The following is a 69,879-nucleotide window of genomic DNA, read 5'->3' as shown; positions in this document are numbered from 1 at the left end:
GTGAAGTGATGGAAGTTAACTAGACTTACTGGGATGATCATTTTGCAATACAAACATTTATTAAATCATGGTGCCGTGCACTGAAAGGAATGCAATACTAAATGTCAACTGTCTCAAAAAACCTGGGGGCGGGGGGTGAAAATAATGAAAAATGCAAACAGGAATGTAATGCCTACCTCAGGGGTTGTTTGCAGAACTGAGGGGCTAATGCAGAGGGCAGGGGCCCAGGAAGTGGCCATGACCTTTGGGCTGCAACCCTGAGTTCTTGGAATCCTGCCTTCCACATTTCCAGGGCACGTGATGTTGAGCACATCATTTCACAATTGCAACAAGTAATTATTGAGCACTTGCTGTGTGCCAGGCACTGTTGCAGATTGCGGGGTTGAGTGGGGTTAAGAAATACCCGATCCTCCCAGAGGCCCTCCCAAGGCCCTCCCAGAGCAGACTTGGCTCCCTGGAGATGGGCCAGCCAGGGGTGCTCTGGATGCCAGGCTGACCAGTTTTAACATTTAGCATCAGACACAGAAGCTCGCTGCAGATGGAGTGACGTGGCAAGGGCGGAGGGAGGGAGAGGAATCTGGCCGGGAATGCAGAATGGATTAGAGGCAGATAATTAGCATCCCCAGGAGGGAGAAGAGAAACCCTGATTTCTATGATGGCTCAGCAGAACAGCTCTCTCTAATAAATGATAACCCTCTGGATTTCCTGCTCATGGTCCCAGGGGAGGACTTTCGTCCTCTGCTCCCGGCCCCCACCAGCAGTTAGGCATGGCCTGCCCCTTGGCTGGCCCCGGGAGATGTGAACAGAAGGGGCGCAAGCTGCTTCCGAGAAGAAGCGGTAAGAACCAGGACACCCCTTGCCCCACACCCCGTGACACCCCATAGCACAGATGGGGCACCCACCAGTCTGGACCCCAGAGTGAGGACAGGTAAGGCAGAGCCCCCAGTTACCCCACAATTACCATGCAGCACAAGTAAGAAATGACCTTTGGTTGTTTCCACCTGGGAGACGTGGGGCTGTTTGTTACTGCCTCGTGGCGCAGCTGATGCTGACTGATTGCGGCCATTTCACAGATGACAATACAAAGCTGGAGGAGATCACGAAGCAGGCCCAAAGGCGTGGAGGCGAAGCCGAGCCCAGAGCCAGGCCTGCCTGTCGCCACGACCTTCCAGAGGTGGGGTGTCTCCATCTGAACAAACCCAGCCAAGCCCCTCGCTGCTAACCCCTTCAATTAAAGCCAATTTCAAGGTCTCCTGGTTTCTAAATGAACAGCCCTGATCATGTTCGTTAAAGGCCCTGTCTGCTCGGGCTGCTCATTTTATCAGAAGCCGCCAACAAGATAAATGGCTCTGTAACTTATTGTTCCACTGCAAAGCACCTCGCAGCAAGTGGCAGCACAGATGCCAGGAATAAATCACGTCTGATCTTCCGAGAGCCGGGCAGAGCTCCCAGGAGGAGTCGGAGGAGGGGGAGGCCTGGAGCAGCTGCAGGCCTGGGGGCTTCGCTGAGGCTCCCCGCGCTGCAGGGAAGCCTGGTCAGGCCCCCGGAGAAGAGCGTGTTTTTCAATCTGCGCATCATCCACACGCCCTCCTTCAGGCTCACCAGCCCCCTTTTTGCTTTGGGCAAACCTCCCTCCTGCACTCCGAGTCCACCTGCTGCAGGAGAGTCATCACGCCCATATTCAGGGAGGGAGCGCCTGATCTCCCCGGCTGATCGGGGCCACGTCCTGTGACTTCCGTGGCCAGTCCAAGTGCGCTCCAGGGGGGCGCGCCTCCATTCCAGGCTGCTGCTCCCCCGGAGAAACGAGAAGTTCTCTTAGCAGCCGTTGCTTGCGCAGCGGTGTCGGGCGGCGTGCTGGCGCCGGCTCCGGGCACCGTCCAGGCAGAGCGGTGCCCAGAAAGTGTGCTGAGTGAGAGAATAAGGCGGCTGGAGCCCAGACCACCTGGTCCTGTCCGGGCTCGGCCACGTCGGCTCTGCGGGCCTCGGCCTCCTGGCCACGGGATGGGGTGGGAAGAGCCGGCAGCCGCCACCAGCCCCGCGCCGGGTGACAAAGGCCCAAGGCCAAATACCACCTGGACACACTCCTGCAGCCCCGACGGGGCGCGTAGGTCATGGGCCCCCAGGGGGCTGCTCACCCGTCTCTCGTAGGCTGGGTCAGCGCCTGCACCCGGCGCCTCGTCACAAGATGGCAGCGGCACCGAAAAGCTGAGGTCTGGAGGTCTCGCACCACAAGAGGGTCACGTCCACTTCACTCTTTTGGCCGATATGAGCCACATGTGCAACCCAAAGTCACAGAGTGGGAGAGGCACCCTTCGGTGGGAAGAGTGCCAAGGATGAGAGCGGGGAGTCCAGCCTCGCCTCTCCCCAGCTTCCTGGTTTAGTGGTTCCGGGTGAGCGTGACCTCCTGGCGCCTGGCCCTCCATCTGCTCCGCTCACAGGTAAGCTGCTGCCTCGCCCAGCACGGGCCTCCCTCCGAGGAGCGGCTGAGAGGGAGGTGGGCAGGAGACACCATGATGAAGGCCCCGAGCCACGCTTCTGACCCCTCCTGGCCTGGGCTCCCCAGGGTGCACGCCCACCCCTGTCCCCGGCTCGGGCAGGTCACGCCCTCCTCCTGATTTGGCCAGGATGCCCAAACGCCCTCATGCTCGCCCCGAGGCCCGGGGAGCCCCAGGGGCAGCGCACACCCACCCCCTTGGACTGGATGTTCCGGGTCAGGTCACCTGCAGAGACCCCAGATCCGCCTGGAGCGAGGCGCGGAACGGAGGGGGCAATCCCCCACGGCCCCCTGCCTCCCACCATGGCGCCCGCAAGCCTGAAACAGCAAAGTCACAGCCCCACTCCCTGCCCTCCCTGGGGAGCGGCCTCCCGCCCCCCACATCCCTCTGGCCTCTCTCCAGTGGCCTGAGCTCCCCGGTGAGCAGGGCGCGGGAAACCTCTCCACGCCTCTCCACGCCTCTCCACGCCGCGGCCTGCACGCTTCAGCACTGACCCTCCCTCTCCAGGCCCAGCCACAAGAACCAAATGTTCCCCTATTATGCAAACTCATCTCTCTCTTCCCGCGGGGCCCAAACTGCAATCCTGGCGGGGCGGGGTGGGGCTCTAACCGGGGAGCTCAACATCTGCAGCCAGAAACCGCCTTGCGCTCCCCCGCTTCCGCCCCACCCAGGCCAGCAGGGAGGCTCCAGGCCAGCACCCAGGCCCAGGGGGCAGGCAAGCCCTGCAGGGCGGAGAGAAGCCCCTGGCCGGTGCCTGATCCTGGGCAAGAACCTGGCTGTGACCCCAGGTGGGGGCTGCTTGTTAAAGCCCCGCTGCCTTGATCCTCACGCCTATGAGTAGACACTATTATTATTATATTGTTGTTGTTATTATTATCCCCATTTCAAGGAGGAGATGAGTTTGATGCAGAAAACGACAGGAAGCAGCAGGGCCGGGACCTGAGCCAGGACCCCAGAGCTTGCCCGGGACTGGTGTGCGGGCACGGCTCACGGTGCATGGGCTCCCCGCCAGGCTGGGAGCCACAGCAAACCCACTTGCTGGTCTGCACCCAAAGAATTCAAAGCGGGATCTCAGAGAGAGACTTGCACACCGAGTTCATAGCGCAATTCACAGGAACCAAGAGGTGGAGCGCCCCGAGTTCCCACTGATGGGCGAGCGGCTGAACAAACCACGGCCCGTCCACACAGTGGAATATTAGTCAGCCTTGAAAATGAAGAAAACTCTGACACCGGCTGCCACATGAATGAACCCCAAGGACATCTGGCTCAGTCACAGACAGTGTGAAATCCACCCGTAGGAGGTCGCTGGGGTGGGGGGTTCGAACCACAGAGGCAGAAAGCAGAGGGGGGCCGGGGTGCTGGGGACGGGGCCGAGCGGGGACGAGGGCCACTGTCGCTAGCTGAAAGGCTGCTGGAGAGCGGTTTTGTAACCGCGTGGAGACACTCCACGTCACAAAACTGGATGCACAGAGAACGGGGTGCTGGGTGTTCTTCACACTCACCCCACAGTCTGCACACAACCTTGCCCAGCACCTGCTCCGCCCGAGATGCTGGAAGCAGTGGACGTGCACACCCCGGGGGCCCACGGGCGGTGGCCCGGCCCTTGGCACTGCGGCGCTGCCATCCCTCTCCCTGAGAAGGCTCAGGCTGGGTCCCCCTCTGGAGCCGGAACCAGCCTAGCAACTGCTCCCCACAGACCCTGCGGGGCCTGGTCCTGCGGTGACCACAAGTGGAGTGGGGTTCCCCCCCAGGCCAGCTGAGGCCACACCCTGACAGCACGGGAGCCCGGCAGGACCCCAAAGAACCTCCCCGAGCCCAGCCTCCTCCACCACTGGCCCCGGCTCCTGCACCCAAGAGACGCTTACACTGGGGTCACGGAGGCTCCGGGCGATGTCTCCTTTGCACATGTATGTGATGAAACTTATTTACTTATTCTCTTACATTGTTCGTTTTGTACAACGCTTGCCTTCTGGGGCAGTCCCCCTGGGTCTCCCACCAGCACAGCCCCGTGGGGCAATTTCTTATATGGCGCCAGCGGCCAACAGCTAATGGATCCAAGCGCCTGTTCATTCATTTACCCAACGAGGCCTCCCTGAGCACCCACACTCCCCACGGACAGCTGCCCCCAGGCCCTCCCAGAGCCCGCAGTTCAGGGGGTGTCCCAGAGCACCGAGCCCGGCCACAGTGAGAGGGGCCAGGGGAACTGCACGGGACAGGCGCTCGTCCCGGCCTGGGGGGCCTGGGGCTCCCCAGAGGAGATGGCCACATGGAGGCCTGAGGAAGTGGGAGGCAGCGGGTGGGGGTCATGCGGGGAGGAGCCCAGGAGGGTGTCCAGGCAGAACGGGTGGCGCAGGCCCTGGCTGGTTGGGGAAGCAGAGCCCAGCTGTGCAGAAAGAGGGCGAAGATGCGGGGGAATTGTGCTGGGGGCTCTCGGAGCTGGGACTTTCTCCGGGGACCTGGGGCTTCAGCCCAAGCTGCAAGCTCAGATCCGCACCCAGGAAGGGCGGAGATGTCAGCCGGGCCGAGCGTGCGGTTCAGCGGGGCGGCGGAGACAGCCTGGGAGGGAGCGGGTCCCGAGCCAAGGGGCCAAAGGGCAGCGGCCCCCGCCCCGCCAGGCTGGCCCGGCCGCCCGTCCCCACGCTGGCTCCTGGGCCGCGATGCTGACCCGGAGGTGCCCAGGCCCACCCCCATCACTCTGCCGACTCCCTGGGGAACCGCCGGGTGGCAGAAAGCAGGCCCCCAGCCAAGCGTCTGGCCTCTCCCCCGCCAACCGCAGGCCGCCGCCAGCTGCAGAAGATGCCCGCCCCACCGGGAGCCCGAACCCCTGCCGGCCCCCCCCAGGCCTCCCGCGCCTCGGGAGAGCGTGAATTTGCTGATTCTGGGCAAAGAGCGGGGGCTGCCACCAGCTCATCCCCGCGCGGCCACCTGGCCCGGCAGCCGGCCCCTGCCCCGGGGGCTCCCCGACACCAGCAAGACCCCCCCCCCGTCCGTCAGGCGGGCCCGTCCACCGGCATCCATCACTCGGGGAAGAGAAATAAAGACGTTGCCATATCGTCGTCCCGGGATTAATGTCCCTGCTGCGAAAACAAACGTCGCGTCTTCCCGCCAACATTTATTTTTGATAAATGCTGTGACTTTGCCTTGACATTTCGGGAGCAGCGGGAGACCATTACCCGGTGACAATGTTCTATTCCACTGACATTATCTCTTAATTATAATATGCAAGTAATGCCGAAAAAAATGGCCCATAAATAGCTCATTTGGAGTTGCTGCTTTCTGCCCTGCCGGGGAAACGCTGAACGATTTCATTCAGTGCTTGCAAATGAGGGGAGACAAATGGATATCTGGGGCCCGCGTGTGTCCTGCCTCCTCAATGACAAAGCTGCCACGGTGGCAGGGAGGTGGCGGGCAGGGAGGGTCCCGGGCACCCGCGGGCTCCCCGGCCCCCCGCCCCTCCCACCACCCGCACCCAAAATCAGAGGGTGCGGCGCCCCCCCTCCAGCGCCCCCGGGAGGAGCCCACAGCTGCAGGCCTGCAGGGACGCTCGGAGCACAGGGGACAGGCGGTGACATTTTTCTCTTTCAGGAAATTAATTCCGTTCAGGGGCAGGAGATGGAGCGAGAGCCAGGGCCTCCTGGAGGAAATCCCATTTTCCCAGCTCCCCCGGGGCGTAAAAGCAGAGCACGCAGTTGCCAAAGTTCAGAGGAAGGGGCCTGGGAGGCTGCTCCGGGAGGGCAAGTGGAGGCTTGCGGGGGTTCTAGAAAGCGGCGCGACGCCCCCTTTGGAACCGGTGGACACTGGAAAGAGCGTCTGGAGCCTGGAGGCACCCCCGGGGCAGGCTGCACGCCCCCCTCCCGCTGAGGCCGGCCCGGGCTGACCCAGCCAGAAGCGAGGGGGTGTGTGGGTCACCTTCCAGGTGGGGGCCGGGCACGGATGGGGGGCGGGGGGAAACGGCACTGGAGGGGTGCAGTCAGGGGGTGACCAGCACCGCTGGAAGGAGAAGAGCCCCGAGGGGCACAAGAGTGCCGGGAACTCCCAATCTGCGCCCCACAAGCCTTGAGAAGGGTGGACGCCGCGCTCAACTGCCCACACTGGCTGCCTGTGTGCCCTGCGGCAAGCGCTCGGCCTCTCTGTGCCCCTGACGGCAGGCGGCGAGCACGAGCACGAGTCCAGGGCGGAGCGGGGGCAGCTCGCAGCCGCGGGTGTCGGGCGCGGTGGCGAGAGCGACCCGAGCTTACTCTGACGGCGCCGGGGTCAGAGTCGAGATCAAGCTTTGCCCCCGCGGCTCCAGGGAGCAGCTGCTTCTCCTCTTCTCCAGCTTCTGGTGATGCCCGTGTCCCCTGGTCCCCGGCCCTCGGGGCGCAAGCTCACCCTCTGCTCCGTCCTCACCCCTGCTTCCCTGACTCCAGCCCTCCCGTCTCCCTCCTGCAAGGTCCCCGGGGGCCCCACTGAGCCCTGAAGGACCCAGGACCAGCCCCCAAGAGCCATCAAGATTCGTAACTACCACCCGCCTGCCGGGCCGACCCGTCGGGCAGGGGCGCTGTGCTCAGGCCCTGGGGCTCGGACGCAGGCGTCTCTAGGCCGGGCTGCTATCCGCCCCGGCTTCGTCTCCTTGACCCCTCACCTGGCCTGCTCCCGCCCGGCAGCGCTTCTCTCCAACACAAAACGTTGAGCCCCATTAGCCTGCTCTCAAGGGGGGAGGGTGGAAGCGAGGGGCTCGGGCTGAGGGCCGATCTCGGAGGGTCGGCCCGGGCGCACAGGGGGCCACTGCGGCCCTCGGCTCAGACTCAGGGCCGGGTCCCCCATTCCGGGGCCACGGGCATGGCGGCATTTAGCCATCAAGGTGGTCCAGGCAGGGGTAGAAGAATCCACATCCCTTCTCAGAGTGTGACCCCCGGGGAGCAGCCGGCACAAGGGCCCAGTGCGGCCAGAGCTCCCGATTTTGCAGAAGCAGCTGAAAGGGAGGTTTCTGCGTGAAATTCCTTGATTTTTAAACAGCGCTCGCTCATGTGGGGGTTTCCTCCCCCCGGGAACACTGTACGCCAGAGCGGACATGTCTGCGGGCCACTGGCTAAGCCTCGGGGCCGACCCGAGCTGCTCCTCTCCCCTGGGGAAGGGCCCCCCCAACTCCCTGCCCGGGGGGAGCCCTTGTCTCTGCAAGGGGAGGGGCGGCGGCCTGCCTGGCCCTCTGTGAGCTCGGGCGGGCTCTCAGAACACAGGGCAACAATGATCACACCCAGAGAAAGCAGGAAAAGGCTGCCCCGCGGGGAGTCTCGGGAGAAGAGAAAGGGACCCAGGGCTGCAGTGTCGGGGTTTCCCGCGGTCCCCAAGATCACGAGGGCTCAGCGCGAGGCGTGCACGTGGGTGGGGGGCAGAGACCTGGGTGCGGCCCGCTGCCTCACCGCCTGGCGGCGCACCCTGCGAGCGCCCACCCGGCCTCTCTGCGCCCCGGTGTCCTCTCCCCTGCCATGGGGCCACGCCCCTGCTCGGAGGACTTTGCAGGGTGAAATCCACGCGCGAAGACAAGCCCTAAGCTCAGAAAAGGCACCGGAAAAATATTAGTGGCTTTTTAGACATTTACGCACGTCCGAAGAAGGGGGAGCGTTTGAGCGGGAACCTCCACACCGTGGGGCTTTCCAAGAGGCCCGCGCTGACCCCCGCCCAGGGCCTGGCCCAGACGTGGACGGCGCCTTGGCAGGAGGGGTGACCGAGCCTAAGGCGTTCAGGATCGCCACCGCCTCCGCGGCAGCACCCCGCCTGCCTGCCTGCCTGGGGCACCTGCGGTCTCGCCTTTCTGCCCGCCAGGTTCCAGCACAGCCCTGCTTTCCCAGCACAGGCGGCCGAGGGAGGACCATCGGGATTTGGGTGTTTCGTTCACTACCAGGTCGGGGCCTGCAGGGGCAGGCGGTCGGCTCAGCTGGTGAGTGAGTGGAGATGAGATGCTTCCAGGATCCACATCTGTCACTTGAAGATTTACAGGTGAAGGGCCTCCCCGGTGGCGCAGCGGGTAGAGCGCCGCGCCGTGAAGCTGTCCGCAGTCTCTGCAGCGTGGGTTTGATTCCCAGCCGGCCAGGGAGATTCCCACAGGGCCCAGCAGACCTCTCCTGCCTCTCCCGCTGCTCCCCTCAGCAGCGTATTTTGGCCCGTCTGCCTGTTCTGATCCCCGCTCTGTCTCTGGTGGATCCTCTCACCCTCCCGCGCATCTGGCCTGGACCCCGGTTTTTGTATAAAAATAAATGTCTTTTTTTTTAAAAAAAGATTTACAGGTGGAGGAAATCCACACGATCTTTTGCACATGCAAGAACACGGGTGACGTGGTGACGTGTTGGACAGCGACCCCATCTGGTGACACACTGTATTACAGCTCTGCTGGACAAGACCTCGTTAATACTCAGATAAACTAAGTCCTGGGGGTTAGGGCTTGTTCCCCGAGCATTCTGTGGGACTTCTCAAAAGTCTTTTCAAACTGTTTTCAGCCTGCAGTGCATAAAATGTCCTTCTTTTAAAATTGAGGTAACATTAGTTTACAACACTGTAGAGGTTCCAAGATTACATTTTCTCACCACACCCACCACCAAATGCCCGTTTGCCATCCACCACCAACCACTCAGCTCCTTCGACCCGCCCCTGCTCCTCCTTCCCTCTGGTAACCACCATTCTGTTGCCAGAGTCTCTGGTTTGTTTTTGTTTTCTTTTCTTTTTTAAAGATTTGTTTATTTATTTATTTATTTATACCAGCACTGGGTACAATCAGAAGCGCGGGAGGATGAGAGAATTCACCAGAGCCAGAGCGGGGAGCAGAGCAGGCAGAAGGACCGAAGTACACTGCTGAGGGGAGCAGCGGGCGGCAGGAGAGGTCTGCGCGCCATGTGGGACCCTCCTCCGGTGGCCGGGGAGCAGCCGGGATCGAACCAGTGCTGCAGAGGCTGCAGGCAGCTTCGCAACCCAGCGCTCAACTGCTGCGCCACCGGGGAGGCCCTGTTTTTGTTTTCTTTATATGCCACAAAGGAGTGAAATCATCCAGTATTTGTCCTTTGCCTTCTGACTTATTTCACTTAGCATCACCCCTTCCTGCTGCATCCATGTTGCCTCAAACGGCAAGAATGTGATCATTTCCACAGCTGAGTAATGTCCACTTGTGTGTATGGACCACATTTCCTTAATCCGTTCCTCCATCACCAGCCACAGTCTGTTTCCATGTCTCGGCGATGGTGAATAGTGCTGCAGTGAGCACAGGGTGTGTTCGTACTCCCGGGTAAATACCCAGAAGTAGGGTGATCGGATCTTCTGGCAGGTGGATTTCCAATTGCTTGAGGAACCTCCATAGCATTTTCCACCAATTTACATTCCCACCAATGGCACGGAGGAGTCCAGCTTCTCCACGTCCTCACCGTTTCTTATTTCTTGACCTCCTGGCAGTGTCCAATAAAATGTCCTCTTGACCATACTCAGGGGCACCTGTGAGCTAGGGGGGACAGGCATGGAGTTCCTGCCACACAGGGGAAAAGAGGGCTCAGCACGACATGCCTGGGGCACAGCGAGCCCGGGCCTCTTCAGCAAGCTGCGAACTGCCCCAGCGCCCCAGCCCAGGAGCTGCCTGATTCCCGAGGCTGGCATCATGGGAGAACCCATGTCCTTCCCTCCGACAGCCGGGGCGGCCACAGCCGGAGACCATAAGGCTGAGCGCACAGGAAGCAGCACCAGACACTGGTTCTCATCTGGGAGTCTCCATCCTCTCACATGGAAGAAATTCCTGCGGCCAGGGACGAGCAGATGGGGTGGGGCGCGGAAACAGACAAACGTTCCACAGTTCTGCTGAGCAGCCGCCCGGCGAGGCCTCCCACACCACATGGTCCCGTCCATCTGCCGAGATGTCTCCCCGGGGGAGTGGAGGCTCATCTTGTCATGGAAGTCGGGGAGCTAAGTGGGATCCAGTTTGCAGAAAAGTGCATCCAGGCCAAGGTTGCCTCAACATCTGTTCCCGAAAGCAGGAAACCAACAGCTCCCTCCCAGCCCCACAGCCTCCGTGAGGGCCTCTGCCCGTTGCCAAGTTTGCCGCGGCTGAGGCTTGGTGGCCATGGAGCCTGCAGGCGGCCAGCCTTTGCCCTTCCCCCTCGGGAAAGACATGGCAGGTCTAGTACCCTCCACACTGGCTCCCGGCATCTCGGGAGGAAAGGCAGACAATGGCCCCCAGAAAGCCGGGGTCTTAGGTCAAAGCCCTGGTCGGACCCCCACCCCCCGACCTCTCTGTTGAGTTTTGTTGTGGGTTTGGAGAGACGAGCACTACTTTTAGAAATATTTCTTCCTATTCCTCCTTGGCCCAGCTGTCTGGGATTTTCTCACCTTTCTGGAATGCGGCTGCAGGTGTCCTGGCAGCACAGGCCTGGGGAGCCAGTCCCTTTTCAGGCGGACTTGGGATTGCATTTGGGGGAGACGAGACTTGCTATGTCCTTTCTTCTCCCGAAATCTCGGATTCCCCAGAACCGGGACCTTCCCGCTGAAAATGAGGCTCCTCTCTGGCGGGCTCCCAGCACGACGCAGAGGGATGAGAGAAGGCAGGTGTCTCGGTAGCCAGGCTGGTGAAGGGACCCCAAGCAGGCGCAGAGAGCAGCGGCCGAGCATGGGGGAGACCCGGCTGTCGGGGGGCACATTGACGCTACACAGACCTGGACGCCGGCCCCAGCACTGAGCCTTGTTCCCCATCTGTAAAGCGAGGCAGGTACCAGCACTAAGCCGGGGGGGAGGAGAGGCCGAGTGCTCTTGCACACAGCACGCACAGCACATGCCCGGCCACTGCTGGCCACCACCTGCTTCAGGTGCCCGGAGCATGCGGGGGGCCCAGCTGGCCTAACTGGACAGCCTCTGAGACTTTGCACCTGCTGGGCATCCCGGGGACCCAAGACTCCGATTGAACTTAAGGGCCACTGGCTCTGGAGACAAGGGTGTGCTTCGATGAGCATGTGCCGTCCTGCGGCCCGCCCTCCAGACCCGCAGGTGCACTGCCAGGAACCCAAGCCCACACTCTGCGCACGCTGTGACTGACACTTTCACAAACCCCAGGCCTCAGGTGGGCGTTCCAGGGCACTTTGACGCGTGCAGACTGACTTATTGTTCAGTGTAAACACACAAGGGTAAGGGTGCATTTTTAAATTTTAATAAATCCAGATATAGACGTGGTTCAGCCCCCCAGTCTGCCACAGATCCAGGGGAGCCCCAGCTTTGCACCCAGCACCCAGCTGCGCCCTGCGGAGGGCGGGCCCACAGCGCCCCCTGCCGGCCAAGGCCGGAACCGCGGCCTCTGCGAGGGCGGGCGGGGCTCCGGGCCCGCCTGCGCGGAGGTCAGGGCGGGGCTGGGGTGCAGGGGGTGCTCTCCTCCTGCGAGTCACACCCCCAACTTGCTGAAATGAGTACTTGCTTCTGTCTCTACTCTGGGGTTCCCGGGGACCTGCTTTCTCTCCCGGACCTCACACTCGGGGAGGCGGGGGGCGCAAGCCCAGCCTCTTCTTGCGGGGCTCCCTTTCAGCGCCAGGACTGCGCTGCACACAGTAGGCGTCTACTAGGTGCCGGCTGGCGTCGGAGCTCCTCCTCTGCAGCCCTCCACCCCCGGGAGAGGGCTCACATCCTCCTGGGGTTCTCAACGGTCACCGAGCATGGGCTTCACGCCGTGTTCTTGGGGGCCCGGGTGTGCAGGGCCTATTTCCCTGACGCCGGCCACTGGGGGGGCGGCCCGCCTGCGAGGCCAGAGCCGTTCCGTTACAGGCTATGGAAGAGCAAGCATCCCACGACCCTGGCTTTTTTTTAGGGGTGCACTTGACCCTGGGATAGGGTCAAGACTCCTTTGAAATCTTAAAAAACATCAAGAAAATAAAATGCCCAGAAACATGCATAAAGGGCCACTTCCTGGGGCTACAGGCTCCTGAGGCCGGACTGTGACCGCAGGTAACGCCCCCACGCCCAATTTTAGGGACCCGTGGGGAGGCCATCCACAGAGCCTCTGGAAACGCCGCCTCTGGGGCCTCCCTGGCGGCGCTGGGGTTAAGCCTCAGCGCTATCAGGCTATCGGCAGCCACTGCGCCACGAGTTCGATCCCCGGCCAGGGAGATACCCCCATGGCGCGGCAGACCTCCCCTGCTCGCCCGCGGCTCCCCTCAGCAGTGCCTTCGGTCGTCTGCCTGTTCTGCTCCCCGCTCTCTGGCGAGTCCGCTCACCCTCCTGCGCCTCTGGCCTGTACCCCGGTTCTTGTGTAAATAAACCTTCAAAATAAATAAATAAAACCGAAAACCACCTCCGCGGAACCACCTGTGTGCGCCGCTCGCCCCCCAGTGGCCAAGCCCGGAACTGCCGGCGCCCAGGCCGCAGGGACCTTCCCGGCCAGCCCCGGAGCCGCGGGGGTCGGCGATGTGGACGCGCGGGGGGACTCGGCTTCCGAACGCCCCCTTGGGGCTGGCGTGGAGGGTGGACCTCACGCGTCCGAGGGAGTCGGGAGCCCGTGAGAGCCCCTGTGGCGCCGGCCGAGACAGCAGCTTGGGTCCCCGGCCCCGGCACCCGCACGGCTCAGCGGCCCCCCGAAAACCCATCTTGTCAAGTTCCCGGGACAATGCCAAGCACCAGGGGTCACACTGCAGGCCTTGGGGTGGGGACGACAGCCGTTCGAACTAGGACTTCTAGAACATTCTAAAATTGACTAGGGTACTGTAGCGGCAGGAGGACGCGGAGCAGGTTCTCTGGTTCCTGCAGGCGGGTGCAGGAGTCCTGGCGCCCTCAGCGGCTTTTCAGGCCTTTACTGGGATTTTACTGGGTACACGGCAGGCAGGGGTGCTGGGGGGCCCGGAGGCTGCCACGCCTCACTCTGTCTGGGCTCTCCGGCCTTCTCTGGTGGTCTCTGCTTCTCTGCTCTCCTCTCTCGTGGTTCTGCGGGCGTCCCCGTGACGCTGCCCTTATAAGCCCCGTCTCTCAGCCCAGGTGTACCCACCTACGCATGCGCACACCCCACTCCAGGTGCCGCCATCAGGCCTGCATTCAGGGCCGCAGGGATCCATCATCCATCCTAATGGTGGGAGAGCAGAAAAGCCTGATACTTTTTCACTTCCCCTCCAGGTACAGACATAGTGCCCCAAGAGTTTCCTGATGGGGGAAGCTAAGTGAGCAGGCGTGAGCAGGAAGGCTTCCTGGAGGAGGAGGCAAGGCTAGAACTGAGACTTTGGTAAGCAGCGGCTGAGCAAGACAGAGGGGAGGGAAACCTCCCGTGAGCTGTAACACTCATTCCACAGCAGGGTGGGGGCAGAGGTGTGAGGGCACCACAGGGGACTTGCCGAGCTCTCCCTCCCCGCAGGCCTGGCACCTGCATGTACATCTGCAAGCTCTAACACGATGAATTCATTTTCATAGATTCTGGGGAAATATGACTTACCTGTTGGACCCAGACATTCAGATACACGTGGGTGTCCTTTTTCAAAAAGATTCTTGAAAATTTGAGTCAAATGAAAGAAAACTATTCTCAATGGGGGGGGGGGTGTGCAGTGAGAACGTGGGGAGGAATCTCTCCAGATAAAGACACTCCTGGGAATCCCTGGGGACAATGCCTCATGGAAGCCCATTTGGGGTCCCTTCAACTGTCCTGGAAGCCTCTCCCAGAGCCGGCCAGAGGGCAGCTTCCTTGCGGGTAAAGAGGATGGCCGGCGTTGGGGACCAAGGTCGTGCCCATTTAACAAACGAACCCATGTGAAGCTTACAGGGAACCCAGGAGCCAGCTGTTCCCACAGTGAGACACGTGGAGGATACAGCTCTCCTGCCTGGCGTTCCCTTGGGGCACACACGCATGTGCACGCGCGCGCGCACACACACACGCGCACACACACACACACACACACTCACACACACCGTGCTTTGTGGAGACCGCCTTTTTTCATTTCTTTTTTCCTGGGCAGGTAAACCAGGACGTGGAAATTTAAAGTGCGTCTGTGATGCAGTTCCCAACAGGGAGGCAACAGTCTCCCCTCGTGGTTATCAAGCTAAAGCGGGGGGCACGGGGCTCACCTCACAAGGAAAGGGGACTTGGGAGTTTCAAGCCAGCCGTCTCCTGGGCCTGGAGCACGTGAGCTTTGGGCTGCGGTCTCCCCGCGACCGGCAGGGCCGCACAAGCCCCTCCGAGCCTCCCCCACTCCACAGCTGGGAGACAAATCCACCTCTGCCTGCCGGTCCCCGCCAGAGGGACACTCCCAGGTCTGGCTTCGAGAACCGACCAAGATTGGGTAATCCTTCTGCACGTAGGTGGTTTCCACTTTGCAGCTTCCCGCGAATGCGCAGCAAGGTCGAACGGACTTGTCAGCTGCCAGGTCAGGAAAAATCCCTGGGGATGACAAAACACCGCAGGATTTTTGCCCATTACTCAGGATTATCAGAAGGGAGTGACGCGGCTTTCACACACCCCACACACCCCACACACCCCAGCACTCCCGGCCAGCTGTTTCTGTCAACAAGGCTTCTCCGTGCTGTGTCTTCAAAAATAAATACAGAACCGATGATGGAACGGACCAAATTCCAGCATCCAGGAAGCGTCATCACAGATGCTGAAAGGGGACAGGAAGGCCCACGCGTGCCATCACGAGACGCAACTCCGTGCAAATAAAGACCACGGGGAGGTAACACCACAGAGTTACCAAAAATTGTTAAAAACTGAATGTACCTCCGCACCAGCAAATAGGCAAAGCCCTGACACGCTCGCCCCTTTGCTGCGGACTGCAGGGTGCTCCCTCGCCTGCCCGGGGCCTGGAGTCCTCCCAGGGTTAGAGACCCAGCACCCCAACTCCTGGGGCATCTCACCCAAGGGAGCTTAAAGTGCAGTTTTCCACAAACACCTGTACTGGTGTTCATTGCAGCTTTTTATTCTTAATCCCCCCAAATTGGAGACAGTTTAAATGCCCTTCAACTTGTGCAGGGCTCAAACCCAGGGTCCACGCAGGGGTCAGGATTCTACCCATTGCTGCTGCCCCGGCCACACGCGGAGTCTCGGGCTCTGTGGGACAGCGGCCTGTCTCTAGCCTCTCCAAAGGCTGCACGCTGCATTTCACTTCCACGCCTTTCAGAAAAGGCAAAGCTTTCTGGTTGCCGCAGGCGAGTCTGCCTGCAGGGTTTTATTGCAAAGGGAAGGAAGAGGAAATCGGGGCACCGGTGAGCGTGTCAGCAGCCAGGCTGGGTGTGGCGCACACAGGAGGACGCATGATCCCGTGCAGATGTCAGTTCTGCTCTGTACAGGACTGTACAGAACTTTAACCATACAACACCTAGGGCCTCCCTGATGGCACAAGGGTTAAACGCAACCTTGAACCTATCCACAGCCTCTGCAGCACGAGTTCGATTCCCCACCAGCCAGGCAGCTACCCACATGGCACAGCAGACCTCTGCTGTCTCCCCGCTGCTCCCCTCAGCAGTGTACTTCGTCAGTCTGCCTGTGCTGCTCCCCACTCTGGCTCTGGTGAATCCTCTCATTCCCCCACTTCTCGGGCCTGTGCCCCAGCTCTTGTATGCATAAATAAATCAATCTTTAAAAATAAAATAAAATAAAATAAAACACCTACAGAAAGGAGGCCCCAAAAAGCCTCAGGGCCCTGTTTGACGGATAACGAAACCTGGAAGCGCTAGGACGCCCTGATCACTGGCGACCCTGGGGGTGACGGCAGACCAGGCCCCAACCGTGTCACCTTGGCGGCCACCAGGAAAGTGAAAACACCCCTCGAAGCAGCCACCTCGACGCACACGGATGTTCAAGGTACAGAGCGGTGCAAAAGGGTGATTATTAAAAATACTTAGAGGCACAGATTGTGGACGCTCAGGCGGTAGCGGGGCAAGAAGGAAATGAAAGTCCCCGGGAGGCCGGCCTCCCCGCGCGCGCCCCCGGCCTCCCCGCGCGCCCCCGGCCTCCCCGCGCGCCCCCGGCCTCCCCGCGCGCGCTCCCGGCCTCCCCGCGCGCCCCCGGCCTCCCCGCGCGCCCCCGGCCTCCCCGCGCGCGCCCCCAGCCTCCCCGCGCGCCCCCGGCCTCCCCGCGCGCCCCCGGCCTCGCTCCAGCAGGACCCTACAGGGTGAGAACCGTATTTTCAAATAAAACATCAGTAACAGGCAGGGAATGTCTCATCCCTTGCAAGGAGACAATCCTCGGCAGCCTCGGGTTTCGCACCCGCTCCAACCCCCCCACCCCCCCACCCCGTCCTCCCCCCCCCCCCCCCCCCGTCCCCCCGAAACCCACATACAGTTCCCAGGGCCTCCGCCCCGCCCCGCCCGCAGCTCCAGCAGCTCCAGGCGCCCCCGCTGCAGGGCGACCGAGTCCGCAAGCCTCACGTCATCATGGCGCCCCTTTAAAGCGGTAATGCCTGACGTCACAACCGCCCATCTTACATCATCACGGCGCCTGTTACCACCGCGTTTCTGACGTCCAGCGCCACCCTGTGCGTCATCACGGCCTCCAGTCGCCACATCCGCGCCCCGCCGCGCACCTACCTGCCTGGCCCGCTGCCCTGGGGGGCTGGGGGCTGGGGGGTGGGGGGTGGGGGGTGGGGGGTGGGGGAGCTGCTCCTTTCGGCCCCCCCGGCGGAATCCGGTAGAAAGCGCGGGTCTCCTTCCCCAGAAGCGCGGCCTTTTGCGCGAATCCCGGAAGGCGCCGGCAGGGGTGCGGGGGGCAGGGGTGCAGGATGCGGGGGGGCAGGGGTGCAGGGTGCGGGGGGCAGGGTGCGGGAGGCAGGGTGCGGGGGGCAGGGGTGCAGGGTGCGGCGGGCAGGGGTGCGGGGGCAGGGGTGCAGGGTGCGGCGGGCAGGGGTGCAGGGTGCGGGGGGCAGGGGTGCGGGGGCAGGGGTGCAGGGTGCGGCGGGCAGGGGTGCAGGGTGCGGGGGGCAGGGGGAGCGGGGGGGGGCAGGGGTGCGGCGGGCAGGGGTGCAGGGTGCGCGGGGCAGGGGTGCGGGGGCAGGGGTGCAGGGTGCGGGGGGCAGGGGGAGCGGGGGGGGCAGGGGTGCGGCGGGCAGGGGTGCAGGGTGCGGGGGGCAGGGGGAGCGGGGGGGGCAGGGGTGCGGCGGGCAGGGGTGCAGGGTGCGGGGGGCAGGGGTGCGGGGGCAGGGGTGCAGGGTGCGGCGGGCAGGGGTGCAGGGTGCGGGGGGCAGGGGGAGCGGGGGGGGCAGGGGTGCGGCGGGCAGGGGTGCAGGGTGCGGGGGGCAGGGGTGCGGGGGCAGGGGTGCAGGGTGCGGCGGGCAGGGGTGCAGGGTGCGGGGGGCAGGGGGAGCGGGGGGGGGCAGGGGTGCGGGGGCAGGGGTGCGGGGTGCAGGGGCTGGCCCGGCCCCGGGGCCCCCCAGCCGCGCCCGCCGCACGGCGGGGTGAAGCGGCGCCTTCCCGGCGCGTGGGCCCCGGACGGCCGCGCCGCCAGGTTCGAACCATTTCAGCTGAAAATTGGGTTTTGCTCCTGATTGGAAAATGCGCTGAGCGGCCTCCGGTCGCCTCCGCCGGCCCCTGCGGGCCGGGGCCGCCCCGCGGGACTGGACCCCACGAGCCGGGCCCACGAGCCGGGCCCACGAGCCGGGCCCACGAGCCGGGCCCACGAGCCGGACCCACGAGCCGGGCCCACGAGCCGGGCCCACGAGCCGGGCCCACGAGCCGGACCCACGAGCCGGGCCCACGAGCCGGGCCCACGAGCCGGACCCACGAGCCGGACCCCACGAGCCGGACCCCACGAGCCGGACCCACGAGCCGGACCCACGAGCCGGACCCCACGAGCCGGACCCCACGAGCCGGGCCCACGAGCCGGACCCACGAGCCGGACCCACGAGCCGGACCCACGAGCCGGACCCCACGAGCCGGACCCCACGAGCCGGACCCACGAGCCGGACCCACGAGCCGGACCCCGCCGGGAGCCCCGCCCCCCGCATCGTCTGGCGCTTGGGGCCGTCGGCTCCGAGGAGGCTGCGCCGCCGCCGCTCCCGGGAAGCCGGCGCGGAGGACCCGGGGCGCAGGGGACCCCACGGGGCGCGGACGACCCCACGGGGCGCGGGTCCGGGGCGCAGCTGGGCGAGCGGCGGCGGAAGCCGCAGCCGGGGGAGGCCGGGCCTCTCCGCCCCGCAGACCCTGCACGGGCCGCCGCGGTGGCCAGTCCCGGGGGGGCCGGACGAGCCCGCCCGGCCCGAGTCTCCCCAGGAGCCGCCGCAGGCCGCGCAGACACGGGGGGGGGGCACCCCCGGGCCCAGACCAAGGTGGGCCGGGAGCCTTCCCGGGGCCACACCCCAGCAAACAGGCCGCACGTCTCTGGCATTTGGTTTTTAAAAAGATTTATTAATTTAATGGTAAGTTATTTTCAAAAGGCAATAAAATTAATTTCGCATCCAGTAGAAAAGAGACAGGCATCCTCCAGAGAGCGGAGGGCCTGGGCGGTGGGCACGGACGGCGCCCCGACACCGGCCACCCCGCCAGCGCGCTGGCCCGGGCGCCCCCAGTCAGCCCGGCCGGCCCGGCGCCCAGACGGCAGCTTCTGCGCAGAAGGGGCAGCACCCGAGGCCCAGCGCAGCCTGGACTTCAGGGGGTCGGAGGTAGGGGGGGAGCAGCGTGTTCGGCCCTCAGGGGCGTCGGTGTGGACTGCTCAGGGCTCTGGGGTCTGGGGTGGGGCTGGGCCGGCCCACCAGCTGGGGGGTCCGCGCGGGGGGGGGGGGCAGGACCTGGCGGGGGTGAGCCCCAGCCCGCACCCCGTGTTTCCTGACAGGGAGCGGCAGGCGGGAGGCTGCGAGAGTCCTCCAGAGCCGTGGCTCAGCGGCTAACAGGGTCGTCTGGGCTCTCCCCAGGCAGGGTGAGCGCCCCCTGCCCTGGCAGGCCCGCGGGCCCCTGGGAGAGAAGATTCCAGAATAGTCCTTGTTGATGAGTTTCTCCGGGGGAATCTCGGCAGTGGCCCCATCCCTGAGCGGGTCTGAGCACGAATCAAACCCCACGCTGAGGAGGGTATGGCGACGGGGCTCAGACTGTGACACTGGCAGGCTGTCCACCAAGAGAGTCCTGAAGAAGTGGGGTGCAGGGGCTGGGGGGCCAGTCTGGCTGCGCGGTCAGGCAGGGCTGGCTGGTGGCATCATCGGGACCCTGTGGAGAAAGGGGCAGCTGGGTCACCCAGTCCCACGGCCAGTCCCGCCCATCCCCGCAGAGTCCCCACCCCCTCCGCACAACCCCCCATCGAGCTGGAGTGGAGTGACCTGCAGACGTCAGGGAGCAGCCCCCGAGCCCTCACCCCCACCTCCCTGACCTGCGCCCATTTCAGAGGTGGGGACCCTGAGAGCCCCGGGACCGCGGCGGGCAGAGAAGGGAGGTGGGGCCGCTGGGCGGCTCGGCAGCAAGGAAGGAGTGTCCCCCAAGAGGGGGCGCAGTGACGGCCACCAGGCAGCCCCCACCTGCACGGCCGCACCAACAGGAAGGAGCCCCCGCCCCACACCCCCACGGTCCGTGGAGACACAGACACAGCCGTGGAGGGCGCCCTGGCCGTGGCGGCCCTGCCCGGAGCGAGGGGCGCGGGACGGGGCCAAAGGGCACGAAGGGGAAAGTTCAACAGGACCAAGGCTGACACTGCTGGGTCTGGCCCCACAGCTGGGGCTTGGAAAACCCCAGAACCCCCACGCCTGTGTCCCAGTGACGACCCCTGGGCTCGGTGCACCAGCCAAGGGGAAAGCAAAGCCCTCGCCCTGGGCAGGACAGGGGGAGGCAGGACTCAGCCCCGCTCCCCGGGACAGACCCTGAGCCAGTCAGGGCCGGGCAGCCTCCAGGGGTCCGGGCAGGGGTCCTGAGCGGCCCACCCCTGCCCCCCCCCTACAGAAGCCCGGGGTGGCCAGAGCCTCAGCCATGCGGCCCACAGAGCCACGACCTGAGACTCAGGCAAAAGCGGAACCCGCGCGGGACCGCCCTCCGGGCCTCCCCAAGGGGACACTCAAAGAGCCGCCGGAGGGCGGGCTCCTCCTCCTCCTGCTTCCTCCCGCGGCCGCTTCCCTGAGAAAGGAGGACTTGGAGTGGGAGAAAGTTTAATGGGAAGATGGAAAGGGCCGGAAGCACGTCCCTAAAGGGCTGTCTGGCGGGTCACTGCACACGGGCGCTGCCAGGAAGCGCTGCGGCAGGATGGCGCCCCCTCCGGAGCCCTCCGCCCTGGAGCCCAGCCTGTTCTCAGTCATAAATAGCCTCTGGGGCAGCGGGAGCCCCACCTCCTACTTTCTGCCAAGCAAGAGAGCCCCTCCAGCCCAGCCCCAGGGGCAGGGCAGCGCCCCGAGGTTCCAAGTTTCCAGCAGGGCAGGCACCCTCCAGGCACAGAGGACTGGGGGGGGGGGGAGGCCTCATCTGTGAGTCACAAACGTTCCCAAGAACTAGAAAAGAGGCCTCTGCTGGGCAAAGAAAGAGGGAACCCGGGTTGTGGCTCACTGGGGCGTGGTGGCGGGACATCCTGGCGTGTCCAGGGAGGTGCGCCGTGGGGCTCAGACTGCAAACCAGCAGCCCGGTCTGTGCTAAACCGAACAACCCCTTCTCTGTGCCTGTGGACCCCACCGGGAGCCCCAAGGGGCTGTCTGCAGAAGGAGCCGTGCTGGGAGGGGCAGGGATACTGATGGGACAGAACAGGCACAACCAGGGCCCAGAGGAATCGGGGGAGAGGAAGGAAAGGGGCCACCCTGTCTCCAAGCCCTGGGACCACGTTCTGGGGAGAACAGCCCTTCACCCCGCCCTGCGGGCTGGGCCGGCCCGCCTGGTGCCAGATCAGCTGGAGGAGCCCTCGAGCCTCCCTCCCTCCCCTGGCAGGGGCGGGACCTGCCAGCACAAACACGCCCCAACCACTGCTCGAATTTTCTGTTTGACTTCCTCCAGCCCTGGCAGTGGGGCCAACTGGAGGCTGCCAAGTGGCCCAAAGAGCAGGCCTGTTGCCTCACGCCGGCTCTGGGCCCTCGAGAAGATATTTAAACCCCTGCAGGCCTGGCAGCTCCCACTTCTCAGAAACCAAAAAAACAGGCAGAGCCAGAGAGCAAGGGACCCCCGGCACCCCCAGACTGCAGAGCCTGGGGCTCTGCCTGCCCCACCCCTGAGGACGAGGCTCTCCTAGGCCTCCAACCTAGCGTGGCCGGGAGGAGGACCCCAAGGCCTAGCCCACTGCTCCCGGGGCAGAGCACCAGCCGAGACCAGGGTGTCAGGCGAAAACTGGATTTCACGCAAACAGCAAGGAGGTTGTCAGGGCAGCAGGGCCGTCACCCACGGCCACACCCACGCGAGCGGTGGTTCACTCTGCACAGACGCAGCGTCCCTGGTGTCCCTTCGCGGTTAATTTCCAGCGTTTTCTGTTTTTTCTCAACTGGCAGCCCCACCTGGGGCCCCGTCCAGAGAGACAGTGGGTGCTCAGGGCACCGCAACTCCCTTTTCTTGGTCCTTCATCCAGCGTGAGGCCAATGTTTCTCAAACGAGAGCCTCCCTCCACGAAGGAACGCACCCAGAGGCGCCCTAAAACACAGGGGGGGCCGGGCCTGGGCCCCGCCCGCAATTCTCTCCCAGGAGGTCCACGTCGCCCAGGGGTCTGGCTTTCGGCACACTTCCCCATGGGAGCCTCGGGCCCAACAGCCTGGCCCGGCCTTGCCGACACACCACCAGCCCGGGCGCCCTCTGCTTCCTCCCACGCCTGGGGCCTCTGACCTGCCCTGGCTTGGAACCAAGAGCCGTTTTCCCAAGAGCAAGATAAACAAATGCATCTTCTCAGTCCGTGGACACTGGAGAGAAGTTTAGGCTGAAGAAATGAGGCAGAACCAGAGCTCGGAGATGCTGACGGTCAGGAGGCTGGGGTGGGGGGGGCGGGGGGGGCGTTACCTGGTACCCACCTACAGTTTGGCTTCCTGCAGCACAGCGCCCCCGGGAGCTGGCGTCATCAGGGATTCAGAATAGGCCTGAATGGCCTCCTTATCCTTTGAGCCCTTTTTACTACTACTCCAAAATAAATAGCATTTCTCCTAAAAGATAACCAAGCTATTTTATAGTCGACATCGCAGCCAAAAACATAAGATTTTACATGGTTCTGTGATTTTCAAGGAGCAAAGAAGAGACGGGCGGGGAGCGGAATCTGGGGGCCTGGCCAGGGTGCCGGCCTCGAGGGGGGAGGCGGTCCCGTCACCAGAGAAACACCAGCCTTTCAGGAAAGACGCTGCTCTGGGTGGGGCGGGCTGGTGAGCCACCCCACCACGGGGGGAACGCGGGGGACCCGGCGGCCCAGAAGCAGTGGGTGAGCAGATCAGAAAGAGGTTCTTCTGTTCCAAGACTTTTGATTATCTTCTAAAGAAGGACTTGAGAAGAAAAATTCCTCTGAAGAGAAGTTTAAAATGCGTTGAGTTCACCAGCGTGGGGTTTGGTATTTTTTTCCTCCCAATCAGGACAAATAGATAAAAACATGGAAGGCCTGACCCCTGCTAAGCCCCAAAGTACATAACAGGGGGAACTTCAATGATTTGGCCTGCGATGAACTCAAGCTGCGGGAAGGGAGACTCCACCACAGGGGCCTGGGAACCCAGGCCATCTGCCGCCACCCTAGACTGGGGGCAAGACCGTGGAGGGGGGCTTCCTCACTGCACCCCCACCCACGGGAGATCTGGGGAGAGACAGGGGCGACAGAGTCCTCTCCTGGCCCAGCCCCTCAGCGCCCGGGCCCAAGCATGTGTTTTGCTGATGGAGCCTGAGTTGCTCTCGGCCCAGGAGCTCTGCCCTGTTCCCCCCACCCCCAGCACAACTAGCAAAGACTACAGCAAGTGGCCTCTGCTCGCCAGGTCCTCCCTGGGCCAGTGACAGAGGCTGGGCGCCCACCTGGGGGTTACTCCCAACCCACATCGGGGCTCCAGGCCAGAGCCGGTGGGCCCCAGCTCACCTGGGCCCCTCGGGACGGGCGCTGGGAAGGGCCGCCGAGTTAAAGGTCTGAAAGCCAGGCCAAGAGCCTGGAAAGGCCTGTGATCATCCAGCAAGCACGCAAGCAGCCCCGGAGGCAGGGCAAAGAGAAGGCTGAAGTGAGAAAGCTGGGCGGCAGAGGCCTGGGGGCAGGGAGCCGGGCAGACCCACCCGCCCCACGGGCCTCGGCCGCCCACCAGGACAGCTGGGGGCCACCAGGACGATTTCTGGCTCTGGGATTCACAATGGCCTCTGAGACACCCTGCCCCTCCGCGTCGTTGCTGCTCACCCTCCCACGGGCCCTGGAAGCCCTCAGACTGTGCACAGTGACCCCCAGTGAGTGCCGATGAATGTCCCGAAGAGGGAGGGCACCAGGCCCAGAAGGTGTGTCTGCCGTGGCCCCTCCCTGGGGGTCCCCAGGGCAGACCTCCAGGCTCTGCCCATTTAGGCTTCCTTCCTCAAACAGCCAGCTCCCACCTGCCCTGAGCCAGCAGCCTCACTCAGCCAAGGCCGCCCGCCGGCCCCACAAGTCCCTGCTGCTATTTCTAAATGCCTCCAATAGCTTCCTGCCGCCCCCTAGAACTGGTTCCACAGGCTAGAGTGACCTGCCCGGGGTCCCCCCAGCCATCACCTACTTCCTCAGGCCCCCACCCGCTCCTGCTCACTCCCTTTCAGCCCACGGCAGCCTCAGCGCAGGTCTGCCTATGGCAGCTGCAGGGCCTTTGCACGGCCATTCTCGTCCTCCTTGGATGGCCCCCGCCCCACGCCTCCTCAGCACTCACAGCTAAGCTGACGCCCCACCTCTCCAGGGACGCCTTCCCATGCTTGTCCCCGCACCCTGCACACGAGCTGTCCAGTCTAGAGCTACATTTGCCTGCAGAGCCTTTGAAATGGGTGAGTCACTGCAGGAAGAGTAAAAACACACCACAATTCAAAGACTTGACATGAAGGCAAGAAGGCAAAAACTTCCCTTCAGTGGTCCGTGTTGAAATGGTCATATTTTGGATTTCTTTGGGTTAAATAAAACATATGATTAAATTTTATTTCTTTTTTTCTCGGTGGGGCTATTAGGAAATTTAAGTCTCGAACCCCACGTGGCTCCGCCTGGCTGGACAGCCCCATGCTAGCCTCTCCTGTGCCATCAGTGAGGCGGCCCTGCCTACTGACCTGGTGTCACTGTCTCCCCGGAGCAGGGGCCACGTCTGCCTCCTTCACGGCTCGCTGCCCCACACCCGGCACCCAGCAGGTGCTGGCTTGATGAGCAAGTGGCTCAGGGATGAGGTCTCCCACCCGAAACCCACCTCAGCTCCTCCAGAGGAGTCCCCCAGGCCTTCCAGAATGGGCAGAAAAGGGGCAATGCAAAAGGCAAGAGAAGCCAGGGAGCAGGGTGGCCCCCACCCCTGCAGAGATGGGGGCCTCTGCCCAGGGTGGGCCAGGCCGAAGTGTCCGCAGGGACAGCGGGAAGGAGCAGCCGGGAGCTCTGACCCATGCCACCCCTTCCTCCAGCAGGCAAGCAGCGAGCCACCCGGCCCCGGCCCCACGCCGGCCGCCACCTACCTGTTTCAGGATCATGCAGGCGCCAGGGACGAGCACCAGGATGCAGCCCAGAGCGACCAGCAGGTACTGGACGTAGTTCAGCACTTGGGGCATCAGCACCAGCTGGTTGTAGAAGGTCCGAAGGGTGCCGCCCTCCATGGCCCCGCTCTGTGGAGGCAGAGACAAGCAGTTGGGCTGGGGCCACCAGCTCTAGGCCCTGGGCCTAGATCCCAACCACCCTTGTCCCTCCGTTTCCCTCCTCACCCCTTTCCCATCAGAAGCCCATTGGCCAGAGCCTGTGATGGAGCCTCCACTTCCTGGGGGCCTCCAAGGAGACTACATTTCCCAGGCTCCCCTGCAACCGAGCCACGTGATCATATTCTGATCAATGGGATGCGGGCACAGTGACCCACAGCTCCGGGTAGGACCCTACACACCTGCCAGGTGATTTCCCCCCATCCCCATCCGCAGAACAGGTGCTGAGGGCCTCCAGGTCAGGGCCCCCAGATAGAAGGAGGCTGGTCATCCCATGCGGGACAGCAGTGTGAACCAGAGGTGACGTTGGCATTCAGGGCAAACTTCACACTGATCTCAAAGAGCCAGGCCAGGCGGCGCCAGAAAGGCCAAAAGCAGAGACGGTGCTGCTGAAAGCGGCCACCCCGAAACCACTTCCCGTGGCCTCCAGGTGGTCAGGCACACAAGCTGATTGTTCCCGCTCTCGCTCTGGCGGTACTCTCAGCCTGTGGGGTCACCGACACAGGTGCTTGGAGGGGTGAAGGCTCCAGACTGTAGTCCAGCATCTCCCAGTCCAGTGACCCAGCCCTGCCTTACCCGCCACACACACGGCCCCCTACCCCAAAGGCCCACACTGGCTCCTCCTGGGGTGCCAGTGCACGGGGCAGGGCCACCTCACCTCTCCAAACCACAGCAGCGGCAGGACCACTGGGGTGATCTTCCCCGTTTGTCTGGAAATAAGCGAGACAAAGCACATGAGAAGGTTTGTGCGGTGGTCCCTCCAGGCCGCACTGGACACGCGTGAGCTCCCAGCCGAGAGTGATGTGACTTTGTAACAGCTGCACGGTTCAGGCTCAGGGAATGGGTATCTCCTGTCAGGGAGCACCCTGATCTTTTTAAATTAAAAACTCACTTCCATGTGGCAGGGGCTGCTAGTGACCTAGCCAATACCCATCCATTCCCTTTGGAAACAGAACCCCAATTTTATTCTGGATGGCAATGCACCCAGCTAAAAGACTATTCTCGATCTCCTTTTAGGTAATTCTATGCAGCCAGGTTCTGATGAATGAAATGTTAGGGCAAGTATTTTGTGGGACAACTAGGAAGGCTGCTTAAAAGGGAGCTGACACCACTGAGAGAAAGACTGTTTCCCTTCCCCCTTCCTTCCATCAGATGGCAGGAATGTAGGTGCAATGGCTGGAGCCACAGTAGTCATTTGGACCAGAGGTGGCCTTGAGGATGGATGTTCGAGAGGTGAGAGGATTTACCAGAGACAGAGCGGGGAACAGAACAGGCAGATCTACTGAAATCCACTGCTGAGGGGAACAGCGGGGAGACAGGAGAGGTCTGGGGGGGGGATTGACCGCAGGCCATAGCAGAGACAGCCCTGAGACTTAACCCCTAGGGTACCAGGGAGGCCCTAAAAATCAACTTTTATCCCCATTTGAATCACAATTGTTTTGTGTTTTCTGTTCTATACAATCAAATGTAATTCCATCAATAAACCTCAGGACCCAGCAATTACACTCTAAGTAACTGCGCTAGGTAAGATCATAAGTGTACAAATCAGCCATTGCTCCGAAAAGCATTAAAAAAAAAAGATAACAAAACAGCTAAATGTGCATGGGGAGCGTTTAACCTGTGATGCATCCACACAAAGCAGCAATTACAAAGAGTAAGACAGAGCCACAAGCACCACCACTGTTGGGCACAGGGAGCAAAGTTGCAGAATTGGACCCAAGAAAGGACCCATGTGCCCTCACGGCTCTGGACCTGCTCATCGCAGACACAGCTGGACAAGTGTCAGAGGGGACTCACTGCGGGGCAGGGGCCCCCAGCTCAGCCCCCGAGCAGTCACACATCCACACTTGGTCAAGGCACACAACGCCCAATGGCCATCGACCGATGAATTCGACTCAGCCGCTCCACACACTGGGGTATGTTCAGCCATAAAGAGGGGTGGAGCCCTGGCACCCGCCATCCCAGAGAGGCACCTCAAAAACATGACCCCAGGTGAGAGAAGCCAGACACACAGAGAGGGACCGGGCCAGGGGGAACTGCTGAGGGATGATGGAAATATTCCAAAATCTATTTTGGCGGTGGGTGCATTTTCCTGAGTATGTAGATCACTGAGCTGTAACTTTTATTTAAACATTTTTTTTAATTTTTTTTTAAGATTTAATTATTAATTAATTAATTTATATTTATTTATTTATACAAGCACTAGGTACAGTCAGAAGCGCGGGAGGGTGAGAGAATTCACCAGAGCCAGAGCAGGGAGCAGAACATTGAAGTACACTGCTGAGGGGAGCAGCGGGCGGCAGGAGAGGTCTGCGCGCCATGTGGGACCCTCCTCCGGTGGCCGGGGAGCAGCCGGGGATCGAACTGGCTCTGCCGAGGCTGCGGGCAGATTCACAACCCAGCGCTCAACCACTGCGCCACCGGGGAGGCCCTGAGCTGTAACTTTTAAAAGGATGGGTTTTACAAGAAAAGTCTCTTCAATAAATGGTGCTGGGAAAACAAGACCGCTACATGCCAAAGAATGAAGCTAGACCACGGCCTCACACCATGCACAAAAACCAACTCAAAATGGATGAGATGGGCCTCCCTGGTGGTGCAGCAGTTGAGCGCTGGGTTGCAAGGCTGCCCACAACCTCTGCAGCGCCGGTTCAATCCCCGGCCCTTGGCAAGGGTCCCACATGGCGCGCAGACCTCTCCTGCCGTGTCCACTGCTCCCCTCAGCAGTGTCCTTCGGTCCTTCTGCCTGCTCTGCTCCCCGCTCTGGCTCTGGTGAATTCTCTCACCCTCCCGCGCTTCTGACTGTACCCTGTGCTTGTATAAATAATAAATAAATAAATCTTTAAAAAAAAAATGGATGAGAGACCTGAGTGTAAGACCTGAAACCATAAAACACATGGAAGAAAGCATCGGCAAGGCACTCCACGACAGACGCCTCGGAAACATCTTTGAAGACTCATCCCCCGAAGCAAAGAAAATGAAGGAAAAGATAAGCAGCTGGGATGACATGAAACTCAAAAGCTTCTGCTCAGCAGAAGAGACAGTCAACAAAACAAAGAGACACCCCACAGATTGGGAGAAAATATTTGCACATCACACAACTGATAAGGGACTGATATCAAAGATCTACAAAGAGCTTACACGACTCAACAAAAAGTAAACAACCCCGTCAGAAAACGGGCAGAAGAGCTAAAAACCCACTTCTCCAAGGAGGACATGCGGCTGGCCCACGGGCACGTGAGAAAATGCTCGACATCACTTATCATCAGGGAAACGCACATCAAAACCACAGTGAGCTGCCAGCTGACTCCAGTGAGAACGGCCCGCAGGAAAGCACTGGCAACGGCAAATGCTGGCGAGGCTGTGGAGAAACAGGAGCCTCTTCCACCGCTGGTGGGAGTGCAGACAGGTCCAGCCACGCTGGAAAGCTGTGTAGGGGACCCTCAAATGACTAAAAATGGAGCTGCCTATGACCCAGTGAGTCCACTCCTAGGGATCTACCCAAAGGGCACAAAAACACTCATTTGAGAGGACACCTGCACCCCTCTGTTCACTGCAGCACTATTTACAACAGCCAAGATATGGAAACAACCCAAATGCCCCAAAATAGATGAGTGGATCAGGAAGATGTGGTCGCTACACACAATGGAATACTACTCAGCCATCAAAAAGACAAACTCATGCCATTTGCAGCAGCATGGATGGAGCTGGAAGGGATTGTGCTCGGTGAAGTAAGTCAGAAGAAAAAAGAAAAATATCGGATGGTCTCACTCATAGGAGGGATATAGGGAAACCGAACAAAGGGTCAAAAAAAAGGACAGAGCTAGCAGGCAAATTATAGATCTGAGGCACACGGCGGGAAGGGGAGGGAGGGGGTCAAAATAGGGGCGGGAAGAGCACAAGGGACTGTGGCGCTGGTTCACGGGTGATGAGGAGGTGGGAGATTTATGGGGATTTATTCAGTTTATTGGACAAAAACGAGCAATGGCGTAAGAAAAACTACATTAAAAAATAATCAAAGGATGGGTTTTCTAGCACATGAGCTAAATTCCAATAAAGTTATTATTAGAAAAATCAAAAGAAAAAAGTTTCAAAGATTCCTCCCGCAAAGTGGAGAGTCACAGAGGAGACTGTGGTCTGCAGCTGCCCTTTCCTGCCACGGTTTCACTTCTGCTGCTCTGAGCGTGGGCACGGTCTGGCTGACTTGGAGGACAACCGTTAGGAGAGAATAAGGGGATTCCGGAGCAGGGATTTCAGGGGGCCCATGGGGCAGAAAGCAGGCTCCCCCCCCCCCCCGCCCCGCCGCGGCCGGCCCACTCACCCGATGCCCTTCACCGCCTTCACATACAGGTTCAGCTGCAGCTTCACGGAGCAGTTCATGGGGATCCCTGTGACCTGCAGTGACACACACAGCGGGGGGCTGGCCTGGGAGCCCGAGCACACGTGCAACACCCCTCCCTGGCAGTGCACAGGAGGGCAGGGGCCCAGGTCGCTGCCTAGGCCTGGGGGCTCCCCGATGGGTCTGAACACAGACGCCCGAAGAGCTGGTGCCAGGTGTCTGGGGCCCCAGAGATGGAGAGAGGGGACCATCCCCTCCATCCCTTCATAAGGGGCCCCCAAAGTGCCAACTAACATTTTCAGCCCTCGTCCCATCCCCCACCCTCCAGCCCACACCAAGGAGGTGCAGAAAGCCTTGTGCCCTGACTTCCTTCTTGACAAAGGCCGGGGCTGGGGCCTGCACAGTCTCCAGGCCTCAGGCGCCTGGCGCCTGCACACCTCACTGGCCGGCAGAGTCTGACAGACCCCACTGGCGTTTGTTTCCTTGTGTTTATTTTTCGGCCCAGCCTGCTTCTCTGGAGAAAGTTCGGGTAGAGATGGGAAGCTTGCCTTGTACAGAAACAGAGTTGTTTTTTAAACAAGACCGTTTTTTAAAATCCTAAGCAGAAGATAGAAGTGACACCTTGGGACCAAAGTCGGGGGACTGGTTCTGGCCCATGCGACCAGCCCCAGGAGACACCCCGGTAAAGGAAAGTGCTGTCACAGCTCACTGCGGGGGACCCTGGGGCAGGGCCTGAGCTCACTCCAGCTTCCCCCAGATGTCGCCTCAGCCTTTCCCTTTGCCACTATGCGCCGTGTCCTTCCGCTGTGATAAAGCTCGGCCATGAGTCTGATTCTGCCAGGTGCAAAGCATCAGACTTGGGGGTATTCTTAGGGGCCCAGCAGCACCTGCCACCCTCTTCCATGTTCTGGAACAGACTCTACATTCTGGGGTCTCCACTCAGGGCCACTTCCTTCCCCAAGAGATTCATCCCCTCCAGCCACCCCCCCCGCACAGGCTGCTACAAACAGCTGGCAGCACCGTCTGCGCCCCCACACCAGTCCCACACACCTGCATCTCGCCATGGCAGAGGAAACCACCACCCCCCGCCCCACCGCATGGAAGAGTTGCGTAAGAACACCTCCCATTCATGGAACGCTCTAGAAACCAGCAGAGAAAGGCAATGAGATAAATGAGAGAGAGAAGGCGGGAGGCTGGACCAGAGGGCAGAGCCGGGGCCGAGGCTGTCCAGGAGGACAGAGGGAGTGGGTGTGGACAAGCGCCAGCAGACGGGCTTTGAGAAAGCCCTGGGGAAACAGACGTCACAGAGCTTCTGGGCCAGTGGCAGCGGGCGGCCACCTCCACAGGGCCCGTGCAGCAGTGGACGGAGAGGCCGAGCAGCAGGAACGCCCCAGCCCCTGCCATGGGGACCTCTATCAGGACAAATTCCCCAGAACCCAGCTTATCGACAAGATGTTCCAGGCGCAGACTGACCTATCTCAGCAGTCAGAGGGCAGCCCCTGGCTAATTTGCAAGCTGATAATTCCTAATTAATTTACTGTCTTATGAGCCTTTTATGGAGATAATTCCCTTATGAAGAGATAATAAGGTCCCTGAACTATGGAGTCAGGGTAAAGAAGAGGCCTCCGTGACTCAAGTTCAAGAAGCCATCAAGGCGTCTCATGACCCCGCACCCTGAACAGCTTGGAGGTGCCGGTGAGCCAGCAGCCAAGGCCCAGCCAGAGCCCACCACCCCTCAGGCCGCGGAGGCTCACCGGGTGGATGTCCAGGAACAGGGAGTGCTCCTCCTCGTCGGGGTGCAGGCCCTTCACCGCCTCGACCAGCTCGGGGTCAGCGTTGTAGAAGTGAGGTTGGGAGAGGAACAAGGGCGCATCTGGAAGGCAGGGCAGAGGGGGCGTCAGGCCTTGAGCCTGGGGCTCAGACGGGCCAAGCAGCGCCCAAGCAGCGCCACCAGGACAGCGGCAAGACGCAGACAGCAGCGCTGACAGCAAGAGCCCTGCACTCGTCCGCAGTGGACACCGGGCGCCCGGGGGCACCAGGCCCTGCACACGGCAAGGGGCAAGCTCGGTGCCCCAGGAGCAGCGACAGGAGCTGCCAGGTCTGGGGGCGAGATGGCAGGAAGGGAGGGCGGAGGGTTAGAAGACGCCAGGCAGGGGGCAGGGCACTCAGGCAGAGGGGCTGGCAGGAGCCAAGGCGGGGGGCAGGAGGGGACGCGCAGTGATGAGGGACAGACAGAGCATGGAGGGGCCTGTGGGGCTTGAGGACAGAATGGGAAGTTGAGGCCAGGCTGGAGCTCGGGTCGGGGAGGACCATCTTGCTCGCCAAGCCAAGCGGTCCCGGCTGTCCTCTGCAGGCGACGTGGCAGCTGCCAGGCGCCCAGCTCTGTCCCCGAGCCGGCCCCAGGCCCCGGGAGGAGGACACACCTGCTTCGCTCCTTCGCTCTCAGCAGCGGCCTGCGGGGCGGACGCCGGCGGGCGTGAACGGGGACCAACCCAGGCCCCTCTGAGCGACCAAATTCCGCCCCAGAAACCTGAGGCCGAGCCTCTCCACCAAGCGGCTGGCCAAGGCCAGTGCCAGCGCGTCCTGCGCTCAGGGCCAGGTCCGGGCCTGAGGGGCAAGGAGGAAAGGCTGAGCCCTCAGGACCGCGGGGAGAGTCAGGACAGGCCACGCCACGGAGGGAAAGCGGATGGGCAGTGACCGTTCTCGGGGCCAGGGCCTGGGGGCCAGGGCGAGCCTGTCCCGGAACTAGAGACTGTACTAAGGACCAGTGCACGCAAACTTCGAGAGGCTCCATTTCACGTCAGCCAGACCCCAGGTGTCTGGCTTTGCTCTGCTCTGCGCGGCCGAGCCCCCCTCTGTCTGCAATAAAACCTGGGGCTCTGGCCGCGTCTCTACTTCGCTTCTCCCCGAGTCCTCTCACGCACGGCCCCGTCTCCTCACACTTCTCACCGCGCCTCTCGTTCTCCCTTCCTGCCACCCGCTCACCCTCTTGCCTCCCCAGTCCCGCCACGTCCAGGCGGCCCCATGGCCAGCGCCCCGCGCGGCGGAAGCGCCTCAGCTCTAACAGGCTCGGGCCGGGCACACCGGCAGGTGAGAAAGTAAACACCGGAATCCCCACAGCGGGAACCAGGAGGGTCCGGCGTCTGACCGACACTGCGCACGCTCGAGGTTTTGGCCTGAGAACTGCCCTTTCTGCTAGAGAGCGGCTGGTGCGGGTTACCAGGGCACGTGCGCCCTCTTGGCACGAACAGAGACGTCCTCCCGCGGCCAGGATTCGCCAATGGCGACAAGGAGCCTTGGACCGGGGAGGCCAGCTTCAGCCCCGGGACCAAGCTGGTCCCCACCCTCCCCTCTCAACCGTAGGTCAGCAAGCAAACACAGCGCCCCCTGTTTTGTGGGTGGTGGAACTTTAGGGTGCTGGGTGGGGGAGGTGGTCACCAAGCCAGACCCTGGAAGATGGTGAACCCTGAACAAGCCCAGTCCTGCCTCTAGGGCCAGAGGACGGTGAAGGGCAGGGTCCATTTGTCCACACCTGCCTCTGATGCAGAAGTGAAGCCACGCGGTTATTTAAGTGTTTGCTTGAGTTTCTCTTTTTTTTTCCCCCAGAGTGAGAGAGAACTGCCTAGGTAATAAGTGATAATTAATTTATAGCCTTATGGCACATCAAGCCTAATCTAATTGCCCAGGATCACCAGGAATTATGATTACAGGGCTCTTGGGCATGTCTGAGGCTCCTAGAGGAGCCTCCTTAGAGGAGAGTCCAAGAGAGTTTCAAGGCAGGATGGGGGAATACAAGGGTATTTTCTTATCTTCAGATAAAATGCCACAAAAATGCAGACACCAGCGCATCAAAAGACATGTAAGCACATTGCTAGCAGCGCACGGGCACTGGTCAGAAAACAAAAACTTAGATAATGGCGAAGGAGCCAGGAAGGGGAGGTGTGCAGGCCTGCAATGGAATACTATACAGCAACGAAGAAGCCTACAACAGGAGAGTGGAAGGAACAGATCAGAAAAACAGGGGGCATCGAGTACACACTTTATGACCCTGTTCATGTAAAGACCAGCCTGCTATGTTGCTGGAAGCCAGGCTGGTGACTGGGCCAGGCCTCTCCTGTTCTGTTTCTCGATCAGGGTGCTGGGGACATGGGTATGTTTGCTTTGTGGTATTTCAAACTGCACACATCACATGGGCACTTCTCTCTACAGCTGACCCTTGAAGGACAACAGGTCTGAGGTGGACCGGACCCAGGTGGACCCACATAGACCCAAAGGCGACTCACTCTCGCACTCAAACAGGCCCGACTACAGCCTGAGGCGCCGGGGGCCCTGTGAGTTATACCAGGACCTCCAGCCCCTGTGTTGTTCAAGGGTCAAGAGTCTGTGTGTTTGTCTTAACTCAGAAGAAAAGGCTTTATATAAATATTTTTAAATTTCCTTTCATGCCTGAAGTCCTCGGGGCAGGCTGCTCTGTGAGACAGGCAGTGCCAGCCTCGCCCCAGCCCTGTGTGATGGACGACACGTTTCTGCCTGCAGTCACCCACTCTTCCTTCTGCAACCGACACCCCCACTAACCCTGCTCTCCTCGTGGCCTCTCGCTGGAGCCACAGCTGGACTAGCCAGTCAGAGTGAATCCTGGGGCTTCTGCGGGAGGGACTCTTGACTACCTGGCCCCTTTCTGGCCCTCCCCATTGCAGGGAGGAGGTGAGCCTGGAGCCAGAAGCGGGGAGCCTGCAGCAGTAATGCCAGCCTGGAGGAAAACCGAGCCCGCTTCCGCAGGCCAGCACCCTGATGCTAGGATCTGCTCTGGAATTTGTGTAGCACCTACCACTGGCTACTGCAGGTCGAGGCACACAGCCTGCAGGCCACCACTGCAGGGAGAGCCAGCCTCCATCCCACAAGCAGAAATGCCCACGGACACCAGCAAAGAACGACCTATCCAGAGGTGAAGGCCAAGACAGAGAGGCCAGTCCACACCTTCCCCAGTGGGACGCCCCTGCCCGTGCTGCCTGAACCTGTGGAGACTGTCCACCCTGCTGGCCGCAGCCCCCACTAGCCCCACCATAAACGACCCTCCCAGGTCCCCAACTCCTGCTGGAAGTGGGGCTTGAAGAGGCTCCCAGACACAACGCCCTTCAGATCCGGGGGGCTTCTTGACCCCAACTCTGTGACCTGTGCCCCCAGCCCCGGCCTTGTGCCTCAGTCTCCCACACGCAGGACACACCCACCTGTGCATACAGGTGGATACTGCGTGTGCGCCCACCACCTGATGGGCACGGTGCCCACTTGGGAGTGGCCGTGGTGCAGGAGACAGACCATCAAGCACAGCTGGTGATTTCAGGGCAACGAACACCAAGAAGACAAGGAGGCGAGAGGGGGTGGCTATGGTAGGGGAATCAGAACAGGCCTGCAGGAGGAGGTGGCATTCGAATAAACCAAAAGGAGGTGAGCGAATGCACCATGTGGGTGTCTGGAGAGAGAGCTCTGTTCCCCCGAGCAGGGGGAACAGCCAGTGCAAAGGCCCTGAGGTAAGACCAAACTGGACACATTCTAGAAACGGAGAACGCAGTGGGCTGGAGAATAGTTGGCCGAGGGATGGGGGGATTATGGAAAGAAAGGACAAGAGGGAAGCCCAGAGGCCACCGGGAGAGTCTGCCCACTCTCAGGGTGGGGCGAGCCACTGGGCACTCTGAGCAAAGGGCGGGTAGCAATCCATGGTCCCAAAAAGCCACCTCAGCTGCTGGCTGGCACATGATGCCCACAAGACTGTGGCCACAGTGTCCCACACGATAGCCATGAAACGTGTGGCCGCTGACCGTGTGGAACCTGGCCTGCTCCACCAGGGAAGTGCCATTTTAATTTGGTCTCATTCAAGCCAATTTCCATTCAAATAGCCACCCGAGGCCAGGTGACCACACAGGACAGTCTGGGGGACAGAGGGCAGGTGGTCGCACAAGGGCCAACTATAGGGGCCATACCAGAACCAGGTGACAGTGGCCTGGACACGAAGGGGCGGGCATGTGAGGGACTTGGGGCTTGATGTGGAGGCAGAGCTGACCCGGCTGGCAAGGAGGGGTTCAGCTAACATCCCCTCACCCACATGGAGCAGCCAAGGCAGGGCAGTCCCAGGGGCTGGCACACAGGAGCACGGACGGTCAGAGGACACCGTGAGCCCCGCATTCACGCCCAGCCCCGTCACCACACCCCAGCACAAGCAGGGGCTGCCAGCCCCCCAACCCCGACTGGGGCGAGGGCCCTTCCCACAGGCCTGGGCCTCACACACCGTGGGGGGCAGAACAGCGGCCCCAAAGAAGTGCGAAGCCTCAGGACCTGGGCTGTTAAGTCACACGCTAAGGGGCGCTGAGGTTGCAGGTGGGGTTTAGGCTGCTGAAGAGCTGCCTTAAGCGGGAAGAGCGCCCAAGGTCCCCAAGCTGGGCCCAAAGAGCCTCGGGGGGTCAGAGGAGACTCAGAGACCAAGGGGGCTGGGACAGAGGCGGCGAGGCTGCCGCGGAGAGGACGGACGGAGCAAGGCGCTGTGAACCCAGGAGCGCCAGATACTTCCAGATGCCAGCAAAGGCAAAGGCTCGACCTCCCCTGGCGCCCCCTGAGGAACCAGTCTGCCGCCACCTGGATCTTGGCCCGGGCGGACTTCTGACCGCAGAATCGCCTGGTAACCTGGGGTTGTTCCAAGTGGCTAAGATGGTGGGAATTTATTGCGACAGCGAGAGATACACACTGCACGTTGTTTTGCAAATTATCTTTCTGCCGCCCTCATTATCTCGGGGTTAATGGGATTATCAAGAGTACAGAGGCCAGAGATTAAGCAGATAAGCCCTTTGAGGACACTCACGCCCCCACCCAGCACTCGGGGCGACACGTACTGAACCTGCAGGTGCTGACGTTCTGGACCCCAGACTGCAAGCAGGGGCAGAAGCCCTCGTTGGGCGGGTACACCGACCCATTGGCGAATAAGGTGTTGGGGGCCACGAAGCGGTAGGTGGGGATGCCCTCGAAGGTCCCCGACTCCTTGTAGATGAGCTTCAGGGACCTGCAGGGCACAGATGGGGTGGGGTGATGCCCGGCGGCTGCAGCAGGTCCCACTGAAGGCACCCACCGTGGGCCGCCCCTGGCCCCAGGCACCCTGGCCCCCCTCCGGGGCCTGCTGCAGCCTCCCCAGCCACGCCCATCCACTCTCCACCCCCAGGAGCTGGAAAATTGGAGTGGGGTGCACCACGCCCCCCGCTGAAATCCTGGCGTCATTCGCCTCCGGCTGGTCTGCAGCACCCAGCGTGCTCAGGCCCATCTCGTCCCGGCTGCGACCCCAGAGCTGCAGCCCCAGGGCCTCCCCCGGAACGGGGCCTGGCAAAGGCCCGCCAGGAAGGCAGCCGAGTCAGGGAGCACAGCGTCAGATTCCCAAGGAAAGGGTTTTCCCAGCACGGCCTGAGTGGAACGGAGAAGGCTCTAGAACCCCTCGGTCCTCTCTGCACCGTTCAGCCCCCAGCAGGCTCCAAGGCTGGGAGATGGAGGGCCGAGGAGGGGCCTCTGGAAGTGCCAGCATCCAGATGGAGCAGGGGGCCGGGGGCCACCTCTGGGGCCCGCCACGTGCCTCATTCCCAGCCCCCCGAAACCTAGACCGTTTCCTGCCCCTCCTCTGCCCCCCATGACCAGCAGTGTCTGCAGCCCTGCATGGGGTCAGCGTGGGGTTTGCTCTCTGCCACATGACCAAAGAGAAGTCAAGGCAGGCCAAAGGTAGAGCCAAAGTGCACCCACAGGGCACCCAAAAGCCGTGAAATCCAAACCCCTGGGCCCAGGAGGCCCCTGAGCCCCACGTCAGAGCCGTTACCGGCAGGCCTCAGGGCTGTAGAATTCCAGCGAGGACTCGGGGGTCATGAACGGCGCCCACAGCTGCCCCGCCGTTCCGTTGATCATGTTGCACTGGTCAGAGCGCCAGTAGTTGACCTGCGGGGCGCACGACACTGCACTTAACCATACGGCCTGGGACCTCACGGGCGGGCCAGGCCCAGGAGCCCCAGGGAGCCTGGTTGGGGCAGCACCCTCCCCCCAGCGAGCCGGGAGCCAGCACAGGAAGGAAAGCACGTAACAGCACCATGGAGGCCACCAGGAGGTGTCCAACAGTGGTCGCCCTGGAGGGGCCAGCCCCAGACAGAGAGTAACAGGCCGTCCCCCACCCCTGCTGCTGGCTCAGGCTGCCCCTTCAGACTCCTGCACCCCTGCTGCTGACTCAGACTGCCCCCTGCACCCCTGCTGCTGGCTCAGGCTGCTCCCCCAGCCCCTGCACCCCTGCTGCTGGCTCAGGCTGCCCCCCCCCCCCGCCCCGTTCCCTGCTGCTGGCTTGGGCAGACCCTCCCCCCGCCCCCTGGATCCCTGCCTGTGGCTGGGGCAGGCATGTGCTTTCACGCCCCATGCAGCCACAGAGAATCTAGTGGTGTCCATCTAGGACGGCTGGGACCAGTCGCCAACAGTGAGGTGGCCACTCCAGGCAGGAATCAGGGTGCCATTCACCCCTGCCCCTGGTCTCTGCAGCCACCCCCATGGGGAGCCTGTGGGAGGGACCAGCCAGCCGAGGCACCCCCAGTTTCATGCTGGTTGAAGAAAGGCCACTTAGAGGGCAGAAGCACACAGGATGACTTCAGGGTGTTCAACGGAGGAAACAACCCGTGTCCTGAGCAGACGCAGCTGGACGGACAGTGGACCAGGCCGGCGCCGGCCCAGAACCCCGCCGCTCTCTGTGGCTTCGCTGTTGCCGTCATGTCTCCTGCGCTCAGTGTCGTTCCTGCTTCACCCCCACGACTCCTCCGAGCGCAGCGAACGGTCTGTCCTTGGCGTGTCTTGAAACGTATTTGTAAACCAAGCAGCCAAGGAGGAGCGCGCAGCCCCCGGTGTGTGCTAGAGGCCTGGGAAGCGGGATCTGCTCCCCTCCCCTCCCCGAGCCTCCCCGCCCCGCTGCTGCGTCCTCCCCCAGCACACCTTGCTGAGCCCGTTCCACTTGTCCACCTGGTGGATCCTGCTGAAGTCTTTGACCCCCGTGAACACGGTGAAGAGCCCGGAATCGGAGTTGTTGAGCTGCGGCCAGAGCAGACGGCACCGTGAGCATCGGGGCAGCCGGGCCCAGCGCCCTCCAGTCCGCCCACTGGCCCCTGCTCCCCGGGAGCACAGAGGACCATGGGGCCCAACGCCTGGGGACCACGAGGAGGGTGTCCCCCCATGACAGCGTCCCTCCTAGAGAAAGTCCTGCCTGCCCCTGCCCAGTCAGGAGTCAGCCCTCCCCAGGAATGGTGGGGTCACGCCCACCCTGCCGCCCCCTGAAGGCGAGGGGCCCCTCCCATACATGGAGGAAGCAGAAGGGGCAGGTCACTTTGGGCGGAAGCTACAAAGGGCGCGCGTCCAGCACATGCCCCCGAGTGCCCACGAGATCAGCAGGTCACCCCGTCACCCACACGGACCAGGCGCACCAGCGCGGAGGCCAGCCCTGCTGCTGCCGGGCCGCGCCTGGCGCGGGTCCTCACCGGAGCCGGGCTTCGGACCCCGAGGGCTTTCCCGAAGCAGGTTTCTGATTCCGAGCAAAGCCCTGCAAGGTGTGGGGAGGAAAGAGTGGCTCTGGGTAAGATCTAGGGGTGCTGCTGTGCCCCAGGAGGCCGGATGATGCAAGGCGGGCCCGCCCGGTGGCCAAGCTCAAGGCGATGGCAGAGGCAGGCGGCTGGGGCGCAGGACCCGTGTGGGGGCGGCACGCGTGTGCCCACTGCCTGCAGGGCTCACACCCGCACGTGAGCCCCTGCAGGCAGAGGACCAGAAAGAGGCCTAGGGAGCACCCAGGAGCTGAGGTGGGGCCCCAGCACCCTGCCTGGGGCAGCAAGAGTGCGCATGCCCATCTTTGTGTTGTTCTTGTCGCTGGCTTTGTCCGCAAGTGATGCTTAGGGAGCCATGGTAACAGGCCCAGGGTACGGAGGCTGCTGGTTCCCACAAAGCCCCTTCCCCCCTTCTCCACACGCACGCACACAATCCCCAGGCACACCAGCGGAAAGGCTGCGTTTCCCGGCTCCCCTGGCCGTCCGCAGGGCCATATGACTAAGTTCTGGCCAACGGGAAGAGGAAATGGGTTTTCTCCCTCCCAAAGAGGAGGGAGAAACAGCTAGAACAAGCTGTCTGAACCTCAAGCCCCTGCCTGCCCGCCATCTCCCACCGCCCCTTCCTTCCTGCTGTGGCGAGAACGTGGACGTGATAGCTGGCGCTCCAGCAGTCAGCTTGGCCCATGTGGTAATCTGGAGTCAGGAAACCGCATCCTAAGGATAGCAGGGCACACGGCAGGGAGCATGACGCCACCACAGTCTCTGATGCCCCGATCGTGTGGGATTTCCGCCACACAAGATTAAACTCACTTTACAGATAGGCTGGAGACGCTAATAACTTTGACATGCTTACAAAGTTAACAAAATGCTTCTACCTGCCCCAAACTTGCCAGTCAACCCACACACCCAGAACTGCTACCCTGGTCAAGGTGTATCAGGTACCAGGGACAGAACCATGACCCTTGTCCTCTCCCCTCCCCTCACCAGGTCAGCAGAGCCCAAGAGGCCATCGGGCTACACTGACCCAGAGGGCTCCCTAAGACCTGTGGTTGAGAGGGCCAAGGTCAGGGATCAGAAGTCAGGGATCGGACTCTATACCAGATCGTGGCTCAATCACTGATCCTGCTGATTATTAGGCATCGAGACTAATAAAACGTTGGTAGCTCAGAGCAGTGCTGTAGTTGCCCTCGGTGAGCCGCCTCCGCAGCAACCACTCCCTCTTCTCCCAGGAACAACCTTCAATTATCTAAGGTCAGTCCCATTCGAATCCGGATCAAGCTTTAGCTGAATCCACCCCTAGAGTTTTCAGTTAAGCGATGCAATAAATCCTCTGTTCCGCAGCCAGTTTGAGTGAGGTTTTCTGCCACTTACAACCATTCTGCTGGGCCCACACCAACTCCAAAAGCAAGCTGGTAACTGGTTTCCAGCTGTGCCAGTGGAGAAGGTACAGGTCCTGAATGACTCCCGGGGCCACACTTACCTCTGCAAACAACCCGAACTTGCCCTTGAAGGGGAGAGCATTTGGGAAGTACTGATTCAAAAAGGTCAAGAGTTTGCTGTCATAGCCCCACATGATCTCGCCGATAGTGCGGTTCATGAACGCGTGCTCCCCGAAGGAGGTCAACATGAGGGTCATCATCACCTTCAGGGGCATGGGCTTATTCTCCATCATCGCCGCTGCGCCCTGCAGAATAAGGGGGCACCGTGGGTTCAAGCCTGGCCTCCAGCCCAAAGCCCAGCCAGAGAAATATCCAGGCGTGGGAGGGATCCCTGCAGTGGGGATGTGGGGCATCTTCGGTAACAAGACCACGCGTGCCCGCGAGGAGCCCCTCTTTCGGCTCCCCCGGCACACTCAGGCTATTTACTCCAACCCCAGTCACTGACATGGGCAATGGCTCAGGCCTGGCTAATCAGAAGCCTCCTCTCTCTAGCTGCAGTGATTGGCTTGGGAGCGTGCACATGGCGCAATCAGGATCCGCTAGCCATAGGAGACATTCCCCTGGGACTGCGGGGTAGAAAGGGGAGCTCCTCACTGATGGCCCTCGACCTGGGAGTGTGCAAGGCTGAAGCCACCCTTTTGGCAGGTCTGCCAAAGCAGGGACCCATCCCAGATCCAGGAAAACCTGTATGCGCTCTGGATCAAGCCACACCTGAAGCCAGCCCAACTGCTACCCTCCCAGTTACGTGAGCCCACAAATTTCATTTTTGCTTATGCCAATTTGGGGCACTTTTAGTTGTCACATTGTAACGAAAAGAGCCTTAACGAAGACTCTACTCCACTGCCTTATCATCTCCTTCCCAAACACCAAGAACCCCCAACATCCGGTCTACCCAATATCTGAATATTTAGAATATAAGTAAATTTATTTTCTAACTTTTGCTTTTCTCTCAGGATACGGTCTTGGCACTTGGTTTGGTTTTTTAAAGGCACCTCATCCAATCGCCAGTCTCCTGCACAAGAGTGGACACAACCAGCAATTCCTAAAGCATGAGCTACACGGTCTAGTCCCATGGGAGCACACCTGGGTCTCCTCAACATAATAATTTGTTCAAGGTAATAAAAACATGGTTTGAAAAGAATCACAGAGGATATAAAATAAAAGTCCCTCTCCAACCCTGACTCTCCTTTTTCCATTTTCCTCCCCCAAGGCAACCCACTACGTTGGGTTCTTGAGGCTCCCTCTGGAGATGATCCACACCAGAGCTCAGCCACCATGGCCCAGGAGCCCACGCCAGCCCACCACCTGTTTTTGGACAGCCATGAAAATTCTATGAAACTCACACTTCAGTGTCCATGAAATAAAGTTTTATTGGCACACAGCCATGTCCACTTATATATGTTACTGATTTTTGTGCTACAGCAGCTGCAACAAAAATCAATCTTCCCCTCAAAGGCTAAAATATTTATAACTGGCCCCTTACAGAAAGAGGTTGCCTGTTTGGGTCTAGACATGTAAATGTACATGTGTGTACATGGGTGTGTGCAAGCAAGTCTTTCTCTTATAGAAAGAGATGTGTGTTCTGCCCCTGGATTTTCTCCTACTTAACTATTCTTTAGGAACTGCCCTCCCCCAGTCCCTGCTGTCCCACCTCCTTTTGCTGGCTGTATACTATTCCAATGAGTGGCTATGCTCTATTATCACACTGTAACTGCATGTGATGCACATATAGGTTCTGGCTGTTTGCTCTGATACCATGGCTAAAATGAACATCCTTGGGTGCAAACATCTTAGACCACGTGACCTTTTTTGGTCAATGACAGATTCTACAGACAACAGTGGTCCAACAGGCTCTACCATCTAGCCCAGGTGTGTGGTAGGCTAGACTATGCAGGTCTGTGTAATTACATCCTGTGACATTTGCCCGTGATGAAATTGCCAACCAATGCATTTCTCGAACTGTATCCCTGTCGCTAAATGAGGCCTGACCTTGTTTCATGCTGCTGAGCATTATTCTCCTGAGGGTCAGTTCCTACAAGCGCAATTTCTAAGGTCAAAGCCATGTGCTTTTCCTATTGAAAAACACTGCCTTCCATCAGGATATGAGAATATCTGTTTCCTCAAATGTGCCCACTGGGCCCCGGGCATTACCGCAGGGTCGGCCAACATGACGGGGGCACGTGGGGTCACACTGACCGAGTGTCTGACTCTGAGTGAGGCAGCTGCAAGGTCCTGGGCTACATTTATTTCCACATCTTCTCTCCTGTCCACCCAATGGATTTGTCAGGGGGCATTCTTGGGGACCCCGGATGTTCTTAGGGACCCTGATACAAGCAGTAAGTGGTCTGCAAATGCAGGGGTCTCTGTCTCTCACCCACACAGAAGCAGAGAACAGCATGGCCTGGGGGTGGTCCCCGTCAGCACCCCAGCAAGTACCCACTCTCGGAGATTTCCAATTTGTCAACTATAAAGGGCAAGACAGTGACTTTGTCCAGCACCCCCAAACCCCAGAGGTGGACACCTGGGGACCTGGGGGGGCCTCACCATGACCAGGATGTTGGGCATGACGATGTAGTCACTCTCGGAGCCGCAGGACTTGTCCCGCTGGAACTGGAAGCGGCGGTACTCGCGGTAGGACACCGTGTCGTTGTTGTTGAAGGTGATGTTGATTTTGTGCCGGAACTCCCTGTGGGCGTGGTCAGCAGGGACGTGGTCAGCAGGGACATGGTCAGCAGGGAGGGTCAGTGGGGACGTGGTCAGCGGGGCGTGGTCAGCGGGGCGTGGTCAGCGGGGTGGGGGAGGGAGGCAGTGGGTCAGAGGCAGGGGCAGCAGGGATGGTGGGTGGCATGTGGCAGTGGGGAGGCGTGGGGAGGCGTGGGGGGCACGGGTCAGGGGGGACAGGGAAGGGGGCAGCGGAACAGGGGGCAGTGGGGTAGCAGGGGTCCCTGAAAGCCCACAGGGGCTTCTCTGGCAGGGCTGGGATGTCCTTGTGCCCCGGGCAGCACTCCAGCCAGGTTGGGCAGCCCCAGGTCTGTCCTCCCACTGCGGGCCAAGGTGCCCACGCCTCTGTGGGCCTCATCAGTCACCACAGTCTCCCAAATCACGACGTGCCCCACCTGGCCAAGCCACGTCTTAGCGAAGCCCACCACTCACCTCTAGAACTAGAGTATGCACCCCTCGGCTCCTCCTGGGCACCGCTTCACACTAACATACGATTTTATTAATTCACCTCCATCAGCCTCCCCAGTTTGACTACAAGCACCGCGGGGATTCTTTTGCCCATTTTGCTCACTTCTAGGTCTCCTGTGCCTAGAGCAAGGACCCTCGCCAAGCCCTGACCGCCTCTCCCGCCCGCTCCCAGCTCATTCTACCCGCCGCGCAGCCGCCCTGCCCTCCTCAGGCAGCACACCAGGCCAGCCTCAGGGCCTTTGCACTGGCGACCCCTCTGCCAGGAACACCTTTCTGGGGGCTCACTCCCTTATATAAGTGGCCGGAAGGCAGTTGTAACCACCTACCAGGGACACGCAAATGCACATACACCCCCTTTCCCTGCAACTTTCTCTCTGTAGCACTTAACACCCACGGTCAGAAGACACCTGCATTTCCTCATTGATTTTCTACATCCCAGACACGCAGGATGTCAGTTCTGTGAGGCTGGGATCATTGTCTCGCTCGCAGCTGTCTCCCTGGCACCTCGACCATGGCTGATACATAGTAGGCGCTCAATAAGCACACTGATAAATGAATGACTAGGGCAGAGCTCTTCGACCCTGCAACAGCTCCGACCCTGTGTGCAAGTGCATGCAGCCCCCTCTCTTCTTCACACACATCCCCTACCCGACCCTCTGCTGCCCTGACGCCCCATAAAGAACCTCTCCAGCACCATCATGTTCCCCTTCTGTACCTGGCCCGCTGCTGGAACAGCCTCTGGGGCTCAGCACAGTGGCTCCAGCCCAGCCCACTGAGCCCCGACCCTGGCAGGGCTGCCACCCCCTCCAGCCTCACCTGTACACATAGGGCCCACGCTCCTGCACCCACGGCTTCTCGCCCTGGAGGACGTCCTTGGGGTTGAGGATGCTGAAGAAGTAGACGGACAGGTAGAAGGGCACCGGGATCTCCTTCCACATGCTGAAGGACAGGCTGTTGGGGTCGATGCGCACGTTCTGTAGGGATGAGACCAGTGGTGAGGAGGGTGTCCGCACCCCACACACAAGCCCCCCACACAGCCCCAGGACGGCTGCCTGAGCCGGCAGCCCCCACGGCACTTCAAGAAAGAGGCTCCAGGGGCAGGAGGGGTGAGAGCACACTCCCCACATGCCACTCCAGAGTTCACATAAACAAAGTTAATAAGTAATAGAATGTGTTTCCATGACAACAGCCTGATGGGGAGTCCCAGCAAAAGAGGGGTCCACACCCCATCTGGAAGAGGCGGCTGCCTCTTGTGCCATACAGTGCTGTGTGGGTGCATGGTATTCACTTATTCACTCACTCAACACTTATTGAGTGCCTACTGCCCTGATGCCGGGCATCAGGGCTTGCCCCCGCCCCCCCCCCCCCAAGTTCAGTGGACACCCGCCCACAGAACTCTTGGGCAACCGGCTCTGTGTTTGGGCTGGTGATGATGGATGCATCATGGATTCTCTCTGGGCCTCGGTTTCCTCACCCACAAAGTAGGTGTAAGGACAGATCCTCCTCTTAGGGCTGATGTGAGGGTTAAATGAGCTCTCAGAGGGCAAGTGCTTAGGGCAGGGTCTGGCAGGGCAAGCGCCAAAGGCCAGCCACACAGCTGCCTGGCAAAGAGTGACCCCCGTGCCGTTGGCAGGCACAGACTTTGCCCTGCTTTTGATCGGAGAGATTTCTGGCGGTCAGACCAGATCAGAGACAGCTGGTCAGATAACAGCTTGCTCTGGCCAAGCTCTGGGCCTAAGGAAATTGATTCTACCCCCACCCTCCCCTGGGGTCAACGATCATGCCCAGGAAGAAAAGACAGAGAAAAGGCCAAGCAAGGCAATCTCCTGTGGGACGACACTCCCGACACTCCCTCGTATCTGATCAAACAGACCCTCCCTGCCCATTCCTGGACAGCCGGGAAGGCAGCCTGGAATAGAGGGCATGTGAGCTGCACATTGAAAAAGTGAGTTGAGCTTTTCCTGGACAAGAGGCTGGAGAAGGTGTTCCTGGTAGGATGGCGGGAGACATGGCCGAGGCACAGGCTACGAAGCCTTCCGAGCACAACTTAACTAAATGTCCACCAATAATGAACAAGTTTTTAAAGCACATTTTAAAACACCCCAAAAGCTCATCGACAGGTGAGCTACCACATATCCAAACAGCAGAATATGACTCGGCAACAAAAGGAACCAACTACCTACCGATAAACGCCAACACGGAGGAGCCACAAAAGTATCATGTTAAATTTTATGAGCCAGAGAGAGAAACTACATGTGATTTCACGTAAAGGGCATTCTGGGGAAGGGACAACAAGCCAGATCAGGGGCTGCCAGGGGCTGGGGTAGAGGGAAGGCCCGACTGTAACAGGACGTGAGTGACGACTCCTGGTGATGGACATGTCCCAGATCCTGATTCTGACTGCCTCACAGGTGAGGTGTAAACATATGATAAACCCCATTAAACTGTAAGTTGAAAAGGATGAATGATCTGGAGCAATCTTAAAAACATTATGCTGACATTTTTGACAGTTTTGAGAGATGACTCATCTATATAAATTCACCCACTTATAAAGCATACAATTCAGCAGCTTCTAGTACATTCACAGGGTTGTGCAACCATCCCCACCGTCTAGTTCCAAAATGTTCTCATCACCCAAAACAAAACCTTGTACCCAATCATGCCCCCAGTCAACCTCCAGCAACCACTAATCTATCATCCGTCTCTATGGATTTGCTGGACTTTTCAGATAACTGGAATGGGATGAGTCTTGAAATGCGTCAATAACACTTTCTTTAAAACAAGCAGAGATAGAAAAGATCGGGGACTTTTTTCACTGAGTGTAGGGCTCTCCTGGCTCATAAATAAGCCGGCTCCTTTTCTCATGTAGTTTGTAAAGAAGGAAAATAGTCATCACTTGTTTTTAAAAAGGATGCATATGACAGGGCCTCTCTGGTGGTGCAAAGGGTGAAGCACCACACTATGAAGCAATCCGCAGTCTCTGCAGCACGAGTTCAATCCCCGGTCGGCCAGGATGCAACCTACATGGGAAAGCAGACCTCTCCTGTCTCCCCACTGCTCCCCTCAGCAGTGTATTTCAGTTTGCCTGCCTGTTCTGTTCCCCACTCTGTCTCTGGCGATTCCTCTCACCCCCCACCCCCTGCATCTCTGGCCTATACCGCAGCTCTTGTAGGCATAAATAAATAAATATTTTTTTTTTAAAAAAAGGACGCATATGAGTTCACCATGTGCTTTGCAGGATTATTCACAGCAGCCAAAAGGTGGAAGCAACCCAACTGCCCATCCCTGGGTGAATGAATGAATAAAATGTAGGCTTTTCACACGGTGGAATTTTATCCAGCCTTAAAAAGGGAGAAACTTCTGACACATGTTAGAGTATGGAAAACATGGAGGACATTATGGTGAGAAGTATAAGCCAGACACAAAAGGATGATACTGTAGGAGCCCACTTACATGGAATAGTTCGTTTCATAGAGCGGAAGTAGCTTGGCCGGGGCCAGGGGCTGGGAGGGACTTGGGGAGTTAGTGTTCAGTGGAGCCAGAACATGACCCTTACAAGATGGAAAGAGTCCAAGGCTGATGGGGGTGAGGTTTGCACATCAGTGTGTGTGCACTTCACGCCCCAGAACTGCACATTCAAAAATGGTTAAGATGGTCAATTTTATGGGATGGGCACTTTACTAAAGTAAATTTTTAAAATTGGGGGGAAAATAGGTGAATTAGATCCCAATAAAACAATCTGAAAGGCCATGAATGTTAGCATATCAGAGTCACTATATGAAAATAAACCCAGGGTCCAGAGGGGAGGGTTGACTTGCGCTCAGTAGACCCCCCTCCTTTAGAGTATGTTCTGTTTTCTGGGTCAGGCTATTTTTTTTAAGATTCTTTTCTTTTAATGCACACAAGAACTGGGGAGCAGGCCAGAGGTGCAGGGGATGACAGGGTTCACCAGAGACAGAGTGGGGGGGAGAGCATGCGGATCTACTGAAATACACTGCTGAGGGGAGCAGAGTGGGTGAGAGGAGAGGTCTGCTGCGCCCTGTGGGCCAGCTCCCTGGCCAGGGATCGAACTCAGGCCCTCACGGTGACAGCACCAAGACTTAACCCCGAGGCCACCAGGGAGGCCCTGGGTCTGCCTAATTTTGCTCAACTGAATGTTTTCCAAAGTGTGTCCCATTTTTGCTGATTCATGTTCCTTTGGATAAATGCACCTGGTTCGTCCATCCCTTCACCTGCTGATTGACACTGATGCTTCCAATTTGGGCTTGTTCTGAATAAAGCTATGAACTTACCAAACAAAATAACAACATGTTACTGCCAATGAAATAAACCTACTGTGGAGCAGCCTCCAAAATGCTTTGGGGGGTAGGGTTTCATAACCCTACTCCGGACCGGCCAAGGGCAGGTATTATTAGCATGTTCAAAGAGTAATGTGATCACACTGGGCAAAGGAGGCAGACATGAGGGGACACCAGCGGACGCTTCCATGAGCGGGAGGGTCTAGGGCAGCCACAGCCACTGCCCGGGACAGAGGTGGGGTCCCCCTAGAGTGGGGGGAAGGCTTCTCGGGGCACTGCAAATGTCTTCCTTCCAGACTGCGGGGCTGAGCTCACCCCCGCACTGAACGTGCATTTCCCAGTCAGCTCCGTCTCCCCAACGAGATTCTGAGGTCACACTGCAATGACTTTTTTAATCGAAGTGACATTGTTTGCGACACCGTATATGATTTAGGGGGACAGGTTCACACCATCAGATGAGCGTCACCACCCCACACCCACCACCAACGCCCCTACAGTTCTCCCGTAGAGCCCCCCAGAGCCCCCTTCCCTGTTTGCTCCCACCCCTGCCACACCCCACCCCACATGGGAACCTCAGCTCTGCAGTCAGAGGCCAGGGGGTTCTGGAGTTTGGTTCTGTCTGTTCCTTTGCTTTGTTTCTTTATACTCCACATGAGTGACATCATCCAGTGTCCGTCTTTCTCCTTCAGACTTATTTCGCTTAGCATTGGGCCTTCCAGTTCATCCATGGTGTTGCAAGTGGCAACATTCCCACCAACTTTCACAGCTGAGCAATAAAAATAGTCCATCCTGTGTGGACACTGGGTTGTTTTCATAGCGTGGTTACTGCAAATAGTGCAGCGGTGAAGCAGGTTTTCTTCCAATCCATGTTTTTGTATTCTTTGGGCAGAGACCTGGCGAGGAACTGCAGGCTCACAGGGTAGATCCACGGTTCATACTGGAGGCCCCAACCTGCTGCTCTCACAAGGGCTGGCCGTCCGCACTCCGCCCGCAGCGTGGTCAAGGGTCCTTCCCCCACACCCTTGCCAGCACGCGCTGTTTCTGGCCTCTGACAAGGGCTGTTCTCGCGGGGTGGGGGGGCAGCTCCGGGTGGCTCGATCGCCACTTCCCTGGCGCTGAGAGAGGAAGAGGCTTTTCTCACGAGCCCGTGGGCCGTCGTCTGTCTTCTTTAGAGAAACGTCCATTCAGCTCTTCTGTCCATTTCTGATTGGGTTATTAGCTTTTTGTTAAGTTGTGTGAGTTCTTTCTAAATGTTGGATATTAATCCCTTGTCAGATGTGTGATGTGCAAATACACAAAAATTTTAAAATGAAGCATTAACTGCAGGTGAGCAAAGGCCTTGAACAGACGTTCCCCAGAAAGACCTACAGATGCCAGTAAGGCCAGGAAAAGGTGCTCCAAGTCCCCAGTTTGCTGACGACTGGAGTAACGTCAGGTGCGGTCTGCACCGCGAGGATGGCCACGAGGCTGGCCATGAGGATGGCCACCAGAGAAGAGAAAGCACAGAGACATGCTGGTGAGGATGGGGGAACTAGAACCTTCGTGCAGAGACACTCGGAACAAAAAAAAAGGCAGAACAAGTTGCATAAACTAGAGAATCAGTAAGAGATAGTATGTAGTTTTGCTCAAGATGACTTCATTCTATTTAGGATAGGGTTTTAGGTACATCTTACGGATAAACTGAAAAAAAAAAAAAAAAAGTGTGTTCTTAACACTGGCTTACACGCCCCTCCGCCCGGCCTGTTCCCGGTGGCCTCTCCAGGCTGCACGGCCTGTTGTCCTTGTCACTCACTCCACCCAGTCAAGCTGGCCATCCGCTGTCCTTCATCCACGAGGGCACTTCCCTGCCCCAGGGTCTTTGCACTGGCTGTCCATTCCGCCTTCATTGTTCTTCCAGAGGCTGCTGCCTGGCAGCTCTCTCGCCCCTTCCAATGTCTGCTCACATGCCCTCTTCCCCAGGCAGCCGGCCCTGACCTCCCCCAGTGACTAGCTGTTTTCCCCTGGTCCTGACGCCTTCCGGCGTATGTCCTAGGGAGCACTGTCCATTGTTCACCGACCTCCCCTGCTAGACATAAACCCACAAGGGCAGGTCCTCGTCTGCTTTGCTTATTAGTGGACAGCAGGCCCAGAACAGCACCTGCTGCTCAGGAGACCTCAGCAAATATTGACAGAGCGATGCAGCAACGTGAACCCTGAACAAGGGAACCAGCGTGGAAGCCCGCGGGGCGTGGCTGTGCCGCCGTCTCCTCTGCGTCCGTCCTCGTGGCTCCTACTCAAGTGTGAACTTTCCCTAAACACACAGTGCAGCCTGCTTGGGGCCCGGCTCGGGCTGGGTCAGCCAGCCCAGGGAGGGGGGAAATGAAAATGGTCCTTGACATTAATTTTTCCCTAGTAGTCTATTTTTCAAGTAAATACATCTTAAAAATTTCCAGCTTAAGATTTCCTGGCTCGCAGCCTCTGCGGCATAGGTTCAATCCCCGACTGGCCAGGGAGATTCCCACATGGCGCAGCAGACCTCTCCTGTGTCCCCGCTGCTCCCCTCAGCAGTGTCTTCATTCCATCTGCCTGTTCTGCTCCCCGCTCTGTCTCTGGTGAATTCTCTCACCTTCCTGAGCCTCTGGTCTGTACCCCAGTTTTTGTATGAATAAATAAATCTTTAAAAACAAAAATAAAGATTTCCTGGCTCAGTGAGCTGCAACCTCACAGGCCAGACTGCAGCCTCAGGACTGAAGTAAATGGCAGGCCACCCCCCCCCCCACCCCAGTGGGATCCCAGCAGGCCCCTCATAAGCCCTGATCCTTTTCAGGTGGAGGTGGGGAGTTACCTGCAAGGAGGCCTGATGCAAGCCACCCCAGGCCCAGAGGGCCCGCCCTCACAGAGAGGCCAGGGAAGGCCAGGAGTGGTCTGAGCCGCATGTGCCCGTCCTGCTGGGGCCCCAGGCCAGCTAGCCAGGCCCCCAGAAGGCACTGGGGAGATGCTGGGGGCACAGGAGCAGGCAGAAGCTGATGCTGAGTGCGCCCTGCGACTCCTGCCTTTACCCTTCCCCCCAGGAAACAGCAGCAGAGCCCAGGGCCTCAGCTCACCGAGGGCCAGAAAGGGGTCCCTTGCTGGGTCCGAGAGCCAGGGCCTGAGACCCTGCTGAGCCTCGCCTGGCCCCTCTCCCGAGCATTCGGATCGCGTGCCTGGGCTGCGGCAACAAAATCACGCACGGGGTGGTGTAAAGCATCGACTCCCCACACAGGGGCCAGAGTCAGAGTCAGGTGTGGGCAGGGCCGCACTGCCCTCGGAGGCTTCCAGAAGGTCCGTCCTGCTCCCCCAGCTCCTGGCGGCTCCTGGGTTTCCCTGGTGTCACTGCTCCCTCAGACCTCGGCCTCATTGTCACAGCCCCTGTGTGTGGTCTCTGCTGTCCCTTCCCATGGGACTGGGGCCATCTGACCCTCCCCTTCATTATATCTGCCAAGACCCTATTTCTAAGTAAGGTGACATTCACAGGTACCCAGAGTTAGAACTTGGACATACCTTTTGGGGAGACACTCATCAGCCCAATACAGGGGTTAAGGCCAGGGCAGAGCTAAGTGACCCAGGGGTGTCACCTGAACTCCCAAGTGGCCGGGTGGCCTCCTGGCCTGGAGCACACACCGGCACGCCCCACTCTCCCGAGGCCACAGGGGAAGGGAAGCACTCAGTGTAGAGGCGGGACTCGCACCTGGGGGCCCTGGTGCTCCCCAGGTCCAAGAAGGACCTCCGGGCGGAAGGACCACCAGAGCCCCAGACAATTCTAGAAAGGTGCACCACATACCCCAGCCCTTTCCCTGCATCCCAACACTTACTGGTCGCGAGCGGGGGGGAAACAGGCTAGAACGACCGGGCCCTGCTCCGGCGAAGGGGACAGCCGTGGGCAGAGGGACCGGAGCACCTGGTTACAAACTCACCGTGAAGGACCTACAGGCGGGGGCAGGGGGCTGTGACAGCTCCCACAGCAGCCCAGGCACGAGGCCAGCACCCCGCGGAGTAACCCTTGAGCTGAGACTGGGAGACAGGCAGCATCCCCAGAGGTGACTGACATGTGAACAAGAATGTCTTGTAACACGGCGCTCCGGCCACCCGGGTGCACGCGCCACTCCCAGCGGGAGGCCTTGCTCACGATTCACCAAGGATTCAACATCCTTGGTCCTTCTCTCTGCTGAAGGGCACCTGGTGCACGGATTCTCTGAGGTCCCCCAAAATACTCAGAAATTTCCCCTCCCCTCCGCGGGTGGGAGTGCCATACACCCCGGCCCCGGGCCCGCCCGGCTGTCCACCACTGCGGCTGCATGAACTGCGAGTCCAAACTGAGGTGGCCAGCAGGTGCCAACGACGCTCTGGATCTCTAAGGCGACACAGCCGAGAAGGTACTTCCCTGACGACCCGCTATACCGATAACGGGCCGAGTCAGTGACAGACCTGGGCTATGCTGGGTTGAGTAAAACATACCCCTGAAGCCAAGGAGAAAGAGGTGAGCTGCTTTCACACTCTGGAGCACAAAACAACCACAAAAACTACTCTAACTTGCTCCTTTATTTGCAGATGCCTCGGCCGGAGCAAGCTGAAGCCACCACCTGAGCTGACCTCCAAGGCGGGCCCGGGCCAAGAAACTGCCAACGCAGGCAAGGGGCTGCTGGACACAAGGACCACGCACACACGTGTCCACACACGCACACGTCAGGGACCCAAGAAAACCTGCTCCCACCTCTCCGTGTTGGAACCAACCAGCCAACCAACGAACTTCAGCCAAGTCCACGTCTGTCCTAAGCTCCTTCACCAATAACCTCTTGTCCTCACCCCAGATCCCTAGAACCTATATAACCTCATTTACTTTCTTAATCGGGGGGGGGGGCGGGGGGGCAGACCTGAGGTCACGTCCTGTTTTCGTGCCAATTGATTTGCAATAAACCTTCTTTCTTTTCTCAAAACCCAGTGCCACGACAACCCGGTCCGTGCCCATCGGGAGGCGAGCCTGCGGCTCAGCCGCGCCACTGACATTCATTTCCCCTGTTTCTTTTTGCTTTTTTTTCAACGGGGCTATAGCCGGTTCTCAGAAAATGTCTCAGTCAACGCCACATCACTATAATGTCGACGAGCTAAAACCATCAGGTCCCTGTCAGGGACAGCCTGTGGGGCCTGCACCCTGGCCCCACAGGGTGTTTTCTCAGGTCCTTGCTCCCCTGCCCACGTGCCCACGAGGTTCACTGGCATCTCGGTCGTCCCAGGCAGAGTGCGTGTGGGTGTGGGTGGGGTGTGTCCTGTGCCGGGGGAGTGTCCCCTCAGGAGCGGGGTCCTGGCCACCCACGACCCTAGTAAGCAGAATAATCAGGTTGGGAAACGAATAGTTGGACGCACGAGGCTGTTGGCTGTGAAAGTGTTTGGGGCCTTTACTCGGCCTCGTTGGTTAGTTGGGCAGTTCAGACATGGTGAAGTATGAAGAGGGTTTTCTTGAGATTATTGGACGTGTGGCGGTTTGGACATGTGGCCAGAACAACCTCTTCTTAGATCAATCAGCCTGTGGTCAAATTAGTTTCATTCTATATCATTTCACTTAAAGTTGCAGCTTCCAAGCGCCCAGCAGCGGTGTTAAGGGAGGACACGCCATACCACCCCGGAAAAGGCCGGGCGCGCGTGGCCAGATCTGGTGGGGCTGCACTTCCTAGGGGTGTGGCCTAAGCCAGAGGCCTCCCGCTCACGCTCCGGCTTTGAGAGCAGTAATGGGACACAGCGCACAGCAAGTGGTTCCTGGGCTCCCGACCACCTTCAAGTGTCAATTGTACACTCAGCATTCAAGGCCTCACTGCAAGGCTCCTCATGTTCTCCAACAAGAGTCCACCCTGGGAAGGCACCTCTGAAGACCCCCACAAGTTCCCAGGATGCCCCTCCAAATCCAGAACCCACGCACCAGGTGCCATCTCCCCCAGGCAGCCTTCGGGAACTACCCAAAATGTTCCACCGGGGACCTAATGAGGACCGCGGCTCATTCTGTGCACAATCGCCCACCCCATACTCCGAAGTTAAAGATGCAAAGATGAGTGAGAAGCAGGGAGGGCAGGCGGGGGACAGCGCCTGACAAACACTCCTGCCTGCTTCACCTCATTAAATTCCCAAAGCCCCATTTCACAGACACAGACACCGAAGCGTGAGAGCCAAACTCTCCCAGGCCCGAGGACGGGGTGAGGCGCGCAGGCTCCCATCCACAGCAGCCGCGCCCCGCATCTCTCCCAGGCCTCCCCACCAGGCTCCAGGCGGCACAGGATTTGCATCGAGCCGTCACTACCTGGAGACTGAGTTGCAAAATCAGATTCCTCCCCCAGGGACCGCAGGAAACCACCGGCAGAGAAAACACCTCTGAGGTGAGCCAAGAGGCCCAGTCCTGGCCCAGAACCAGCCCAGACGGCCACTCCCAGCCCTGAGTCCAAGGCTCCGATGGGGGCGCCCCGGCCTGTGGGGTGTGGATGAAGAAGACCACAGTCTAGGATGTGGGTGCACCACACCCCCGCTCGTGTTCCAAGCTCTTGCCGCTCTGAAGGCAAGAGGAATAAAATGAACACTTTTTATAGGACGCATAAGCATGTTGCTAAGACAACAGGGGGTGCTGCTTAAGCTTTTTCAAAAGTTGAGTCATCCCTGATGCCACCACATCCCTCCCCCCAACCCTACTCCAGCACCAAGTCTCCTCTGTGCTCGCTCCAAGTCGCACCTGAAATCCGCCCCCTTCCCTCAGCACGCTGCCCAGCGCTGCTCGCCCAGGTCACGCAGCAGCCTCCTCGCTGGCCCCCGCCTCTGCTCTTGCCCCGGCTAGTCTCCTCACAGACTCAGAGCCGTCCTTTTAAAAGATAAGCCAGGCCACGTCGTTGTCCTGCTCAGACCCCGGCGCGGCTCCCTGTTTATGGGATAAAACTCAGATCCCTGGCGGCGACCTCGGCGGTCTTGCGCCGTCCGGCTCCCGGCGGCCACGCCAACGGCATCTCCCTTTACTGTCCGCCTGCCTCCTGGCCCAGCCACACTGGCCTCGCTGATTCTGGGCCCACCAGGCGAGTTTCTACCACAGGGCCCTGGCACTGACCCCTCCTACAGGAGCAATCTTTCCCCTTTTGCCCCCCAATGTCCACACCGGTGACCCCCTCACTGGTTAAGTCTGAAGTCACCTCCTCAGTGAGCCCTTTCCTGGACATTCCTTCTACAGTAGCCCTTCCCATCACATCCCATCCTCCACCCTGTCATTGTCTTCCTGACATCACCAACATCAGAAAGTCCTATGTAATCGTTGACAGGTCCCCTTACTGCTGCCTGGACTGCAGTCCCAATGGGTGGAGCTGGAGGAGCCACCTAGGATCACGAGGCAGCTTTGGCAATGGAAGCAATAGACAAAGGATGATGGGGCAGGAAGGTAGGTGACTGGATCCCCGTGACATCATGGGGCACCCCACCAGCCCTGGACACACCAGTCATCAGGGAAATGCCCACTGGTCTCACAGTGAGATGCTGCACCACACACCCACATGGCTAAAATGAAAAGACTGACAACAACAAGTGTTGGCAAGGGGATGGAGCAACCAGAGCGCTCACACACTGCTGTGGGAGTGTAAGTGGGCGCGATCACCACAGGCTTCACGTCCCTCTACCCTCAGACGTCTCACCCTAGTCTGAGTATTTATCCCAGAGGACTAAAAACATACACTCAGACTGTCCATCAAAGCCCAGGGACACCAGGACAACATTAGGTTTGTGTCCATTTAGTGGCCTTCCTGGGCTCAGGTGAGGCTGATCTGCGGTGACAGATGTGGGGGCTGTAGTGGCTCCAGGCGGGTACCTGACAAGCCTGGTACCACTCCGCAAAAGTTCAGGTTGTGCACTTTCCGTGCAGAAAAGTGCCTGTTAAGTTTCAATCTTTATAAATAAAAATGAAAGCAGAAGTATCTTTAATAGGCAGGTGGGTGCTTGCAGGAAGCTTAGCGTCCTCCAGCGGTGTCTGGGCCCTCAGAGACCCAGAGGGGCCCTGGGTGCCATCAATCTGCCGCTTGCCCCCTGGGAGACCAGCAAGGACACTGCTGGGGGACTCCGGAGAGAGGTGAGGGGGCCCACCTCTGCCTACATGCCCCGCCCGCCTCCACCCGCCAGTGGGGCTGTGACAGCTGCCTGGGCCAGGCTTCCTGCCCCGGGAGCAGGGTTTAGGATCTCCACTGACCTCGACCGGCGGCACAGGACAAGATGGGGTGCAGGGGCCTCTGCGCTCCTCTCCCAAAACCCAGGAGTAGTCTAATCATCAGAAAACTCTCGAGCAGCCCCGAGGGGGGACTGGAGCTCCTCAACCCTCCTCACCCCTGGGGTCTCAGAACCCAGGAAATTCTGGGAAACCAGCACAGCCCAGAGGGGTCCAGGGAGATGTGATGACTGAGGGGGACGAGGTGTCCTGAATGGACCTAGGACAAGAAAGGACATGAGGGGGTGCAGGCAGCAGGGGCTAGGGCTGATCCAACCCCGCTGGGGCTCGGAAGGAGGCCAGCAGCGCCGGAAACAGGCTGTGGAGTAGGGGAACTCCCCATCCTGTGTCCAGGCCCTCTGCAAATTCAAAACACAAGATATTTAAAGACAAACAGGACCTCCCTCCTGGGGCGACTGTGAGGGGCCAGGCCGGGTCATCTTGGGGCACGGCAGGAGGACTGTACCCCTTGCCCTGGGCTCCTCGGAACATGAGGCTGCTGAAGACACACCAGAGTCTTCAATGTAGGGTCCCGAGGGTCTCCCTGAAGGCCTCGGGGTTGAGACTTAGGCTGTCACCGCCGTGGCCTGAGTTCGATCCCCAGCCAGGGAGCTACCCACATGGCGCGGCAGACCTCTCCTGTCTCCCCGCTGCTCCCCTCAGCAGTGGATTTCAGTCCATACACCTGTTCTGCTCTCCACTCTGTCTCTGGTGAGTCCTCTCACCCCCATCTCTGGGCTACACCCCAGTTCTTCTACACAAAAATAAAGTTTTAAAAAAATAAAATATAAAAAGCTCTCAGTTGTGTTTTTTAAAAAAAGGCAGGACCACAAACTTTAAATAAATATTAAAGCAGAGGCAGGGAAGCCCAGGACGTCCAGCCGCGTGCTGAAGGCTGGACTTGGGGGCCTCCAGGACATGCCACACGCACCCCCCTGCAGCAAGGCGCACCTGAGCTGGGGGCAGATGAAACAGGGGCTCGGGGTGCCTGGCGGGGCCTACGCCGATGTGGGGGTAAAGCAGGCAGCTCGGACATGGTGGTGCACCCAGGTCACCGCACGTCAGGCAGGACAGAAATGAATATTCTGGAGTTCAGAGAGCCAAGACAGGTCTCACCCCGAAACAGGGCTAAAAGTGGGTGTCGGCAGGGCTGCCTCCCCGTGGAAGCTTGGGGGAGGCCGCGGAGAGCACTGTCTCGCCCTGGCCACCTTCTGGAGGCACCCGGAGCCCTGGAAGCTTGTCCTCGTCAGCGCATCCTCTCTGCCTCTGCACTGAAAGGAGGCTGCAGGTACTCGGCCACGCAGACCGTCCCAGCGAGCCCCACGTCACAGGCGCCCCACACCTGCCCGACACCCCCATGTCAGGAGTGGCCCTGCCCTGCCCCCAGGGCCCAGGCAGGGTGTGGGGCGCAAGGGGCCAGTCCTGGGGCGAGGGCCGCGTCCCCTGGACCATGCCCAGATGCTCGGTCCACCCCCCTCTTCTGAAGCCCCCTTTTATCTGAGCCCCAGGCGCCCGGGAGGAAGCGCAGGGCAGGGCCCGGCTGGGGCTTCTTTCAAGCGCTGTGGCGGCCTTTGTTCTCCCGCCGTGGAGGGAGCCCCTTCCCTGCCACCCGCCACGGGCCCTGACTCCGAGCCCAAGGATGGCCGCCATAGCCAGGCACACCCGCGCCAGCCGGGCACACCTGCCAAGGGCTCCGGCGGCTGCACGCCCGCCCCGCAGGGAGAATGCCCGGAGCCGCCTGCTCACCCACACAGGGGGTGGGGCTGAGGGCCCCGGGAAGGCCGGTCCCCCCACCCTGTGGCATCACAACCAGGGGTCTGACCAAAAAGCCAACAGCCCCCCCAGATGGGGGAGAGCAACAGTCAGAGGTCAGAGCGACCAGAGGCTCCAAGGGGCGCAGGGACCATCCAGCTGTCCTGGGGTTAAGTGACCACCGAGCCACGCAAAGCCAGCCCCCAAAAGGGCCCCCCACCCCTGGCAAGGAGCAGAGGTCCAGGGAACGTCTGGACAGTCGCCCAGGCTCGGGGACTGGGGGTGGGGGGCGTGCGGAGGCCACGCCGGGTCTTTCTGGAGAGCGGGGCAAGGGCATCTGTGCTCTGACAAGCCCTGGGGTGACAGCTACAGAGTTAGAGTCTGTCGTGACAGGGCCTCGGAGGAAATGACGTCAGAGGACTAACCCCCCGGAGGAAGTGGCTGGGGGCAGGCGTGCAGATGCCCTTGGCAGGCATGTGGCTGGATGAGTAGCCAAGCAGGTGGGGCATGTGGCACTACGACACTGTTCTATTTTTGATTTTTTTCATAATGTGCTTTTTAAAAAAATCACTGAGCATTTCTTAACCAGCAACCTCCTCAAAAGGAGGTAAATAAAATATAGACTGAATCTCTGTCTCCCTGAAGCCAACTCCACAAACCGTCAGTCCATGGGCCGATCTGGCCGGTGGAGTTGTTCTAGATCACGTGCTATTTCAAAAGACTTGAATTTGCTGAAGGTATCTTAAAACCAGCAGACAAATTCCAAATTTCTGGCTTCTTTTGAAAACTTGGGAGCCATGCCAGCACTGGGCCTGCACCCCCACCCAGCCACAGTCTGTTGTCCATGGGCGTGTGCTCCAGTTTACCATAGGCCCCCACCACTCCCTATCGCCCCACCCTTGGCCCTTACAAGTAGCTAAGTTTGCAACCCTGTGCTACAGTAGCACAGGATGAGAACACAGCATTCCCTCCTTCATTCATTCCCGCTCTGCCTAGGTATCAAATCTGCTCCGAGCTGACACTTAGTGCTCTGGAGGCAAAGCTAATTAGACAAAAATATTGAATAGGAAGTGGGGGAGGGGAGAGGTACTTCCCAAATGACTCAGGTACACATTAGGAAATGCTCAGGGACATCAACCCCATGTACTGATCCGCGTTGGCAAGTACTACACACTCACACCCCCCTGGCAGGTGCCACAGGTGTGACCACTCTGGAATACTGTTGAGCAAGAGCTACTAAAGCATGGTGGCTCGTGGCGTGTCCTTACGTGCCACAGGCCAATAACCTGTCCCCAGGCCCTACCTACATCTCCACACAGAGACATACAAAGATGTCCCTGGAAGCTTATTCCTGGTGACCCAAACTGGAAACAACCCAAATATCAACCACTGGTGTTGTCACGGGAACCTTAATGACTGACAGATACATTCTGAGAGATGTGACCTCAGGCAACCTTGCCGTTGAGTGATCCTTGAGTGTAACTTCGCCAACTGAGCTGGTCTTGCCGACTGCACACTAATTCTGTATGGTCAAACCTGCTGGGACCACCATTGAAGTTGAGGCCCACTGACAGAAATGTCGTTAAGCAAAACACGTCTGTCTTCACACAGTGGAATACTACACAATAACGAAAAATAGTAGTCACATATGATGTGGGTGGGTCTCACAAACCTCATGTTAAGCAAATGAATCCAAATCAAGTACAGAAACAGGTCAAGCTAATGGAAGCTATAAGAGGTCAGGACAGGGGTTAGCCTTGGGGGAGAGGAGCATTGGTGGGGAGCACAGGAGATTCTGGGGGGCCAAGGCAGGTGCTCAATAAGCATTTGATGCACAGGCAGCAAGTAGTGTGGCTGCCCACCCCAAGGCCACCTCCATTCCCTCCTCCTGCTAAGAGAACCCTGACTTGCTTCTGGTAGTGGGTAGAAAGCCCTAAATTTCAAGGAAGGTGGGGTCTGGCCCATGACCCTGTTCTAGCCAATGAGGAGGAAAGAGAAGTCTATGGGGGCTTCTGGGGAAAATTCCTCCAATAAAAGAGGAAGACCTGAACAAAGCCCTCCCTCCCTGTGGTTTTGAATGATGGGTGGGACAGCAAGATGTCCGGTGCAGCAGCAGCCACCATGAGACCATGAGGCCAGGCTAAAAGAGCACCAGAAACACTGACCCGGCACCTGGTGTCGCTGAACTGCTAGACAAATACAGAAACACCCACCACCTCCAGTTCTCCCGTGGAGCTTGACAACAAGCATCTGCGTGATATAAGCCACTTGGGGCAGTTCACACGGCTTGCAGTCCGACGCAGCCCTTCCGAAGCAATGCTTCCTTTCATTTAAACCCGGCAACTGGTCTGGGGGGTGATTTCACCATGTGGCTTCATGAGGACAGGCAGGCACAGAGTGAACCACTCAAGCCAAGAGAACAAACCAGCAGTGGTGGGGAGCAGCCTTCAAAGCCTCCGCATACCCCCTGCATTCTGATGCAAGGGACCTGCAGGGGTGAGCAGGTAAGGGGCACAGGTAAGACACCCAGCCCCCAAGGGGAGCAGGCATGATCTCACCCTGAGCCCCCAAATCAGGGCCTCCTCCCAGCCCCCCAGTTCTGCCACCACGATGGGCACTCCAGGCAGTCATCTGTCCGTGCTCCTGCCCAAACACAGTCTCCCCCAGGCTGATCCAGCCCACGTCTCCCCGACAAGACGGGGGGAAAACACCCCTTTCTTCAAATCTTAACTTCACTCCAACAACAAAGCAGGGTTTCCCCGGCTGAGAAGGGTCCAGCAGCTACAGTTCTCAGGCCACATCTGGCCCGATGACACAGAAGTTCACGATTGGTTTCAGTTCCAAACGTTGGGGGGAGCCAGAAGAATGTGATTTCGTGGCACATGGGGTTCCACCAGGAAGCTGCGGGGTGCACGTCCATGCCCAGAGGTGCTGTCTGCCCAGCTCTCGGCCACAAAGGTGAGCGGGAGACACAGCGCCCACTTGGCACGCAGAGACGGAAGGCGCACTTTCCCCTTCAGAGACAAAGTTAACAACCCCGGTTCTAGAACATTCAGAAATTCAGGAAGGGCTGTTCCTGCCATGCCAGCTTTGTTCATGAGGCCAGGGGTGAGCATCAGGGAGCTGCGAGGGGGGAGAGCAGCGCTGGGGGCAGAAGCCCTCAGGTCCCCTAGTCCTCCCCCCACTCCTGTCCTGTCCTCCCTCCTCCTCCCCCCGCTGCCCACCAGTCCTCACCCCCCTTCTCCTCCTTCCTCCCAGTGGCAGCCTAGAGGGACTGAAGCACCAAGGACAGACACTGTCCTGAAGAGGCACGGGGGCGGGGGGGGGGGGCTACTGCTAACCGAGCCCTCTGCTGCCGACCTTGGCCGGGGCTCAGGGACACAGGCCAAGCTCGCCAAGGTCTCCTAGTGGTCGAGGCCGGAGGGGTCGCACTCAGGCTGCCTCCTTCAGAGGCGTCAGTTTTGGCAAGCGGCTACGGGCTGGCCAACCAGGTCTACCCCCTGCAGGGGGAGGTCCCCGCCTGGCCAGGCCCTCCCCTCTGGTTAAAGCCCCCAAGATATTTTTAACTTGTGGCAAAACACAAGTAACCGAAACACCTCGTTATCACCACGCTTAAGAGCAGGATCCAGGGACGCGGAGAGCATGCGTGCTATTGCACAACCTCCGCCATCCTCTCCAGAATGTTTTCATCACCCCAAACTGAAACTCTGTTCCCATTCAACAGCCACTCCGCCTCCAGCAGCCCGGATCCCACCCTCTACTTTCTGTCTGAGCCTGACACCCTAGGGACAGGGTCTCAGTGTCTGTCCTGTGTCTGTCCTTCGGGGCCTGGCCTGTTTCGCTCAGCATCACAGCCTCCAGGCTCATCGTGTTGTAGCCAGTGTCAGGCTTCCCTTCCTTTTGAAGGCTGTATACTCTTCCGCGGCATGTCTATCCATTGCTCTGTGGATGCACATCTGTTGCATCCACCTTGTAGCTACGGAGACTGATGCTGCAGGGGACACGGGTGTGTGAACAGCTCCTTCGGTCCCCAGAGGTGGGTCTGCTTCATTTTGTGAGAGGGTCACTGTCTTCCACAGGGCCACACCAGCTCACAACCCACCAGCAGTGAAGCTCACATTCCATCACCGTCAGCGCTGGTCATTTTCTGGAGGTTCTGACTTGGGCCCTCCCAGCATGCGTGGGCTGGGCCTTGTGGCAGCAGAGATCGGCGTGTCCTCGGTGACCGTGGAGCTGGCACCTGTTCATGGGCCCGAGGGCCACCTGCACGTCTTCTCTGGAGACGTACTTAGTGGGCCCCTTGCTCATTTTTAAAGCACATGGTTTGTTTTGGGGTGTTGAGTTGTCCTACCCTAAATTTAAGACCCACCCTCTCCATCTGCTCCTGATGGGCCCCCATCTCTTCTAACTAGCTCCACTGTCCAAGCCCCCCTATCAATGGAGCTCACTCCTTCCCTCACAGCCCAAGTCCCACCATGGGCACATCTTGTTGACTCTCCCACAAAAGAAACCTCAAGTGTGTCCCCTTCTTTCAATGTCATGGCCTCCACCCTGGTCCGAGGCACCAGCCTCCCTGCCTCCTTTCTCTCCATAGCAACCAGAGGGCACCTTACAATCACGTGACTCAGACTGTGGCTCCCTCCTCCTTAGGCCCCTCCCATGGCATCCCCAGAACCAAAAACCAAATCTATTTTTTTAAAAAGATTTATTTATTTATGCACACAAGAGCTGGGGTACAGGGCAGAGACGCAGGGGATGAGAGGACTCACCAGAGACAGAGTGGGGAGCAGAACAGACAGACTGACTGGAATACACTGCTGAGGGGAGTAGCGGGCGAGGTAGGAGAGGTCTGCTGCACCATGTGGGTATCTCCCTGGCTGGGGATCGAACTTGTGCTGCAGTGGCTGTGCATAGCTTCATAGGTTGTGTCACAACCCCTTGCGCCACCAGGGAGGCCCAGAAAACCAACTCTAAACCCCTCCCCGAGATGCCAGGGCCCCAGCCTGTCTCTCCCTGCACCTCCCCCATCCTCCACTTCCTCCACGAGAGGACTGGCTGTCTCTCCAGCCTTGGCGCCTGCTGTGCCCTTTGCCCGCCCCCTGCTCCTCCTCCTGATGTCTCCTCAGCTCCAATGGCCCATCCCTCCCCAGGGGCCTCCTCCCCACTTGCTGCCTGATGGCAGTTCACCTGCCGGCCCTTCAGAGGGCTCCCAGGTGTCCTCACAGCCCTTGGCACACGTTTCTGTTTACTGACCCCCTTGCGGCTAGAGCGGCAACCATTCACGGGATGTGGTCTGCCTGGCGGCTTAGCTCTCGTGCCTGGCACGGCGCCCAGCCCACAGGACAAGCCGGGAGCGGGTGCTGAGGGATGAGCAACCTGCACAGAGCTTTGTGCGCAAGAGCCCCCTTCCTCCTGCACCAGCCCCTCCTGTCTGCGCCAGGGCCCCCTTCCCTGCGCCTGTCCCTCCCGAACAAGGCCTGCACCCTCCCCACCCCTGCAGTGTGCAGCCGACACAGCTGGTGGCATCACCCAGGGTCTGGAGGGCGGGGGCCCTCTGCCTAGGCCACCTCAGTGGATACCTGAGCTTCATCAGTCTCTCCTGTTGGGGTCCACGGACCACATGTGGTGAGCACCCCCCCAAAAAAGGGAGATGCTCCCAGAATGCAAGGCTGCTTGCTGTGATGACCAAGGCCATGAAGAGGGGTCAGACTCCCCACACACCCCTCCCTGGAGATGTGTGGCCAGCCTGGCCATTCAGGGCAGCAGCCAGCCAGCCACAGCACCGGGGCGCCCAGGCCACAGCAGCCGGGTCTCCCCGGGGCCCGCCCATCCCCCTCCCGGGGCCCTGTCCCCATTCCCCAGGTGGGGAGCCCGAGGCCTGGCCGACGGCCACGCAGCTGGACAGCACGGCCCAGACCGCAGAGGGGCCTCCATCCACCAGACGGTGGGGCCTCTCCGAGCATCCCGAGGGCCTGATCTGCCCATCGACATGCTGGCGGCCGATTTAACTTTGTTTAAAAAACACCTCTCGGGGCCTCCCTGGTGGCCTAGGGGTTAAGTCTCAGCACCATCACCCCTGCGGCCAGAGTCCAATTCCCAGCAGGGAGCTACCCACACAGCCCAGCAGACCTCTCCTGCCTCCCCGCTGCTCCCCTCAGCAGTGGATCTCAGTGGATCTGCCTGTTCTGCTCCCCACTCTGTCTCTGGGGAGTCCTCTCAGCCCCCCACCTCTGGCCTGCACCCCAGCTCTTGTGTGCATAAATAAATATTTTTTAACAAGGGGAAAAAACCTCTTTCCAGCTGGTCAGGCATGGAGTGGCTGGGCCTGGGACCTCGGCCTCTCTGAGCCTCCTGCCTCCTGCTGAAGAACAAACATGGCTGCCCTCGCAGGGGCTGGGAGGCCCCAACCAGTCACTTCCTGGCCTGCCACACAGCCTGCTTGTGCCGGCTCTGGCCCGCTGGCCTCGGAACGGACCAAGGGTGGCCCCTCAAAAGACATGTCTCCCTAGAACCCGTGAGTGTGTGCTTATTTGGAAAAGGGGTCTCTGCAGATGCAGCTAAGGACCCCAGGCTGCGATGGCACCGGTGGTGCCGTCCACAGTGACGTGCGTCCTTGGGAGAGAAGACGGAGGAGAAGCCGCACGGGACAGGCAGAGACACTGCGGCCAGAGCCAGGGACGCCAGCGCCCCCCGGGCCTCCGGAGGGTGCAAGGCCCTGCCCACACCGCAAGCGATGTCAGACCCCTGGCCTCGGGCACTGGGGGAGAACACATTTCCCTGATGCGCCCCAGAAACAGACACCCTCCCGAGAAAGCACCGGAGACACAGGCAGATCAGCGGGGGGTTTCTAAGATGGCTCCCAAGCTGCGGCCTCTCCCAGACCCAGGAGACAAGTCCTGGGCCCCCCGCCTTGTTCCCTCCTGGGTCCTCCCGGCCCCAGCAGGAGACAGGGAAATAGCTGTCCTTCGCCCTCGTCCACAGGAGGATGAGCCCGAGAGCCGAGCCCCAGGAGCGGGGAGGCCCGCGTTAAGGAGGGGCACCCGGTTTCCAGCAGGGCTGCCGACGGTCCCTCTGCCCAGGGCCACGTGGGGCGGCGGCGGGGCTCCTTCATGTGCGCCTCTGGAGGCTGCACCCTTCCCTCGCAGGCACCCCTCCTCCACACCCCTATTTGCCTTTCCTTGTTTTCGGCATCAGCAGGGGTGGCCTGAGCGCGCTGGCCCCGCTGTCGCGAGTGACACGCCGTCCACTTGCAGTGGAGGGAGTCAGCTTTCGGGGCCTCAGGTCCCCACGGAGCCTGCACAGACCTGCCGGCGGAGTCTGCGGCTGCAGGGCCCCGGCACCCGGGGATCGGACAGGCCCCAGCGCTCGCGTCCGGCTGGAAGCTCAAATGTGACTGTTTGGAAAACACGTCTTGGTAGCTGTGTTGGAGCAAGTTCAGGGGCTCAAGCTAAGATCATCCTGGATTTGGGGGTGGGCTGAATCCAGTGACAGGGGTCCAAAGGAAAGAAGACCCGGAGTGGGGAGGTCAGGGGAGGCCAGAGGCCCTAGGAAATAACCACACACTCCGCCGCGCCCGTGGAGGCCAGGGCACACTGCTGGCAGGAGGGGACCCCCACGCTGGCCTGGACAGCAGGGAGGGGAGTGGAGTCACCCCCATTTTCCTGTCCTGGACAAGCTCTGTCGGCTGGAGGGAGGAAATCGCATGTTCTCTGTCCTCTCCCCGCATCTGACCTCAGTCACTGGGGGCCAGAGATTAACCCAAGAAGGAGGCCTGGGGGCCAGCCAGTCTGTCGTGTGACCCCAACACACCTCTCTGAGCCCCAGACACCCCACCCCACACTGTCTTATTTGAGGCTGAAACTCACGGGTCAAAAATGCAGGTCAAAACACCACCCGGGACACGCCCACTGCCCCATGGACCAGAGGAGGCCGGCCTGGGGCCTGGGGCCGGGCAGCAGGCGCGGGGCAAGGCGGGGGCAGACGCAGGGGAGCAGCAGCCGCCTTCCCCACCCCCAGCGCCCTGCAACGCCAGCCCACTCCCAGCGCATCACGAGGAAACCTGTGGGAACTACGGGGTCCTAGCAGTTTATGGAGACAGGAGCAGACGGACCAGGGCCGCCGTCATGTGGGGATAAATAAGCGTGAGGACGACGGACCCGGAAAACACAGCAACAGGGAGCCAGAGCCACACCGATTTGGTGCAAAGAGGGCGATGGCAGAAAACTAGGGCACCTGAAGCAGGATAGGCTCCCCGGCCCCCAGCCAGCCGCCACGCCCAGCTGCACCTGATCCAAGAAGGTGTGGCTGGCCCCACTTCACAGGAGCCCCAGCAAAACCCAGAGACTGAGGACGGTCCAAGGTCACAGTGGGCAGGAGGCGCTGCCAGGGTTTCGGCCTGCACCCACCTGGCTCCAGAACTGTGCTATGCGCAGACTCCCTGCACCACACGTGGCCCGAGGACACCCGTGGGCTGACGGAGGCCGAGCCAGCCGAGGGACGAGGCGGAGAGGGGCAAGGCCGGGCAGTGAGGAGGGATACACCAGCACACACATGCACCCATGTTTTGTGCCAAGAGTGTGCAGATGGCCTGAAGGGGGACACAACCCATGTCCACCAACAGATGACGGGAGAACTGGGGTGGATTTGCATGATGGAATATTATGCAGCCATAAAAAGGAACAAAGGCTGACACAGCTACCACATGGGTGAACCTGGAAAATATTAAGCTAAGAGAAGCCAGACACAGAAGGCCACACAGCATGGTTCCCTTCACAGGAAATGTCCAGAACAGGCGCACCCACAGGACGGCCAGGCCTCCCAGCGAGAGCTAGGGGGTCTCCTGGAGGAGCGACAGACACACGCTGGAAGCAGACCCTGTGAATGTGCTAAATGCAACAGACCGTCCCTTTAAAGGGACTGACTTTATGTTGTGTGAATTTTACCTCAGTCAATTATTATTATTATATGAGAAGCTTGATGGGAGTGAAAACTGGGGTAAGCCCCCTGGAAAGTGCCTGGCACTTGTGGGTACAGAGGGCCAGCACCCACCTGCTCCTGGAGCCCAGTGGGGCAGGCGTGTGTGTGCTGGGGCACAGGGCCTGCCCTCTCCCCGCTCCCAGCCCCCGCACTGACAGAGGCGGCAACACCAGCCCAATACCAGCCCCCGGAGCTCAGCATTCTGCCTGCGGGCCCCAGAGTCGCATCCAAACCAGGTGCGGGCGAGACTCCAGCTGCGAAGCCGTGAAACCACACACAGCGTGAGGCCCAGCGGCAGCGGGTTGATAGTCCCTTTCCAAAAGGGAGAGAGAAGAGGAGGAGCAGGCCCGAGAGAGATCCAAAACCTAAGCCCTGAACCTAAACTCCAGACCATCCCCACGCTGCGGCCCTGGATCCCAGAGCCCCGGGGACTCGGCCGGCCCCCTACGTGGCCGATCCATCAATCCATGTCTTTCCAGCCTGGGGTCCAGAGACACCCCCAGGGCGGCTCGGCCCACCAAGGGAAAGGGGTGTCTCTGCAGCAGCCTCCCAGGCAGCCACACCCCCACAGCTACAGGCTCCCTCCTGCACCCCATCTGGATGGCCAAGAGCCTCCCGGGGCCCTGTGTCCTGGTCTTGGAATTGTGAGCAAACGCGGCCAGCGACAGCTCCGGGGTCCCCGCCTCGTGTAAAACCCAAGGACTCAGGGCCTCCCCAGTGGCACAGCGGTTGAGCACTGGGTTGCAAAGCTGCCCACGGCCTCTGCAGCGCCAGTTCGATCCCCGGCTGCTCCCCGGCCACCGGAGGAGGGTCCCACATGGCGCGCAGACCTCTCCTGCCGCCCGCTGCTCCCCTCAGCAGTGTCCTTCGGTCCTTCTGCCTGCTCTGCTCCCCGCTCTGGCTCTGGTGAATCCTCTCACCCTCCCGCGCTTCTGACTGTACCCAGGGCTTGTATAAACAAAACAAACAAACAAATAAATAAATAAATAAAACATGCCTCTATTAAAAAAAAAAAAACAAACCCAAGGACTCAGCCCTTCACAGGCTCCCTGCTCTCCACCCTCTCAGGGGCTGATTGCCGTTCACACCCACACTGAGCTCCTTATCAAACGGTCGAGCGCGCCAACGCCCTTGGCCTTCTCTGAACAGCTTTTCCCAACACGGATGGACGGACGGACGCGCTGACAACCTCCAGTCTCCGAGCTCACTCACCCTGCTGGATTCTGGCAGCAGCGCAGGGAAGCCCCGCGCCTCCCGGCCGCCCTGGGCAGCCCCTCCAGTGTCCCCCTCCCAGCCCCACGGGCCAGGAGACCCTTGCAGGGGCAAGTGCGGACGAGCCCTGTGCCCAAGGAGGCCCCAGGGCTGCACCCCGATCCTCGCCACCTACGGGGGTTTGCTGGAGCACAGAGGCTGCTCCCCTGCCCCCGGAGCCCTCCTCACAACTGCTGGGTTCTCACACCACAAACACTCCCAGCCGCTACCCAGCAACCACGCCTGAAGCTGAGTTGCAACTTCAGTGTTTGTTCTGGCGGTGCCTGTGGCACCAGCCTCCTTCACCCTGGCCGGGGCGGGAGCTCTGGAAACGGGGTGCAGCTCCCTGCATCTGTGGGTCCTCGGACCCCGAGGATGGAGGGGACCCTCTGGGGTGCCCCCTTCTCAGGGTCGACTCCCCTTCCACACTGCGTCATGAACACATCCCCTCCCCAAAAACCCCACCCTAACGCCGCCACCTCGGGGTCAGGAGCTCGGCCTGTGACTGTGGGGCTGGGGGCGGGGGAGGGCGGGCACGGACACTTGAGGAGGCTCCGTGAGACCAGAGCAAGCAGGCACACGCATCTGCTCCTCATCTGGGTGACCTCCCAGGCTTCCGTCAAGGTGAGTGTCACCACACGGGCCTGGGGCACCGTTCTGCAAGTTCATGACAATTCCCAACAAAGAAAAGTCAGACTCTGGGGAGGTGGACTCTAGGGCCTGGGGAGAGGCAGTCAAAGGAGTCCAGAGGACAAGCGTCTTTGCAGCTTCGAGGGCTCTTAGCTACAGTCAGCTCTCAGCCGTGGGAAGCCAGCACGTCCACCTGCCGGCCAAGAGGCCAGATGAGGCCGGGATGGGGCCAAGAGTTTCTGCAGGGCCCAGAGGGACAGGCAGGAGAGGTGGACGGGGGAGCCCCCACCTGCCACTCCAACACGCAGGCCCTGGCACCCCAGGGCCCTCGGCAGCCAGGAGGATGACCCAGCCTTCCTGGCGCTGTGGGGAGCCGGGAGGGATGCTGCTGGAACCGAGGGGAGCTGGGGGCGCGGATGGAGCGTGAGAACAAAGCCAAGGGTCCTTACAAGCCCTCTGGGTGCACACGTCCGAGGGGTGGCGATTAAGTCCTTCAGACACATGCACCGCAGGGGCCCCATTGCCTGCAAGATGCTGTCAAGGGACCCAGCGCAAGAGAGACAGAGACAGGCAGAGACCGAGAGGACACACATACACCATCAGTGGACTCAGTCACTCTGCCCTTGGGATTTTTCCAAAATAAAGCTCTTCAAGCTAAAACCTCCAGCTGGAAGAACGCACGGCTCCTGGGTGTGGGTGGTGCGGAAGCCTGAAAGCTCCCCACCGGGGATGGTGGTGCCTCCACCCCCGGGAACGCTCCATGGGACGGGCGCCGTGGAGAGTGAGGAGATCCGGACAAGAGCCGGCTGGCGGGCAGATCACGGCCCCGCTTTGGCGCACACTGGCAGCCTCGTCAGTTCTCCGCTGCGGGCATGCACGGCCACAGCCAGTCTTCCCCGCCGCTGGACGGCCTGCCTGGCCTCTGCCAGCCTGCAGAAGAGCCGGGGCGGTCCAGTCACTTGCCCAAAGACAAACCTCTGAGGAGTGGCAGAGCTGCCAGGCCCCCA

General features: G+C 60.0%; 1 protein-coding gene across 1 annotated transcript; it reads right to left on the bottom strand.

The window, feature by feature from the left end:
• Positions 1-19,529: 19,529 nt before the first annotated feature.
• On the bottom strand, positions 19,530-44,688 carry SCARB1 (scavenger receptor class B member 1). Its single transcript, XM_084253002.1, has 12 exons — positions 44,552-44,688; positions 43,091-43,232; positions 40,588-40,791; positions 38,509-38,604; positions 37,364-37,479; positions 36,402-36,568; positions 31,275-31,393; positions 29,503-29,576; positions 25,843-25,894; positions 24,951-25,097; positions 22,343-22,471; positions 19,530-19,592 (listed from the first exon to the last, which is right to left on the bottom strand). Exons 1-11 carry the CDS (start codon positions 44,671-44,673, stop codon positions 22,343-22,345), a joined length of 1,368 nt encoding a protein of 455 aa, XP_084109128.1. The 5' UTR covers positions 44,674-44,688; the 3' UTR covers positions 19,530-19,592.
• Between the last annotated feature and the right edge of the window lie 25,191 nt (positions 44,689-69,879).

Source organism: Talpa europaea, assembly GCF_964194135.1.
Source record: "Talpa europaea genome assembly, chromosome: 14".
NCBI classification, from domain to species: Eukaryota; Metazoa; Chordata; class Mammalia; order Eulipotyphla; family Talpidae; genus Talpa; species Talpa europaea.
This window is presented reverse-complemented; position numbering and strand designations above follow the sequence as displayed.

What these genes read in the sequence shown, in the direction of transcription:
- SCARB1 (XM_084253002.1), bottom strand. Translation starts at nt 44,673, where the DNA reads ATGTGGAAGGAGATCCCGGTGCCCTTCTACCTGTCCGTCTACTTCTTC. An exon ending in AGTTCGGGTTGTTTGCAGAG is followed by an intron (nt 38,605 to 40,587) that starts GTAAGTGTGGCC and finishes CTCTGGCCGCAG; the next exon opens with CTCAACAACTCCGATTCCGG. An exon ending in TGTTCCTGGACATCCACCCG is followed by an intron (nt 29,577 to 31,274) that starts GTGAGCCTCCGC and finishes GTGTCACTGCAG; the next exon opens with GTCACAGGGATCCCCATGAA.